At 46.4% G+C, this 72,089-nt stretch overlaps 2 protein-coding genes across 2 annotated transcripts; one reads left to right on the forward strand and one right to left on the reverse strand.

Moving 5' to 3' along the window:
* Positions 1 to 25,129: 25,129 nt before the first annotated feature.
* On the reverse strand, positions 25,130 to 39,777 carry LOC129382645 (uncharacterized). The gene is made up of 3 exons (XM_055066765.1): positions 39,658 to 39,777; positions 30,386 to 30,732; positions 25,130 to 25,550 (listed from the first exon to the last, which is right to left on the reverse strand). Exons 1-3 carry the CDS (start codon positions 39,722 to 39,724, stop codon positions 25,248 to 25,250), a joined length of 717 nt encoding a protein of 238 aa, XP_054922740.1. The 5' UTR covers positions 39,725 to 39,777; the 3' UTR covers positions 25,130 to 25,247.
* Positions 39,778 to 59,616: 19,839 nt separating this feature from the next.
* Positions 59,617 to 64,799, forward strand: LOC129382573 (piggyBac transposable element-derived protein 2-like). Its single transcript, XM_055066718.1, has 3 exons — positions 59,617 to 59,832; positions 60,117 to 61,302; positions 64,758 to 64,799. The coding sequence occupies exons 1-3, from the start codon at positions 59,816 to 59,818 to the stop codon at positions 64,797 to 64,799; spliced, it is 1,245 nt and encodes a 414-aa protein (XP_054922693.1). The 5' UTR covers positions 59,617 to 59,815.
* The last annotated feature ends 7,290 nt before the right edge of the window (positions 64,800 to 72,089 follow it).

The raw sequence follows: 72,089 nt of genomic DNA on the forward strand, positions 1-72,089 counted from the left end.
GTTGGAAGCCCACCCCCTCCGGCTGCACGAATGACTCGTTCGAGCGTAGCCTGTATTAAGAAGTGCCCTTTGCTAAGCGCCTGCGAACAATTGGCGCTTGTAGCTCGCGACCACTAGAGAAAAAGGCGGAACACCGCGCGGCATTTGGCTCCTGCGCGCGCGAGGAGTGGCTTCGTTGCAGAGCTGGATCACGGCGGCGGACCTATGCGCAACTCTGCTTCCTGCGGGAGCATATACAGGAACACTAGGATGAAACTGGGCGTGCGGATGTCCATATAGTCAAACGTCCGTAACGCACTAACTGTGATTAAAAAACTTTAAAGTTTAAAGCGTTATTATATACAGCTTTCTCATATGGCAACCTGTCTCTCTCTCTAAACTCCTCCAGCAGTTTTTACAAGCACTGCTGGAGGTGCTTCTTATTCGATCAGAAAAAAAAGGAATGGAGGGGTTCAGAAGGGATGAAGCTTCGAAAAAACCTGATGAATCATGGTGGCGCACGCGTTGTTGAGTTCACGCACGGGTGCTATGCGCAGCTCTAATTCTACTCTAGACTCCAATAAAGCCACTTCACTCAATTTAGAGACACTTGCGCCATCTGCCAAGCAAAAGATGCAGGGCAGACTTCTCACATAATGACCTTAGAAATAAAGAGGTAGTACATATCTCAGAGGCCACCAAATGCAACATATGGTTGAAAATATTTTGCATAGATGGCGCAACAAACCCTCTAACTGACGGAATTCACGTGGTTATTATTGAGTCGCACTTCTCGGCTTTCTAGACTTCGCAAAAGCGGGGAACGTATACATTAGAGAGTTTTACTTTAGCGCGCGTAACTATAGCGTAGGCTAAGTAGTGCACGTTTCTTACAGTTTTAGTTGGCTTGCGAGATCTTCGAATCTCGAAGGCCATGTGCCGTCGTTGCGGCTATCTCCCGACTGTAGCGATAGGTGGTGCTGACATCTCGACTGTTCCTCAATGGAGGGAAAGAACTGGGAAGCCTACCAGCAACTATGCGGCCTATGGCCGTCTTGCGCTGGAGTTTGATAGTGTTCCTGTATATGCTCCCGCAGGGAGCAGAGTTGCGCATAGTTCCTCCGCCGTGATCCAGCTCTGCAGCGAAGCCACTCCTCGCGCGCGCAGGAGCCAAATGCCGCGCGGTGTTCCGCCTTTTTCTCTGGTGGTCGCGAACTACAAGCGCCAATTGTTCGCAGGCGCTTAGCAAAGGGCACTTGTTAATACAGGCTACGCTCGAACGAGTCATTCGTGCAGCCGGAGGGGGTGGGCTTCCAACCAACCGAAACTTTGTATGTACCTATGTAAACACGCATATATAAACACACACACGAACGTACAAATATGGGGTGGGACCGCCTTCGATTCCCCAAAATAATATACTCCCGTGGCTCGAACAGCTCCAAAGTTCGCTCGCAAACGCGCAGTACGTTGCCACAAACAGCGGTGCAATGATTTTCAGCATGCATATGAAGTTGTCTTATCATGGCCAGAAAGCAAGAAATGTTTTAAAGAGTGTTTAAAACTTCACACACGTAAGGTGGACACTTAGCGCATTTTGGCCGCCGAAACCAGCCGATTAATGACCGTCGCCAAGAGAGCTATCGTGCCTGCAGTTATGTCAGTGACCGTTAACAGAGCGCCATTTATCACTAACCATCGTTCACAACAGCTGCACGTTTTCGATGCATGCGGTGCAGACACAGATTTAAGCGCATTTCAAATGTTGACATGTGCACATTTTAAGCAAAGCTTACTTTTATTTACTATTACTATTTAGTAGTACCTACTATTTAGTAGTGCTTACTATTTAGTAGCAGCAAATCTGCAAATAGAAAAAGATTCAAGATGCAAGAGCTTCTAGCTGCTCCTCTGAACGCACGATCGACGGTCCACTGATTGCAATGGCGATGGTACTGACGGAAACGACGAGTTCGCATGAGTCGGCGATGCGCCCGTAAAGTTGGCTTCGCAGCGGCGCGGATCATTTGACGTCATTTTTCGCGCTCGGCCAATAGCGGTGCGAGCGGCGCCGGAAAAGGTATGCGCAACTCTGCTCCCTGCGGGAGCATATACAGGAACACTAGAGTTTGAGGCATAGTAGCGGCGCCTAGCGGTGGTTCGCGAAACGTTATCTGGGTAGTACCGGCTTGGGTAGTATTGAGCCCTGGCTGTGGCGAAGCTCGTTCCTAGGCCGAGTTTTGCGTCGATTCGCACTTTTTTCTGTCTTGTTGCGAGTACGAAAAGGCTCGTCACTTCTCACAGACCACGCTGCGAGCTAGCCGCAGCCTTTAGTTTAACGAAAATGGCTCTCCGCAAGACGTAAGGCTGGAAACAGAAGGAATCGGCGACGCCGATCCGGAGAGACTTAGCTCAGCCTCGAAAAAGCGTCACCGTCGTTACTGCTGCGTCGCGGGCTGCCATGAACAAGAAGGCCTGAATCCCAACATCAGATTCTACCGTTTTTCTTCAAGGCCTCACGACGCGGAGCGTCGGGCGCGCTGGGTAAGCAAAACTTCGCGCCATGCTGACTGTTTCGCCTGTCTTGAAGCTTGCTTGATTATCTGCGTTCTAAAATTTGGTCTTTTGCACCTACAGTCCCGACGGCAGACCGACATAGCCGCAGGCATGGCTAGTAATTCACGATTCACGATTCACCCGGCCACAGCGACAATTAACAATTCGACTGGTGCGAAGTGGTGAGGTGACCAGGTGTGTGCAAATGACCACAAATGGTCGGGCTGATTCGGTGACAATTCACTACCCCACTACGAGCAGCACAAGTTAGAGAGGTAAATGTGCTCATCCTTGACCTCAAGCCAGCACGTTGAGGCAGCGCAGCAAGTAGCATTGATTGCAGCACATCGATGTTCGAACGCTCTCATTAAAAGCTACATCAAGCGAGCAGCGCACGAGCTCGCGCTGCAGCGTTATTCGCACGTACGTTACGGCGAGCTCATATGCATTGCATCAGTTATTTATCAGTTGCTAAAGGGACAGACGGCCGCTACTACAGTGCAGGCATAACTACTTGTCTAGCAGCATGCAGTCAACAATGACTGCAGGAGGCCCGCCGTTTGCGTTTGCGTCCGTGGTAAGATGCTCGTATTATTACACAGTAGACAGTCGGCTTGTGTTCCAAACAGGCGCATCTTGAAATCTTATGGGCTAACATGAACTGTTGTGCTGATTACGTTCTGTTGCTATTTTCTGTTCTCCAAAATATATTTTTCTGCACCTAACTAGTTGCTACTGATACAGATAGTTTCAGAGATGCTTGTCCATGACTTGTATACCGTTCGAGACAACTTACAACGCCTATATTTTTGGTCTGCTTGATCCTTTTCATGGCAACACAATAATAAGATGTGACAATAATGTCTGTTAATATTAAATTTTTCAGATGACTCAGACAGAGAACAGTTCATTCAAGGGGCCATGCAGCTTGTTTCTTTCTGTGGTGTCACAGTGTGATGCATCGACACAAGTGTCTCATATTGAAACAAGAAACGGCAGCGTGCAAGCAGAAGCTGCAGTGAGGTCAACCGCCACTGTGCCAGAAGAGTGAAGCTGCATTTTCCTTGGATACAGCTCTCTTTGCGAAAGGAAAGATGCCTTCACAGAACTATGTAGAGTCAGTGCAAATGTGTTTGCCATGCTAATGTCTTTATTTTCACCTCTAGTCATGAGGTGTGTTGATGTCCCTATCCCTCAAAAGATGTTGATCTTCCTAATGAAGATGAAACTTGGCATTTCCCTTGCAAGCATAGCTGTTCATTTTGGCCTGCATCGTACAGCTGTTTTAGTTTTTTTTCGTTTTGAGGAATCTTCTTTACTCAATGCAACACTTCATTCCTGAACCGTCGCTAGTTGCTGTCAAGGCAACGACGCCAACAAGTTTTAAGGTACACGACCCTAACTGTCGTTTTATTATAGACTGCACTGAAGTGAGAACTGAAGAGCCACCTACTGTAGAACAGCGTAGACCTCTTTTTTCACACTACAAGGGATGCTACACATTCAACTTTTTAATTGGAATCTTGCGCAATGGCGCAGTGACTTTTGTATCAGAGGCTTATGGAGGTCGAGCTTCTGACACGCACATAACTCTAGAGTCAGGCTTTCTCAATAGAACTGAGCCAGGTGATGTTGTGTTAGCCGACAAAGGTTTTCCAGGCATAAAAGCACCAGTGGAAGGAAACAAGGATATTGTTGTCTTGCCCCCTTTCTCTAAAGAAAACATGCAATTTACATATGAGGAGCTCCAGCAAACTTACCACATTGCTCAGGTACGCATCCATGTTGAAAGAGCTATCCAGCGTATAAAAATGTTTAATATTATTAAATTTCGAGGGCCTGATGACCTCACTCTTTATATGGGGGATATAATGGGAATGCGTTGCATCCTGGCGAATCTGCAACCGCCAATTCTAAACACACAAAACCTTGAACCATAGACAAATGCCGTAGAGCATCGTGCTACTCATCCTGAATTGGGAAATGAACCTTCTCACACTTTCAGCCTATATTATGCTACAATAAATTAGGAAATTTCACGAAAGTTTACTGCTTCAAATTGAAACTGTGGCGTTGAAAGGTTCTCGTTCACTGTTGTATTATATGCATTTGCAGGCAATTTAGGACAGCATCAGTCGTTTTACCAGCATTTATCATGTAGGGAACCATTGCATGTGACCTCAGGCGTGTATTGCAAGGAGTACTTAATTGTGAGAGTTAGGCCCATCATTCTTCTTGTGTAGATATTTTATAGAAACTGCGTTGAGTTTGAGGATTGTCACGTTGGTATTAACAATGGAACAAGTGTAGCCTTGGGCAGAAATGCAAAAGACCTGTGTATGTAAATTTAATGCACATTAGAAAACCAAGGCAGTCAAAATTAATGCAAAGCCCTCTAGCATGGTGTCTCATGGCTCTAACAGAGCTTCAGTAATCATGCTTTAAAGTTGAAAAGTTAAAAAAAGCAGCTGCACCATGTTCATCTATGTTGTGTGTAAAATAGCAAAATTTGACTTGACAGTGCACACGGTGCTGTGTACAGCGCTTTTAATGAGGTTCCTTTTGATATGATTTGGCTAAAGTGGAACTCAGCGAATGGAAGCTGCATCATTTGCGCTACTCTCTTGTACTAACACCAAGCTTGTTTCACATTTATTGTCTTTGCACTCACGCTTACAAACAGAGCACACGAATATTTAAAGGAAATGTCTATTTTGCCAAGAATTATAATATTTAATGGAAAGGAAAAGTCAACTATATAAGCAACAGGTCTGTGGCCTGTAGGCAACACTAGGCAGATCACTAGCAAACCATCAATGGCCTTGTGTGGAACTCGTGCAGATATTTCCAATCAGATCTGAAACAGGGGTGTAGATTGCATTTTTTCTGCATTACCTGCGGGATACCACTGCGGTTGGAGATTTTTCATTTCTTTCTCCTCGGAAAGCGCTTTTAATAGAAAGCTAGTCGCTTTATCCCTGTCCTCTGTTCCCCCTGTAATCCAACAAAGATGCTACTTATCCTTCTGTAGTGGCCCCAGACATTTATCCGTAAGCCCCGAATTCAAGTTTGCAGAATGAAGAAACGGAATTTGTACCCATTTGCGAAAATTCAGCTTTATGTTATGGAAGTTCACTGTGATGGTTGATAATCTGTTAGGCACCTGTAACCAGTGTATCAGCATTGAGTGTGATCTGTGTTGTGTGTGAAGTACTGGATTGCTGTTTTTACATTGCAATTGTGGTTAAGTACAGGATCTCATTGCTTTAATTGACCTTTACGTATATGTCAAGTCTACCGAATATGAGTAATGCACTCAACTGTTTCATATACCCTTCCAGAAGCACTACAGGTGGTCACGGGCACAAGACAATATCACATGAAACATCACCTCTACATTGCTAACATATGCAGGCCACTTAAGCAAAACACTGACTTTCTCAAAGTACTAAGCCAAAGAATGCCAACACATACAGTATTTCATGCACATCACAATGTGGAATTTCAGCGCCCAATATGGTCTGGCTCTAAAAGTGTATTTACAAAGGTACAGTAGTCGTTAGCACTGTGAAACACACATTTCTGATTAATAAATACTGGCCAACTCAACACAGAGAGCCTATAAAATTGACATAGTACCTGACCTTACATTTATAAAAGTACTACTCACAGCTTACTCACACCTTTTAAAATACTAGACAAATTCTGCAATAGCTAACCATTACATAAGCTCTCGGAGACTGATTACAATCTTCTGCTAAAGCAACCAAATGATGCCTGACATACACGACACACAGCTCTTAAACAGAAAACCGCCAACATGAAACTTTGCAAAACAGACTCCGTTGAAAACTTATGCCCCACATCACTAACCTCATGTGTAGGAAAACTTGTGAGAAAGAAAGCCCTCAACAGATCACAAATATATTAATGTGACACATCCTACACACTCATTGACTACAGAAAATGTCCACGCAGGGTGATTTAACTCAACTACAGGCCAACATAATTAACTACCTCAGACCAGCACAACTCAAAGTTGTCCTAGTCATTAACCTCTAAAAGCTTTTGACAATGCCACTCGCCACACCATACTACAACAGCTTATAAGCCATTACATGTTGCCAAGAACTCCTCTATGTGAAAAAGCACGTAAACAATAATATTTGGGATATACCAACTCATGCCAATATTCACACATAATAGTCCTGTCAGTAACACCACTTTTCAGTCTAGCAATATGCCAGCTGCGCAGAGCACTTCCAAGCATCCCTGACATCTCAATATGGCCAAACACAGGCTCCCCTGGATACGTACAACACCCACTACACCAACAAAATTCAACATGCAGCGCCAGACCACAGTCTAAAATGCTTCCCACCCAAATGTGCACTACTACAAGTACACCTGCTAACCAGGATGTGACCACTTATTAGTCACTTGTGACAACCGACCTATGTCTCAGCAACTGAGCTTCATGCAGATTCTCGGCATACATGTCATGAGAATACACATCACTGAGAAATACCTGCTCAATTAGGCAGATAAAATATTGCAGACGATGAATTGGCCCTAAATAGGGAATGTGTAATACACCCCAATTCTGTTACCACCTTCCTTACGCAAACCTTTAAAAAACATGTGATTGATTGCCTCGACAATTTCATCAGAAAAAAACAAAACTAGCTGATCATTGGGTTTTAGCCTTGTTGGTAAACATACTTATGATTGTTTAAGCACTGTGACGGATGGAGAGAACGAAGTGGACATGTGCAAGCCCTAACTTCAATGTGTGCTTTTAGAGACAGCTGCACATATTTATATGCATATATATCACAGTAACATGGAAGTTAAGATGCCGTGTGCTCTATGTAGCAATAAAAGAGGTTGTCCTTGTAAGAGAGCTAGTGAAGTCGTGCTCACGCACTAGGTTTTCAATTTGCAATTTTTGATTCTGTCAGAATCAGCCTAGAGGACAGTGTCTCAATAAGAAATGAAGAGAACACAGCACCAATCTGAAGAAAGGATGTGGCTGGCTCTGCACTTTAGCACGTGTGATTGTGAGCTGTTATTTCAGAAATGCTTTGTTGTGTCGACTCACTAGACTCATTTATGAAGCAGTGAGAAAAGGAAGTGTATGAGCACTTCTACACTAGCTTTGTCAAAAAAGCTTTTGTTGGATATACATGCATATAAATAGTTGCAGCTGTCTCTAATGAAGCATTTGATGAGGTTTGTGCACGTCTACTTGCCGAACTACACCTTTGGCGGAGAGCAGAGTGATAACACCGAGCGAGGCACTTCAAAAAATATGTAAAGTAGAAATATTTCTTCTTAGGAATATATTCAGCGAGGAAGCCGTCATGACGGTTGACGTAAACTATCGCACTCTGGTTGCTCGAGTAAACAAAAAAGAAAGCATGGTTGAGCATCAATGTGCACAACATGAGCTGCACCTGTGTGAAATACGCATGAGTGTTCCTAAGAGCGAGGTGCCCATTAACATAGTGGATGTAAGGGACAAAGCGAATTTCCTTCACGAGATCAATAATTGGGCTGTCCCGTAGTGAAAATGGACACTTGATCTCGACTAAATGAATCGAGTCGCCAAAACCTAACATGCCATCTGGACTGCAGCCCAACTACGGTTGCTTCTCTGACATGACGAGACCAATCTGCAACAAAACATATGATGTGGTTTCCACGCATTGATAGAAATTATACAGATTTAGCATTAGCGTTTTTACGTGGTTTGCGGAGCTTGCGTGAAGCATGGCGGCGGTCCCGGCTGCTCGCTTCGAATTGAATTCAGCGTTGCTTTTGTAAAATACACTTCGCTCGTAGCAAACAACTATGTAAACGGCTTTCACTTAGTCCCAGGCCGCTTCAACGACAGAGTATTATGGATAGCCTTCTGGTGTTTTGGAGATCGCTTCTCGTTTCGAATGAGTCGAAGCCTAACAAAAGAAATGGATGTATGGATGTTATGAGCGCCCTCTTTGGAACGGGGCGGTGGGTTGCGCCACCAATCTCTTGCCATTATACTGTCTAAAGTGCTACCCAAGTTAATAAAGAAAGAAAAAGAAAAACAAACCACTATGAACTCCCACATCCACATTTTCTGACCCCCTATTGCGAAGTTTGTTTTGTACGTCTCCGTTTTTTGTCGTTTCCCAACTTTTCGTCAACCAATCTTCCAATCGCCTTTTACCTCGAGTTCCTCTCCTGATGTTTCTTCGGCGTTCTCGCCTACATGTAGAAATTGTTCATAACGACCAGCACTACAATAAAAAGGCTGCTAATAAGATGCTTGCATTTAGCAGACACTGGTGCAGAGTAGCCTTTGCTATCTCTTGCACGTGTGCATGTTCCACACATACTGAGAGAGAGTTAAAGAATAAATGGCAGGGAGGCTAATCATAGTGCCCGAACAGCTTATTTCAATTCTTACCATATGAAGTTGCAGCTCCAGAAAAAAACTGGTGCAGCTAGTGCTTCGGCCAGACGATCAAAATCACTTCCCCTCGTCTTCACATTGTGGGCACTGGAAATTGCTGGGCGGATGCGGCGGTCTATGTGCCATCTGGAAGAAAACATGTCACAGTTAAAACAAGTCACACGTTTTTAAAATTAGCAGTGTATGTTAATAAAATTTATCAAACATCCCCACGGCAGCTTCGCCCTTGATGATTTCGGCAATCTCTAATACTTGGTCAATGTTCTTTTTGACGAATTTGTTTTGTAGAAATTTTTTTCGAGGATAGACATCTTTGAGACCATGTGTTCCCTTTTCAGAATAAAAGGAGACGTTGAAGAGACCTTTAGCACACTGTGTATGCTGCCCTCCTCATCTAGTATTTTTTAACAACTCTCGGTCGGAGCTGCCGTCTGCGTCTGCGTCTGCTAGGTGCGCCGTCGCCGACACCTGGATGATGTCCCCGCGCTCCTCAAGCTCCTTAATGGCACAATTTACACCTGGAAACTGCGAGAAAAGAGCTGCAGGTTTCACCATCTGCATAATCGGTTTTCGCGAGGTCGACCTGCAAAATTGATTGCATCAGTCACACACACACACACACACACACACACACGCACGCACACACACACACACACACACACACACACACACACACACACACACACACACACACACACACACACACACACACACACACACACACACACACACACACACACGCACGCACGCACGCACGCACGCACGCACGCACACACACACACACACACACACACACACACAGAGAGAGACAGATGCTGCGCCCACACAGATATCGCCACGGCCCAGCCTCCGCACCAGCCTCCGCAGCCAGCTTTGCATGTACAGCTTGCGTGCAAGATATTTCTGTAATTTTCTGACAACTAAAAAAGAAAAAGAATGCAGCGGTTAGCGATACTGAGGCACTTCTTTTGTTGAAGAAAGGATTGGCTCACCTCCAGGCGCACAACGTAGTCCGCACTTTTCGTGTGGGCGACACATTTGTCGACGATGTCTGACGGGCCGCTAGCGTTCACCGACTCTTTTCTTACTGCGTAAACGTGCCTGCTATAGTACAACTTCGCCCCCATGCGTAAGCAGCTCTTGAAGTAGCGATCGATGTTTTCTGTTTTCCGAAAACCGCAAAACAACACACGCCGATCACTCGTCAACGCCATCTTCACACACAGCGCAGCGTGAGCGACACGGCCGTAAACAGTAGTGCCCCCAACCTGAAATCGCCGCGCATGGACGCATGTGGCGCTGCATGTACCGCTACAGTGGCACCGCACAACCATATCTTCAGGCCTATAAAGCGAGATATAAGAAGGAAGAAGAAGCATATGCTTACTGTGGTAAAGCTAGGGAAACGATGGAGCATTTCTTATTATAATGTAAAAATATCTGCCCAGTGGTCGATTTAGGCACCACTGGCCTCCTTGAAGCCTTTGGGTTCAGCGAGAGCAGGGGAAAAGTAAACAAGTCCGCAATAAAGATTTGCAAGAGGCGATTGGAAGATTGGTTGACGAAAAGTTGGAAAACGACAAAAAACGGAGACGTACAAAAGCAAAGTTCGCAATAGGGGGTCAGAAAATGTGGTTGTGGTAGTTCATAGTGGTTTCTTTTTCTTTCTTTTTTTTAACTTGTGTAGGACTTTAGACAGTATAATGGCAAGAGCTTGGTGGCGCAACGGACCGCACCGTTCCAAAGAGGATGCTCATAACATCCATCCATCCGTTACTTTTGTTAGGCTTCGACTCGTTCGAAACGAGAAGCGATCTCGAAAACGTCACAAGGTTACCCATAATATTCTGTCGTCGAAGCGGCCTGAGTCTAAGCAACAGCCGTTTACACAGTCGTTTGCTACGAATGAAGTGCATTTTAGAAAAGCAACGCCAAATTCAATTCGAAGCGAGCAGCCGGGACCGCCGCCATGTTTCACGCAAACTACGCAAACCAAGTAAAAACGCTAACGCAAAATCTGAAAGACAGCCTGTGTACGCTTACACTATGGGTCGCTTAGGATTCTGCGCATGCGCTGTGACGACCTGCTATTTTATAGCGCACGCAATGGTATAGCGTGCGCTAAACTAAAACTGACACTGTTCGCACCTGAGAAGGGTTCTCCCGTTTAACCCACTCGCGGATCCAGAGGCAGGAAGAGAGGGAGGGGGGATGAACTGGATGCTCGAAACCCGGGCACGCTTTCGATAAGTGCAGCAAATTTCGAGTGCTATGCTCTGTCGCCCCAAAGTGAACGCCCATTTTCATTATTGATAATTTTTTATGGCCCGCTGCGCCCGCGCACGTGCGATGCTAATGCGAAGAAGGTAAATTGTTTCAAGGCGGCAATTCCTGTTTCTCCTGCGTGTTGTTAACCAACATTGATGTTAACATAAGCGTGGCATGGATCGCACGTTTATTCGAAAAAGCCGCAAATTTTGATCTCTCAAACGCAACTTATTTATGTCGAACGTTGCGTATTAATTGTTTACGTTTATTCTGACTTGACGCTGAATGGTGCTCGCTTTTAGAAATATTACGAGCAATTCGCACTTCAATACATCCTTTCAGATGCTATCATAGGCCTTCGGGCGTTTGCGCTTTACTACGCTTTCCGGCCACTCAAGCCCTATGTGGCCTTCACTGGTTTGATCAGTTCACTGTTTTCTTTTAGCTATGTGCAAAAGACTATTGCCAGTACTAATGATATTAATATAATAAGGGCACGGTTAAATATCTGAAAACAAATTTGATGTTTTGAGTGCCTGAGCAGAATTTACAGTTACGTCTATAAAACGCCTTTTTAGCTTTGGGTCTAGCAGGAGATTTTTGAACCATATTTCGGTGTTCTCTGCCACAAATTTATCTTAAATAATCTTTTCTGCCTCTTTTCATCTCTGCATTGCCTGCACTTGTGTCTCCACTGTGCTACCTTATTTGTGAATACACGCCATCTTCCCATGATTTTTTTTTTCATTTATTTTTTTAAATTTATTGATACTGTCAGCCCAACTTTGGGCTATTACAGAAGGGGTAGGTCACAATACAAGCAAAGATATATTTACGCGATAAAGAAAATAACGTACACTTTGGGGAATGCACTGATAGTAGCACCATGGCAAATACAGCATGTAATACAATACCCAGGTGTACAGTATAACCATTTGGCCGAGTTATGGTATGCGTACACATGTGCTTTTGACATTTTCAACAAAGTCACGTAAAGATGACGTCCTTACTATTGAGTGTGATAATAGATTCCATTGTTTTATTGCTCTCGGAAAGAAGCTGTATTTAAAACAATCAATGCGAGTAGTAGGAGCAGGGTTATACATACTGTGGCGATGACGAAAATAGTTACTAGGAGAAAAGTGAAAATAGTCATCTTTATCAATTTTAACATGGCCATGAATAATAAGAAAAAGAAACTTCAAACGGTCATACTCAGTTCAAGACTCTAGAGAAGGAAGTTCAGCAAGTTCACATAACTGGGTAGGAGAGTGGGAACGACGATTTTTGTTAAAAATAAACCGTTACACAAGCCGCTGAATTTTATCCAGCTTAGACTGATTAGGTGAAGTGCATGGGTCCCACACAATTTTTGCATATTCCATAGCTGGTTTATACAAATATCAAAAAAATCAAAAATATCAAAAAACAGCTGCACCGTTAGTGCGGATTTCAGAGTATTGCGTCACGGGGCAACCGGCGCGCTTCCAGCGCGGGGACTCGTCGTGCTGTGCTGCGTGCAAAATAGCTGAGACAGTGCAGCACATATACTTTTTGCTTGGCCCCAAATATGAGTGTGAACGGCAGACATTGATCCCTTCCTTAGTGCCAATTAACAACTAGCAGTCAAGTCAAAGGGTGTTACTGTGCCATCGACGGGACATATTTATGAAGCGAGCCATCGAGGCTCTCATTATATTTAGTTAAAGCAGGTTGAATTCAAGGCTGTGAACGGCACTCTTGCATGCTACTGCCTGTCCTCATCATTACATCTCAGTCCCCTATTTTGCTACTCTTCCTATCCCCGTTATCAGATTCGCAGACTAGAGCACCTTCAGCGTTTCCTCAGTATATTATCCCCCACCTCTCTCTCTCTCCATCGATAATCCTTCGCTAATTGTAACACTGGTGACGGATCTGCATAGTTCTTTTGTAACCACGTGCGCCCACGTGAGCAAACAGGCATTATCCTTCAGGTTAGCTTATCGCTTTATTACGCCGAGTTTCTGCACAAGATAAACGTGTGCCGTTTTTCTGTCATTGCTGTTAGGTTATGCAAATAAACTGAGCCGGTTTGGGCTAGTTGAATCGTATTTTTTTTTTCGCTCCGGAGTTAAACCAGAACTGAACCATTTTCGCGAAACCGAAACTGGTAGACTCAACTTTGGTTGTGTCTGCCAGTCTTTATTTTTTTTTTTTTTGAAACTGAGGAATACAAAAGCGAACCATATACGGCACATGCAACATCTGTTTGAACGCTATAGCTTTCAAGCTAAGCTTTCTTGCCGAGTTCGAGGCATGTTTTCGCACGTATCTGGCCTCAAGCGCCGAAAGCGTTGAAGGGAATGGTCGTGCCATCTAGGAAACGTCCAGCGACGTAGAAGTTTACGAGTTTACCTTTTCAAGCATACACTTTTATGCCATGATTACAAGAGGAACTGTGGCGCTAGTGTCTATAAGAACTGCAAGCACGGTGATTAAGCAGCCATGGGATTGTTGGAAAGCACACGGATTTGAATAAACTTCGTCCTTTTGGCTTCAGACGGCTTGGGTTGGTGTAGTTCTTTATTGATCTACATCTGCACTGAATGAATGGATGAGGTAGAGGAAAAAAACCACACAGATGCGGCTGGAGGGACCCTCAACCCCCTTGGTTGTATAAAGCTGCAGAAGGTCACACGCTGTTCTCATATTTGATGTCCTGTAGTGAATTTTTGCATGGAGTCCACATTCTGTGCACTTGATAGAGCGCACTGAAGAATTGAAAATGTTTAATATGTTCTGCAACTGTGTATTTTTTATGATCCTGAACAAGTGAAAATTGCGGTGAGATAATGTTTTCAGCCAAAATGATCAGAGCCTGAAAGAGTTATACAGCGAGAAAAGACAGCGACAACAAGGAACACATACAGATGGGACTACCACTGCACTACCAACTATTACGAAGTAAGCAGTACAGAAATGGTCAGGCGTGTACGTGTTCCATGTCACTGTTGTTTCGTGCTGTTCCAACTTGAAGTATATCGCACCAACTAGTGCTAAACGTAAGTACTCCTAAATCACAAGGCTTTTTAGCATGTTTTGTGACTCTTTAAATATGTTCATAAATCAATCTCCTTTTCTTTTTTGTATAAAGTGGGAAATGCATCACTGCGGAATTTCCTGATGACAGCCACTCTGTCGCCATCATTCATAGGAAATAGTTGGCTGGCAACAACTACTGCATGCAGCTGCCAGAGGTGAGAGGTGTCTACTCTCTAAGTTCAAGCAGCGCCAGGCTCAGACTTGCACCAAGAAACCTGCATTGTGCTTCGCAAGTTTTGTGCTACTGGCCATCATATTAGGTGGCTTCATTTTGCATATAGTTACTCTGTAAATTTTGCCCTGGTGGCAGGACTTAATTGATAACTTTACTCTTGTAAATTTGCTTCGAGGAGGTTTATCATTTAATTATACTCTGTGCAGCCCATGCGCTTATAAAAGATGTTGCTTATGAAGACGTTTTTTCGTTATTGCAAGATAATATTTGCAAGACTGTGAAGTGTAGAAGTGACTGTTTTTTTTTCATTTATTTGCTGCATAGTGCTACTGCTACGTCAAGCATCTGCACTGTATATCGCATTGTCTTTTTATTGTACTTATTTCTATACTTCCCTCCGTACAATTGTGCCCATGAAGGCGCTGCTGCAATCTCAATAAATATATAAATGAATAAATATAATAAATAAATAAAATAAATAAATAAATAAATAAATAAATAAATAAATAAATAAATAAATAAATAAATAAATAAATAAATAAATAAATAAATGAGAGTGCGCGGACATGGCCAAACAAATTGTCGATTCGATGCCTGCCGTACAGCCACTGAGCCAGCTGAATTGCGGCGCGAGTGTTAGCCACTGCGGTTTCCACCTGTTCCTGCTCAGCGTCGCTTGACGCTGCCCAGCTGAAGTATGGATTACACCCCTTCAGACTTATGCCAATTTTCTAAATGTTAAAATGAGTATGGTCATATCAGATTTCTTGCAGGTATCTCAATGGAACAGAAGATGTTTATGAAGCAGTTAGCCCGAGGCCCAAGATGTTGCGTGCTGACCCATTCATACTAGTCGTAAAATGCAAACCAAAATTCCATAAATATTCTTTGGTTTTGGAAACAAGGACCCGCATTGTCTGTTTATCTGCTGTTTAAAGGCTGCTAATAGGAAAACTATGCAGTTACCAGCCCTACTGCCTTGCCAAGATTACTTTACTGGTATATGCCGCCTGTGATTACAAAACACAGCGAAATCGTTTCATGATCTATCTGCAACAAAGGAAGTACATGTATGAAGGAATGCAGCTTATTGTCTTTCAAAACAAACGCAGCAATCATTATGCACTTTGAGAACCCGTGTATAGGTCTCGCATTCTTTGGGCGAAAGCCACTTGTGGGATGCGGTTGAGCTTAGCGTTTCTATTGCATTGAAATTTCATTTCAGTTGGCTTTTACTTGTGCAGATTTTAAACAGACATGGGCAGACAGCTCTCTCATCTTTGTGATAGGCAAATTCTGCTTGTTTTATCTAACAAATATGTGAGATAATCTTCTAATCAACCATAATTTAAAAATACAGAATCACCTGTTCTGTCCATGTAATCTTGATAAAAAACTGTTGAAGTAGAGAAGAAGCATGAGGCCCGTTGCTGTGTACTGCTACGAGAAAATAAAGTGTTATTAATCCATATAATAAAAAGATAGGAATGATATTGCTGCCTGCAGCCCTGGTAATATATACTGCATTTTTATAACACTTACATTACATTTTACATTTGATTGCAACACTGGCCTTCCAGACGCCTATTCTGAAGCACGGCTGCACCTACCAAAGACGTCGCGGTATTCTGGTCTCAGTTGCCCCGAAAGTGATTATGGCAAGGGCAAATGAAAAAAAAAGCGAGGGGGAAGCCCTCCCTAGCAGACGAGGAACTGCCCTCAACATATGCACCCGTGATTAAAATTATGGGGACTCATTCTGCATTACTCTGTCTGATGCACCTTAAAACACACGGACCAGTGCAAAGCTCATTTTATATTAAGAAATATTGATGATTTGCTTCATACGCTTCCCCTTGCGCTCTTAAGTTGACAAGATTTGTGCTGATGCTTATCGATTAGAAAGCAGCTTAGCTGGTAATAGATTTGGAAGTAAATAGTTCAAAGATTGCTGCAGACTATCAACAAAAATGAATAAACATTTGTCATGTAGAATGAGCTAGTGCATTCCTTGGGTATTTTAATGTAGTGTGAATGCTCTTCTTGCATACATTGACAAAAGTTTAGCTATTTTTTGCAAGCCTAGTTTCCTTGTTATAGCTATGGGTGCTACTTTGTAGCCTTGAAAGATTAGCCACTGTAAGTGAGCAACATTCAGAGTTGTGAAGGATTACTATTGTAGGAGTTTAGAGCCTATGATATTATTGCCCTTGAACTTCATGTGTTTGACCTGCATCCTTTCTTCTGGGCAGGAGCAATACATATAAGCCATACACAGAGGACTACAAAAGAGCCACCACTTAAATTTCCACCACCAACACTTGTGAATTTTCCACGATTATAAGCACTTTGTGTATTGTGCTATTATAAATTTTCGATAAGAAATGCACTTGAGAGCCAAATACATGTAGGTTTTCAGCCCCCCCCCCCCCCCCCCAGAAAAAAAGAAAGAAAGGCAAGCAGCATAGCTGTAATTTCAAACCACTGTCTATACTGAATGTACAGAGATGTGTTGCTAACTGGGCTCTTGTGAGCTAGTTGCACAGGTTCAGACATGCCTTGGGTGTCTTGCTTTGAAATTATATTTATAACTCATTGCTCTCTAGAATCTGGTTCCCGCTGTTTAAAGCAAATGCTTAGCCATTGAGGGTATCAATGCATAAAATGCTACGAGGATATGCGTAGCTTTCTCTTCTTTCGGTTACATTTGTAAAAGGTGAAAGAGTCTGAAGGTATCCTGCATCCGGTCGCAACAAAAATGAATCATTAAACACAGTATACTACATTCGAGTTTGACCTGTAGTTTCACTATAATTTAGCTGCCACCAATCGGTTGTTATTTCAAGAATTGTTGCTTTGGTTCTAGTACTGATACTCACATTACTACTAGTAAACGTAGTTCCTTCCATGTCTTATATTCGCAATCATAATTTCAGTCATGCTCCAACACACATACACACGTTGCTATAGTAACTTATCCATGCATTATTTAATGCTTCTAAAGCTGTACAGTTCGTCAGAGCGTATCTGACACTGATGACCATTAAAAGATTTTGCAATCGTGAGAGGTGGCGCTCACTTCTTTGTTCTTTCCTTGTGACCTAATAAAGAAAACTGCAAGTCTCCAGGGCCATCACCACCACAGCGAAATGAGTCTAGTAAGTGAAAGCACAAGAATGCTAAAAAGATGTTGTGAAATCGCATGCTTTTCTAGTGTTTTACCGTTATTGCGATCCTTATTGTTGACGTACACTAATGTAGCCATTATTCAAAACTGCAGGCTGCTGCAAACTGCTGCATATAATACATGCTTGTGCAGAGAAACGTTATACTGTTGTTGCTCCCTTTTTTTCGGTGATCTTTCATAAAAGTGCTTTGCCGTCCAAAAGAAGTCGTACTACAAGGGCAAAGATACTCTGCGTATGATATGATGCCTTAGAATTCTTTCGAACTTATTTTTCTTCGTTGCATCAAGTAGATTCGTGTTACAAGAGCCATTGCCTTCATTAAACAGGTGATATGTTTTTGGTGCTTGTGTAGATCTGTTCAACCTATTTTCTTACAAATATGAAGTGAAACTTTGTTATTCTTTTCCTGTATGTGCATTGCTATTTTAGGTGAACAAAAGTAATAGAGCTCAATCAGATCACCCATAAAATATATGTTTACTTGAGGCGCTGAAACTCTTGCTTACTAAAATGAAACTCAGTCATGCTGGCTTTGCCTTGCTTCCAAATCACCCAAAACTACGCTCACTCAGGTTCACCAGTCACTCGCCAAATTAAAGCTCGGGCAGGCTCAGGAACACGGATTCACCTGTAGTATCTAGAGCTCGCTCATGTCGATGGGTAGCCCCAGTTTGAATTAATACTAATTGACTCGTGAAGTTACCAACTGTGGCTGCTTTGAAGACTACCTATGAGTGATATTTTTGTTTCATATTCGAAATGTCCTAGATCATCAGTATAAGGCTGGTAATCACTTTCTGATCATATTACAGGTTCTCGAAGTACCTTTCATCATAGATGGAAGGTACTTCACAATCACAAAGGGCTCTGAACCAGTTTCAGACATCTCGTAAGTAAAGACACCTAAACAGCCTTTTGAAATTGTTTGGACTACACTTCACATATGCTGAATATGTGAACCACTTCTATCAGCTTGACATGTATTGTTTGTGGTTTTGACTTGGATATATGTGTCATTCTGTATCTCCTTGGTTTTGTTTCTCTTCTGAATACATATCCCCTTCACCCTACCTTTTCTCACACGCTTACATTTGCATCATTCTTAGGACATCAGCATGTTTTGGGTCAACGTCTGACAGGTAAATATTTTACCCGCCGTTTATAATACAGGTTGCCATTTTTTGCGGTTGTCTGTGTTTAGACGAAAATGATGCAGCGCATATTGAGCCACATGAAAGTCTCGTGCCAATGCTCAGGACCTTCATAATTTTAGTGTGACTAATGCATTTAAAGACAATTTGGTCACCACTTATGATGGCTGATCTATTAGTTGTGAAGCCACAGTCACAAGTAAAAGTTCTAGTTCCTGCATGTGCAAAAGAAGATGACTGTGCCTACGACCGTGCATGGGAGGTCCCACCACCGCCCCAAAGGGTCGTGAGCCAGTTTGACCGCAGTCATAAATATGCTACCAAAAAGCATTTTTAAAACAAGCGAAATTTTTTATTCATTATATGTGAAGCACTTTGCCACTTTTGTGTTTACTTATGTTCCACAAAAAACATGTTCGGCATTTTGCCAGTGCTGCATAACAGCTGCAAAATACTCACGAGTCTAAATAATACCAGCCCATGCAAAGGTAATTCTATATATTCCACATTTCATGACAGAATTTACGGATAGTCCCCATTAACAGGCCGTTACGGGCCATTTAGGAGAAAAATTTGTGCGTTTTTACATGTATATGAAAACGCGATGTCGGAGTTCAGGCTGAGCTAAAGCTTCTTCATAACACATACCCCAAAGCAGTTTGAACTGGCTTTGTGTTGCAACAGTTTTTGCGTTTCCAAAAGAAATGTGAGAAATGTTCTGCTGTTCGTAGTTAAGCTTGACTTCCCATTTGTATTTGATTTCCTTAACACGCAACACCTATATAATGTTTCCAAGACAGTGCACTGTACTATTTCCTATACCAGTTGCATATTCCAGATTCTTCATCATTAGCATATCTTTTTATGTCCTCTGGACCAATACCTCTCCCTGCGATCTCCACTTACCTCTGTTTGGTGCCAAGTGATTCCAACTTGCGCCGGCAAATTTCTTAATGTCATCACCCCACCCATTAGGCATGTACAACGCGCAGAGCGAGATGGGGGAGGCATAGGAACGGCAAGAAATCACTAGGCTGTCGGGAACACCTGCGGGCAGATGGATCCCACGAGAAAGCGGCGTCGTGCCTCGGGAGAGGCACGACGCCGGGCTAACACACGACCAGAGCCACGGGCTAACACCCGACCAGAGGAAGAAGAGCAGGGCAGTCCCCCCTGGCCAGGGATATGAACTCCGAGCACAACATCCACAGAAGACTCGCTCGAGCCAAAGCACTCCTCCGACAGGCAGCCGCCTCCGGGAAAGCATGCTGCTCTACCTACGCATCCAAATATGCTGGCAGAAGAGCCTGTGTAGCAGCGGTGGTCAACAAAGATGGCACGGTCATCAACGCGTGCACGCTATGCGCCGATAGTCCTGAGGTGCCCGAGCAGGCAGCCATGAGCCTTGCCCTCCTAGAAGAAGGTAAAAGCTTGATATACTGCGACTCCAAGAGGGCAATTCTGTCCTTCGGAACAGGGAGCATATCCCCGGCCGTCGGCAGAATACTTGGTACTCAACACCTCGCCCCACACTGCATCAATTGGTTCCCGGCAGATATAAGGACCATTGAAGGGGCCGCTCCCTAACCTCAACGAGACGGCACACGAGGCCGCCCGAGATCTAACTCGCCGTGCGAGCCCGGACTCCCTCTCGGCAGAATGGGAGAGCGAGTGCGACCCCTTCGTCACTTACAACGATCTCACCCCGCGCTATAAGTTAGTCAAGAGAACCATGCCGCTACCGCACAAAGCACTCAATAAAGCACAAGAAGTCACGTACAGACGGCTTCACACGGGCGCCTACCCATGCGCAGCCTTCCTGCACAAAATATTTCCGGACGCGCACCCTCACAATGCGTGTCGCTCTTGTAAAGATAGAGCTAGCCTTGCTCACATGCTCTGGGGTCAGCCCCTGGCACTGGGGGCCAGAACCACCAAGAAAGAGTGGGACCGAGCTCTACGCAGCTCGGACCTTGAAGAACAGCTCTTAGCTGTCCATCGGGCCCGCTACGTGGCGGAGGGGCATGGCCTCTCTGTCCCGACGTGGGAGCCGACCACTGCGCGGTAATAGCGCGCACCGAGGGACCTCAGTAATGTTATTCATCCATCCATCCTTCTCCCTCCCAGTTTTCTGCCATCCTCGACTGCCCTTCCCTTCTATTAGCAAGCATTCTGTAACTCGGATGGTGAACCGTTTATCTACCATATAGTATACCGGATTACATGGCCTGTCCAGCTCCATTTTCTCCTAATGTCAATAATAATGTCGGCTATCCCTGTTTGCTTTTGCTTAAGAAAGCAATCTTTGATAACCCTACTCGCGACGTGAGAGGGATCCTCGCACTGGACCTCTCCAAGGCCTTCGACAGGGTCACGCATAAACACATACTGACGGAGATTTCGTCTCTCAACCTGGGCCAGCGGTTTCATGATTACACCAGATCTTTCCTCGCGGATCGCAAGGCACACCTCCGATTAGGCATGGTCACAGGAGGACCCTACGATCTAGGCACCTGCGGCACCCCGCAGGGCTCGGTCCTGTCCCCACTCTTATTTAATATAGCCATGCACAAGCTCTCCACTCGCCTCGCTGCAATCCCAAACGTTGGTCACGCCATTTATGCGGATGATATCACGATCTGGGCACCGGGCGGATCGCTAGCCATGCTCGAACACTCGTTACAGAGCGCGTTGGAGGCTACTGAAGACTTTCTTTCAAACACGGGCCTTGAACTCTCCCCCGCTAAATCAGAGCTATTGTTATACCGCCAGTCCAGACAGGGGGTCAGAAACCTTGCGCCTCTGGAAACTCTGCCGATAGAAATTCGAGCTAAAAATGGGCATCCTATACCGAGGATGGACTCGGTGAAAATTCTAGGTCTCCTCATTAATGCCAAGGGCTGTAACTCGACGGCCCTCAACAGGCTCACTGGACAGGCTAGTAATGTCCTAAGACTTGTAGCCCGCGTCTCAAATCGAAGAGGCGGTCTCAAAGAGGACAATTTGCTCAGAGCCTATCAAGCATTCTTCTTGAGTCATGTTATCTACATCGCACCGTACCTTAATTGGGGTAAAGCGGAAAAGGCCAAGCTCGACTCCCTGATCAGAACCGGCCTCAAGCGCGTGCTCGGCCTTCCGCAGTCCACAAGCACTGAGAAGATGCTGGAGCTAGGACTCCATAACACCATCGATGAGCTAATAGAAGCTCACACAGCGGCTCAGATAATGAGACTTTCATCCACTAAGCCAGGGATTAAGATTTTAGAAGAAGCAGGAATCCAACCCAGACATGAACCGGCGACCAAAGTTAGCTTGACCCGGGAAACCAGAGCTCGCATCATGGTTGAGCCCGTTCCGCGAAACATCCACCCAGTGCATAACGAGGGTAGGAGATTGGCGAGAGCCAAGTCCATCCTTAAAAAGATAAATCAGAAGAAACTAGATGCCCTCTTTGTCGATGCTGCCAGATATGACAGTGGGGATAAGTTCGCTGTCTCGGTGGTAGACGCGGCAGGCAACCTGGTCAATGCAGCCTCTGTTTATACGAAGTTTGCCCATGTGGCGGAGGAAGCGGCGATCGCTCTGGCTTTTCACAGCTCAAAAGTTCCCGCTATCATCTTCTCGGACTCGCGCACGGCGGTGAGATCCTTCTCGTCCGCTATCGTATCGGAACAGGCGAACAGTATTTTGCTTAAAGCACTTCAAAAGACTAGGGCGAGCAGCGAAACATACCACATCTCGTGGTTCCCAGCCCATCTAGATAGCTCAGTTAACCCGCTTGGATGTAATCCTAACGAGCAGGCCCACCGGAGAGCGCGTGATTTCACGTACCGCGCTGTCGCGGGTAGCCAGGCTCGTAACGAGGTCAACATCAACAAAGATCCATTATGTACTTTCCATGAAATTGTTTCCCATTATCGACTGGGCAGGAGGACATTTCCACCCCTTCACCCTAAATTGAACAAACCTCAGGCTAGCACACTCAGACTTCTGCAAACCCGTTCGTATCCCTCTCCTCGGTCTCTTAACAGGATAGATCCTGCCCACTCACAGTCGTGCCCCAAATGTGGTCATGACTCATGCTCTTTTGAACACATGCTCTGGCTGTGCCCAGCCCTTAACGCCTCTCCACCCATCACGAAAGAACAATGGCAGGAATCGCTCAAGAGCAGCAATCTCCACATGCAACTCCAGGCTGTCCAGAGGGCCCACGACATTGCGGCGGAACTCCATCTCCCGGTCCCATCGTGGGTGGCGCCACCGACTTGATCTTCGGGAGCCTTCGGTTTTAGCTCCCCAAGATCTCAGTCCCTCAGGACTCAAATAAAGTTCTTGTCATGTCATATCCCTGTTTGCTCTCTGATTCACACCACTCGCTTCCTGTGTCTAAGCGTTAGGCCTAAAGTTTTTCGTTCCATCCCTCTTTGCGTAGTCCTTAACTTGTTCTCGAGCTACTTTTTCAACCTCAAAGTTGCTGCCCCATATGTTAGCACAGTTAGAATGCAGTGATTGTATATCTTTCTCTTCAATGACAGTGGTAAGCTCCCAGTGAGTATCCGGAAATGCCGACCGTATGCTCTCCAACCCATTCTTATCATTCTGTAAATTTCCTTCGCATGATCAAGGTCCCCTGTGAGTAATTAAGCTATTTAAATGGTGTCTCTGTCCCGACGTGGGAGCACCCCGACGCTCGCTATTCCGGCGCACCGAGGGACCTCAATATACTTATATTAGGATCTCACTAAGACTCTAGAGGCTGACCGGCGCACTTGAATTATTGTTCCCTTGCTAGGCTATTGAACATTACCTTTTCTTCTGCATACTATTATTTAGCACCGCTCTCCATCATTTGTTGTAATTCGTCCCCAGTGCTGCTGAACAGGACAACGGCATCTGCAAACCGAAGGTAGTTGAGATATTTGCTGTTAATCCTAACTCCTAAGCCTTCCCAGCTTTATAGCTTGAACACTCATTCCAAGCCTGCAGTGAATCTTGTATTTGAGAGATTGTGCCTCCTAGCCCTGACGTCTTTCTTGATAGATGACTTCCTACTTTTCTTGTGCAGAACCAAGGCAGTTGTGGAATCCTTGTATATATTTTCCAGGATATTCATGTATGCCTCCTGTACTCCTGGAGTGCGTAATGCATCTTTGATTGCTGTTCTATATTGAATCAAATGGCTTTTAATATACTGTCAAAGCCATATAAAGACGTTCAGTGTACTCTAGAGATTTCTCGGTTACCTGATTGATAACATGGATGTTATCCATTGTACAGTTTACCTTCCTGACGCCTGCCTGTTCCCTTAGTTGACTAAAGTCCTGTGTTCCCCTTATTCTATCGCAGGATATGTTGGTAAATATTTTATATAATACTGGTAGTAAGCTAAGGGACCTATAATTTTTCAATTCTTTAACGTCTCCCTTTTTGTGAATTAGTATAATGTTTGCATTCTTCGAATTGTCCGGGACCCTTGCAGTCGATAGACACTTCGTATAGAGAGCCGCCAATTTTCGATGCGTTACGTCACTTCAATCTTTGATTAAATGGACTGTTATTTTATCTTCTCCTGCTGCTCTTCCTCATTTCATGTCTTGCAAGGCCCTTCTGATCTCATTGCTATATATAGGTCGAGTCTCTGTATTCTGTTGATTACTGCTTCTAGTGGTGGTGTGCTGACTCCTTTGGGTATTGTATAGAATTCTTCCACTTCTTTTACATCTTTGAGATTACTGATGATATTGCCCTGCTTATCTTTCAGTGCATACATCTTGGTTTGTCCTATACCAAGTTTCTTGCTCACTGATTCCAGGCTGCGTCCATTTTTTACGACTTCTTCAGTCTTTCTCACGGTATAGTTATCTCTGATATGTTATTTCTTCGGCTTCATTATTATTTCTTCGGCTCCAATAGAGCAGCTTCTATATATTTATTCAAATTCATAATGACGTTGTCTTTTATATACGGTGTTCTCTAAAACTACTGTCATATTTTCTTTTTCCCTATTCCTCCCCCCCCCTTTCTTTTCTCTCCCGATGAGCTTGATACAGGTTCTTCCCCGCTGTTAGCTGCTGTTCACAATGCACGGGAACGAGGTCTCGTCAGGCCTTTAACCCCAATTTTCTCGCGGAAGTATTGTCACGAATATGATGAAAGCTGTGAGCGTCATGCAATCACCTCCGTAAAATAAATAAATAGGGAAATTAAATAAACAATAACGTGAAATGTACCATCGTAATTTCCCCCTTAAAAACCACGGTTCACTGAAAGAATCGCATTACGACGAACGTTTTCCATTCAAAAATAGTGGCGAGAAAGCTACACACCAGGCATCTGTGGTGAAATCGCGATACGCTAGTTCATTTCCCCATAAATAACGTGCAGCCGATTCACATGTTGCACGGCGTGAGGCCACTCGGCTTGCACCTGAACGTCTTGGCAAACTCCGGCATGTAGCGCACAGCGTATTCAATGCTCAGCCTCCTCGCGGCCGAAGCATTGGTGGCGCAGTGGGTCAACGCGAATCTTTGGAAGAAGAAGCGGCTGCGTTCGCCGTAAGTTTGGTCGTTCTCCAAGCCGGCCCTGTAAGCGACGGCCAGACGCATCGCAGCGCCGTAGTCGAAGTCGTCTTCACCGTCCGCTCCGCTCTCCCAGCCAAAAAGCTTGGCGTTGGATCGGTGGCAGGCTTCCACCTGCAGTTGGCAGTGCAAGGATCCGAAATTTAATCCTTCAAGTGAGGTTTTAGATGTGTGTTGCCGGCAAAATACACCGCCCAATGTAATGCAGTGTCTGTGTGTGCGTTTTTTAAATTCGGACAACTTAAAATACGACAAACAATTTACTCTAATTGCACCACTAAATGGGCGGTCATTAAGTTGGAATTGCGGCATTGCAGATGATGTGCACTGTCAGACATAAAATATTTGAAAAAATCAAAGCAATCCATTTACTAATTAAACTGCATACAGTAATTGTCTTCTTGGTTACAAACCATCTGGCATGTGTTTCTACTTCCAAGTTGAACGGAATCGTCATAATGTTCTTGTTCTGTATTTCTACGAGTCCAGACGCATCAAACCGGTTTTGCGGAAAAACCGGTTATTTAATTCACCGGGTATTGGAATTTAAAAAACGCATAACCGGAGTGATTGGTTATTCGGTTAATAATATCCGGATATTCGGATAGCCGGATACTTGTTATTCTCTGCTTGTGCCAAAAAAACCTATTTCTCTCTTGTATTCTTATATGTGTAATACATTTGTAACATATTTGTAATATTTATACACGCACTAGAACCGAAAATTTGAAAAGCTGGTAGTGACACCAAATATTCGAGTCCCAATATTCGAATATCGGGCTTACCGGTTATTTAAACCGAATATCCCGAATATTCGTTTCTTGAAATCGGTATAACCGGATAACCGGTTTTTGAGACCGTATTCACTTTCCTCCGGTTAAGCAGGATAGCCGGCATGACGGATATTTGCAAGTGCTAGTGTCTACATTTTAAGACGATCCCTTACAGTGAAATAGGTTGCGTAAAAGTATTGGACTCCCTCTTCAAGCTCTTTTTATGACGTAAAAGTGTGACGCATATGAGGCTATGCGCGACCCCCAATTTAACCCACAATCACTCCAGCAGCGGGAGGGGTCAGACCAACCGCTTTATCTCGCGGTATGGCGAAGTTTCGTATGACAAAATCGAAAGAATTTTCTTACGCCAGTTATGTCGGTCCTTCTGGCTGTTTTTAAATGCAGAAACACGGAACTAGGGTTCTTTCACGATAGCCTTCAAGTTTCTAATATCGACGTATGCCGTAAGCTTGTAACTGAGAAATAATTTATTGCCATTAGCTTAATTACTAAATGAATTGATTTGCTTTTTGTGTTTGCAAACGACGTCCTACACTTAAGACAGTTAATTTGTAGTGAAGTTATTCCAATAAATTTTCTAAGCTTTTCCAAAAAAAAGAAAGGAAAAGGTTTGAAGGAAGATAAAAAGAGCCTTGCTCTTTTTATGGGGTATGGGGTAGTATGGGGACGTGGCTCCAGTTACAACAATCTTTCTAAACAACTTGTATTTCCATTTTACGGATTAGCACATCATAAATGGCATTTTTAGCCATTGTGAGTTGCTGAGTCCAGAATTAGGATAAAGCTGGCTTTCGTTCCATCGTCTTGTCCACGGTGTTTCGCAGGCGAAATAATGTTTGCGCAGTGGCTATGCTTTCCATTACAGTCTCGATTCGAAGAATGTTCCAGCACTGTCGAGGGCTCCTTAGAACTGCGGGTGATAGCGACATTTAAATGGTTCACGAAGGAACACAAACAGGCAACAGTCTTTTGGTTGGGTTCGCTTCCCATACGACATACGTGGGCACTTTATTCATTTAATGTTAGCACAGGGCTGAATGGCTACTCAATATTGACTTGAAGCCGACCGATTTAATAGCATCGGTGTGAGGACTACTGAAATCATGGCGCCGGTACCGCAGGAGCACATCCTCTCTAAACGATGTTTAGGCCGAGGCAGCATTGAAGATATACAGGGTATCCCACCTAACGTTACCAGTGCTCTTAAAGATATAGAACATGCGAATACTCAACCTATGGTATTTTTTTAGTAGTGACGCACAGGATTTCTTTCATAACGGAACCATCGATAATTGGTTTAGATTAGTCAACAAACCTATATATTATTGAATTCAGGGTGCGAAATTTGATAGAAATGTAATATTGTGTTCTAAAGCACCCGACTCAGTTGTTTTCAGTGTGCCATGTCTCGCGTAATAACTTTTCTCGCCTTATAAACAAGACTCGCGAAATATAACAAAATATAGCCGCACCATTACGCGTGCACACGCCGCTACACCAGCGGTCCAAGGCCTTACTGGGAAGAATTCACTCTCCTCTGTGCCTGGCTCGGCGGCCACGTGCAAGTGGCGAGCCATCGGTCTTGGCGTTGGTCACCTTTTCCGCGTGAAGCGCGTAGCCAATCCTGTGCGCAGCGCCATTGAGGGGGAAGACAATGGCACTGGGCTGAGTTCACTCTTCCGAGTAACGCCGGGCACCGCTGGTTTCGCGGCGCGCGGACGCCGAATTGTGGGGCTTTTTTCATATTTCGTGGGTTCCCTTAATTACGCGGAAAGGATAATTACGCTGGACACATCACACTGAAAACAACTGAATCGGGTGTTTTAAAGCACAATTACTACTTTTCTGTCCCAACTCGCGCTCTTGATTCGGTATTTAAAAAGTTCGGTATTTCTTCTCACCTAAATATCGATTGTTCAACAATGAAAAAGATCCCACCTGATACGCTGCCTCACTGCTGAAAGAACAACGTTGGGTGCGTCGTCGTATTTAGTATATTTTATTTTTAAGAACTTACTACGTTCGCTGGGTCAACCTGTATATTCGCTGCTGATACAGCCGGTTTGCTTTCAAATGAAATTAAATATGTATCTATACGGCAGATCCAATGTTCTTAATAGAATCTACGCTGAACGAAACGTTTTTGGAATTACTGGAATTAAAAGCTATCTAAATTCAGGCGGGTTAAATGCAATTGAATCTCTTTTACAAGTTATGTAAATTGTCTAGCATCGCCTGTTTAAATAAAAACACGAGTTCACGAGGCCTCGTGGTATGGGACATGAATGCAACTGTGACTTGCAGAGTAAGGCGACGTTTCGCGAGTGGTTCAGGAAGCATTTCCTAGTCGAAATGCGTGTACGGAGACTTATAAGAAGCACAGTGATGCACATTTAACGCTTTAACGCCCTTGAAGAAGCCCTGATAAATTAGATATAGCAGCCACACAGGCGCACCTCCGTGGCCTACTATTGAGTATGTGACCGTCGTGGTTGCTCAATGGCTATGGTGTTAGGCTGCTGAGCACGAGGTCGCGGGATCGTATCCCGGCCACGGCGGCCGCATTTCGATGGGGGCGAAATGCGAAAACACCCGTGTACTTAGCTTTAGCTGCACGTTAAAGAACCCCAAGTGGTCGAAATTTCCGGAGTCCCCCACTACGGCGTGGCTCATAATCAGAAAGTGGTTTTGGCACGTAAAAACCCATAATTTACTATTGAGTATATACGGCGGGAATTACACTATCGACAGTAAATATCGTTTGTCAAGCAAATGTCCTTCGCGCGTTCCCTCTCCTTGACGCAGCCGTATGGGAGATCCCCCGATACTACAGACGGTGAGCCACATCCGCACTACCCGAAAGAATCGGCAGTGAAAACGATTTCGCATGCCACACCTTGTAGTGTGTGCAATGCCATCACGCTTATGAGACTTGCACTGCCTGTACGACATGGCTTACGCTTCAACGCCCATTAAAGCCACTGAGAAAGCACGTGACGGTGCACTGACGTAAAAATCGGTCCACAAAGCCACTGATTTTGATGATAGCCTCCAGGAACGGCGCACTATTGATTACACCCTCTCCGCAAATGACCCTGTTTAGCATTATTATATAGTCTCTGGGACAGGCCCAGTATACTACGCTATGTATTGTCTCCGGCATTGGCCTAGTTGTCAACGCATCATTTCATCAATTGCCCCCAGTTTAGCTTTGCAGCCTCTGCATGATCGGTCCACCTAAATCGGCGAAAAACCGACTGAGCAGACACGGCACACCCAAGGCACGAAGGAAACTAAAAAAAAAAAAAAGAACTAATGAAGCACTTGAAGGCTAAAGCTTCTGGCACTCTGGATATTTAGGCGTCGTTCACTCTATTACTGCGTAATTGTGTAAAAAACAACGCCTGTCATCAGCAATGATACCTGGCTATATAAGCGCACACGTCAGCTTTACGATCGTTCCATCTTTTATTGTGTGGTGAATTCAAGTTTATTGTTTGATATTGCATGTAGAAAAAATGGGCTTACATATTATATGCAGCATCATCACCTCCCAGAGCACCCGCCGTGGTTGCTCAGTGGCTATGGTGTTGGGCTGCTGAGCACGAGGTCGCGGGATCGAATCCCGGCCACGGCGGCCGCATTTCGATGGGGGCGAAATGCGAAAACACACGTGTACTTAAATTTAGGTGCATGTTAAAGAACCCCAGGTGGTCGAAATTTCCGGATTCCTCCACTAAGGCGTGCCTCATAATCGGAAAGTGGTTTTCGCACGTAAAACCCCATAATTGAATTTTTTTCCCAGAGTGAGAGACTGCCAGAGGGACCACCTATAATTAGTGGGAACATAAAGGTACTTAGCTTACTCACGGCATAACCATCAGGCACTTTTTTAGCAAGCCAGTCAATTTTACGTTAAACGTGCCACTCCAAACTAAAGGTAACCAGAAATGGTTCCAGTGACAAAGCTACTGTTTGTTTGCTTGCTTCTTTGTTTATTCATTTTTTCGTGGTGTGCTCAAAATTGAATCTAGCCCCCGAGTTATGCTTTGCATTGTCTCACAGCCTTCAGTACTACGTAGCCCAGGTTTTACTGGATTAACAAGACGAAGTTATCTCACAAAGGTAAAGGCACAAACAGCGTCTCGTCACCTTTCCCTTCCACTGACGAGCTCCGCGCACGTCGGTGCTGTCCACCGCGTTCAGGAGCGCATCGGCCACGTGCGCGCCGAGCGTAGCCACGTTCAGGCTCGACTCCAAGGCGTCCCCGTAGAAGAAGTCCTCCATCAGGTACATGGGCGCCATGACCACGTGCAGCTGCTTGTGGTGCACCACGCGCACCGTGCCCTCCAACGCGTCGCCGTGCTGGAACGGCGTCCACACTGCGCGGTCGGTGATCGGGCTACGCGCGTAGAGCACCAGGTTGCGCAGAAAGTTATCCGGCGTGTACGGCGTGTCGATCTTGGCCGCCTGCGAGTAAGTCTCGCTGCCGGGGTCCGCTGCAACGTGACGATGCACCGGTAAGAGGAGCGTGAAAGCGTCAAACAGAACGGCAGATTGTTGCCGACTACAGTGTGGTCAGACCTGGCCTTTGCATTAAAAGTATGCTGTTTACAGGGACGCGTTTCGCCGTTTCTCTTTCTGCAGTCTTTTGAAAACTATGGAGCTAATCGATACTTATTTGTTGGGCTTTTTGGGATCCCGCAACAGACCTAAAAATACCCGCGATCGTCATCTAATGATTGCTTTGTCAGCGATTCAGACAGCTTCCACAGTAACATCTTTGCAGGCAATATTCCAATAGCGCTTTTCCTGGAATGCACATGTAGACTTGGTGGTTGGTAGCCTCTCAGAGTTATTTGCCATTGTGTCAAAATTTCGATTTATGCCGCAGTAAATGAAGCATATCTTTACGATACTGTGCTTTCCTTCATTACTAATCACTGGCATAAACCACGACAATGTTTGCTTGTCGATATTCCTTGTGTGTGTGTGTGAAAAACGTGCTATTACAAACAACGTTATTACACCCTTACTCAGGACTTTCTGAGGGCACTTTGTGATGTGGCGATGCTAGAATTGTGCCACACTATTCTGCTTCTAGGCTAAAATTAAAATCTGCTGAACTTATTTACAATGCATTTTTCCAGCTGAAAACCCAAACAACAACCTCGTAGTGCACTCACTGCTCATTAGTGGATGCTAATACAAGCGATAACACTGTACGCTTACCAGATTATGCGATAAAACATCCTGAATTCGTTGAATAATGCGTATAGCGGTTTCAGAGAGAGCATTCTGTGGTATTGTAAGCTGTCTTTTTGCAAATTACGTATTAGTTGCTAATGCATGTTTTCATTCTAATGAATAATTGTCAGTTGGCTCAGCAGTATTTATTCTTTCTTTTGTGCAATTTATATAGTATGCTTGCCTGTTGTGCCTTTTTTTGCACGGCTATTTCTTGTATGCAATAAAGACAGAGTGTTTGTACAAGTTTGTAGAAGTAATGGGCCCTATAGTCAAGCGTTCATGCTGGCGTTTTGTCGTCCACGCCCTCCAAAATCCTCATGTTGTGAATAAAGATTCGGTTCATGGGTTTAGCGTTCTTACGATGCAATTACTAATGAAAAACTGCGTAGTCGCAGGCTCCGGCTTAATTATTACCGCCTGGTGCAATTTGTTGGAACAAATTCCAATTACGCAAACGCTGTTACACCTTATTTCATCAAAATTCGGCCACAGGGGTCGGAAATTCAAACGTCGACTGTGCGCTCAATAGTGGCAGCAACAACCACTGAGCCCTAGTGGCAGACCGACTCCGGAGCTAAAGCTTGAATACAAAATCCAGTGTTTCTTTTATTCCCTATCATATTGCAAAAAAACAGCTAGAGCTTTATTATACGAGCAACACTGTTTTGCACAAAAAAGGAGTATGGAGATTCTTTTAGCCAAAGTGTCGAACAGAATATGAACCGAAATCCGCACCAGGACCGTAATCTTGGGCGGAACTGAACCCGAACCCGAACCGATCTTTTTGGGAACGTACCTAACCCAAGCCGCGCCCGAGCCGAAAAAAATAACGGTTACTGGCTCGGCACAAAACTGTTCAAGCCTATAAAGTGACAGCAGAGGCTCAATAGGTAGCACGATTGTTCGAATAACTACTTCTACCGTATGCTTACCCTACTAGCAGAATGTTACCCCTCACGAGTAGCGTTTTCTGCCACAATTAGGATAGGCAATGGGTGTGGCCTGTTAACTTCGGCGAACTCGGCAGAGAAGCTTGCACGTCTGAAGTCGGCCATGCCAGTTGTGCTCCGCGGCAGAAAAGTTGTTACAGGGGTTCCATCCAATCAGTATTTCTCGTTACGCCCCTAATTCGTTACACTGGTAGGTCACCTTGTAGCTAAAGATATACAGCGAAACTAGATCAGGCAGGCAGGAAAAGACGACGTTCACGATGAGGTATATCAGAGAATGCAGCTGCATGAGCTATTGTTTAACCGTAACACTGCAATCGCTAACGAATGCCGTCACCTTCACTGTGAGCAGCAACTGCGGCTGTAAAACGGCACGCGAAATCTGTTTTTACAACGTCTCCTTGTGCAACGCGCGTTTGTTGCTTATTCAAGAAAGTACAATGCTCTTAGAGTTGCAGAATTTATTCTCGTAGCGCAATGTGCGTGCTTTTAACTTCTTTATCTGCTCTTACCCAGCGCAACAATACGAGCCATACGCAGGTGCACAAGAAAGATCGACGTATGGTTCAACACAAACCGTCCTTGTTCATCGCTCACAAGCATCAATATCCCCTCCGCTTGTGAAAAGGCAGCAAACTGAGCTCATGGACAAATGCTGGCTTCATTGTTTGCTACAGACTTGAATTTTGAAGTTGTAATTAGTGTAATACGATTTGATTTGTTCAGACTACGAGTCACTTGCCACAGTTCGCTCACAACCATTCCTGCAGTAAAAACTTCAAGCTAAACTAAAATTGACTGACCCTGCTGTTGTCAAAGCAACAAATGCGCAAGCTATGGACACCTTACTTAGACGTAGAACCTACATATAAACAATTAGCACGTATCTGTGTAATTGATTTGTAAATTTCAGCTTCGTCTTGATGAAACTTCTGCATGCGCCATGCGGAAAAGTCGAGGGTACAATGGGGCGCATCGCCATGGGGTAGGATAAGATAGACTGCACTGGAACGGTTTGTCAAGCGGCTTACTGTTGGGAACCGATTCGCGTACCGCAATAATGTTTTGATTTCTCTGAACTTTAATGGAAGCGGAACCAAGTAGGAGTCCGTTGAACTCGAACGCGACCCAAACCGGTAATTTCTTTTTTTTTTTTTTTGACACCATGGTTATAACTATCAAAGCGCAATCTTGAGTGCTGTAACACAAAGGTATTTGAATCTGTCTCTCTTCAGTTTCCGCCATGGGCCGAGATTCGCTCACTTCACATGTTTTTCGCGCGACGTCAGAAAAAAAAAAGAAAGAAAAACGGTGAAAAGTCTACATCCCAGAAAGACGTTTACGCACTAATTATGCATATTTCGGCCAAAGAAATCAGAGAAACAATTCATTCCAATTCTTCGCCTTTTGTCGCCATTAGCCGTTAAAAAAATTAAATTATGGAGTTTTGCGTGCCAAAACCACTTTCTGATTATGAGGCACGCCGTAGTGGAGGACTCCGGAAATTTTGACTACCTTGGTTTCTTTAACAGGCACCTAAATCTAAGTACACGGGTGTTTTCGCATTTTGCCTCCATCGAAATCGGCCGCCGTGGCCGGGATTCGATCCCGCGACCTCGTGCTCACCAGCCTAACACCATAGCCACTGAGCAACCATGGCGGATGCCATTAGCCATTCGCTAATGATGAAAAGTTTTCTAACTGTGTCCACTACGCCTTTTGCACGACGCCAAGAAAACACAAGAACAGAAATACTCGCCATGTTAAAGCTACAGGTGCGCATTAAGCGTGCGATTTTATGCCGAACAAGATTGATTTTTTTATAGACGGATACTACTCGGTTCAGGAAGGAATGGAAGCTGGCTGCCTCTCGATCACTCTGGCGCTGGCTGCTTGTAGCCAACGGCGAAGCCAAACTTTTTGTGTGTGATAATAATGAGGTTCGAAAGAGAACATCGGGAACTAATTAGAGTATATTCTGAGCCAAACACCACGCATTTATTTAGTATATATGCATGCGCACAGTGAACTTACATAAAACGGTGTTTGCTCACCTCGCTGTGCTATTTCATAATTTCGCGCCCTTCATTGCAGGAAATACAAAACTTCTGAGTCGAAAGTACACCTACGTAGCAGACAGTTCGATTCATCTCACAGCGCAATAGGCTGTGAGGTGAATTCACACACAAGGCGGAAGCAACCTTATGCGGCTACTTTTGTATCACTTGAGAAGAGGTTTATTAGCGGCTCCTTATGCAAAGGGCACAGCAACAGAGAACGGCGAGGCAGCCCGAAGCACCGCAAAAAAAGACGCCAGCAACCAGTAGTGCGAGCAACGCCGAGCAGCGCCGAGCAGCGCGTTGGCGATGCGGCTGTAGAGGGAGCTGCGTTTTCTTCTTCACAATCTCCCCCAGGACAAAAAGAGCCATCCTGGCGACTTAAGCATCGGGAGCCGAGGGTCGTGGTAGGGCTTGAGATGCGATACGTGGACAATGTCGCGTCCATGCTGGCGCAACGTGTCAGGTGGTGACAGTTGCTCAATGAGAAAATTCACTGGGGATGTTCACTAAAAGACTCGCTAAGGCCCTTCGAATTTAGGACGAGTTTCGAGGAAAGCCTCGGCGTTTGAAAAAGGGCAGATAGCCACACAAGCGATCCTGGAGCGTAGGTGGTGTTTGCAAGCGAGTCGGAGTGGTTTTCTTTCTGGTGCTTCGGTTGCTCTGCCCTAAAGGTGCGCGCTAGCTGGCGGCATTCTCCGGCTTGTCTGCCGATGACGGACATAGACACTCGGAGACGTCAGGACGGTAAGGAAGGAGCGTGTAGATGGTATGAGTAGGCTCGCGGCAATACAGGAGGAAGAAAGGAAGAAAGGGAAAATTCCAGTAGTGACCTGGATCGCGCTGTTGTACGCGAACGCTATGAATGGAAGGATGTGGTCCCAGTTGCGATGATCAGATGCCACGTACATCGAGAGCATGTTACCAAGTGTGCGGTTAAATCGCTATGTGAGCCCGTTAGTTTGGGTATGGTATGCCGTGCTTATCCGATGAATAATGTGGCAATCCGAAAGCAAACCTTCGACGACTTCGTAGAGGAAGGTGTGACTTCGATCGCTGAGGAGTTCTCGAGGTGCACCATGCCCAAAGACGAAGCGATGTAGGACGAAAGAGACTGCATCCCGCGCTGTAGCACTTGGTAAAGCAGCAGTTTCGGTGCAGCGTGAAATATGGTCAGCATCAACTACAATCCACCAATTGCCGTCTGGTGTCCCTGAAAGCGGGCCGCATAGGTCAATGCCGACGCGATCGAAGGGATTGGCAAGGCAACGGAGCGCCTGCAAGGCTCAAGACAGGCGTAAAGGCGGTGATTGTCGGCGTTGACAGTCAAGACAGCACCGAACAAACTTCTGTACAAAATTGTACATGCTGCGCCAGTAGTAGCGGTCGCGAATTCGTTCGTTCGTCTTGAAAACTTCGGCGTGGCCGCAACTGCGGATCGTTGTGGAAAGAGGCCCATATTTGGAAGCCACCTACGGCCTTCAGAAGCGTAAATGCGTCGGTGGAGCAGCTGGTCACGAATGGCAAAATGAACTGCTTGGCGTCGGAGGGTTCGGGATACAGGGATGGTCGACGATTCAGACAGATCGTCGAAAAGAGAAGCGATCCACGGGTCGACTGCGGTAGCAAAGGCGGAGTCACATGCAGGGGACCAGGAGGAGAGGGTGGCGTCTCCGCGTAGAAGTTGAGTCAATGGCGCCATGATCTATGCGTAATTCCGAACAAAGCGCCGTAAATATATGCGTAAGTCCACAAAACTTGGAATTTCATTGATGGTCTTACGCTTCGGAAACTCAGCTACTGTTCGAAGTTTTGTAGGATCGGGTAGAACGCCGTGCTTGGACTCACCGTGACCTAAGATGGTAAGCTCCCGTGCAGTGTAGCGTCACTTCTCGAGGTTGAGTTGGAAGCCAGCGTTTGTTAGACAGGTTAAAACCTGTCTCAGGTGGAGCAGGTGAGTCGGAAATTCAGGCGAGGAAACCACGACATTATCGAGGTAACACAGACACATAGACCACTTGAGGCCACGCAGCGTGTTGTCAATGAGTCGTTCAAACGTGGCAGGCGCGTTACAAAGCCCGGAAGGCATCACGTTAAACTCATATAAGCCGGCAGGTGTAATGAATGCGGTTTTCTCTCAATCGTCCGCGGCCATCGGGACCTGCCAGTAGACTTAACGCAAGTTGAGGGACGAGAAGAATTCTGCTCCCTGAAGACTGTCGAGGGGCGTCGACGATGCGAGGCAAAAGATAGACGTCTTTGCCCGTTACCTTATTGAACCGATGGTAGTCGACGCAAATGCGAATACACCCGTCCTTCTTGCGGACGACAATGACAGGAGATGCCCAGGGAGTGTGCGAAGGTTGAATAACGTCACGGTGGTGCATATCCTCGACTTTGGCGGTAATGACACGACGCTCTTCGGCAGAAACGTGGTGTGGTCGTTGACGTAACGGCTGACGCGAACTGGTGTCAATGTAGTGCTGCACTTTCGATCTACGGCCCAACTGAGGCTGTGAAACTTCACAGCCTCAGCTGGGCTGCTGACGTTGTGAAACATCGAGCGAACTTCTAAAGTGGTGCAGGAGATCAAGAAGGTCGACGCGTTCGGCAGGTGTAGGGTATTGGCGATCTCACTAAAGAACGTATCCCTGGACGTCTCCTCAACCACCGAATGGCAGATGGTTGGCCGCGGTCTATATCAAAAGAGTCTCTGGGGACGTCAACCAAAGACGAAGGGTCGAGTTGTTCCACGAAGCAAAGGCATTCACCAACGAGCAAAGTAATGGGCGCACAGAGTGGATTGTAGATGTATGTGTTGCTGCAGCTGCCGGTGATGTCAAGCGTTGCGAAGGGTAGTGGTAGAGCGTTACGGCTCACGAAGACGTCGGACGGCGTGAAGAGAACCGTTGCATCAGTGAAGACATCGCAGGAGACGGGTACGAGAGCGAAGGAGCCAGATGGAATAGTGTATATTCGCGCACAGCCAGTTTAGAAGGGCGATCACGAACTTAGTGCAATGGTGCGTCACACAGAGGGGAAAGTTAAACTTCGGCGCGTGCGCAGTCGATTACGGCTTTATGATGGGATAAGAAGTCTCATCCAAGGATGACGTCGTGCGAGCAGGCGGGAAGAATACACTCGATTATATAAACAATGCCGTGATAAAGCACACGTAAAGTACAGGCTGCGTGCGGAGTGACGTGCTGCGCGCTTGCTGTACGTAGCGACAGTCAAGAAAGCGGCGGGATCACCGTGCGCAGTGAACGGCATAGTTTGGCGGCTATCACAGAAACGGCTGCACCGACATCCACAACAGCGAATGCAGGGACACCTTCTACAGAATTTGGACCACGTTGGCAGGACAGGCGCGAGGGCTTAGACATTTCGAACGGGGCGCAGTTCGTGCCTCTTGGAACTGCGACATTCAGTTTTCTTGGTCGGATGGTGCGGGTCGCCGACGCATTGGGGAGAGCGAGCGTCGGCGAGGGGATGGCGAGCTACCCAACGGGAATTCTGGGAGGTCAGCAGGCCCACACGGTTGGGGGAAAGGTGCGGCGAATTGGCGAAGGGTTGGCTGATGTACTGAACAGCCGAGAGACGTCGCCGAATGCTTGAAGGCTACCGCGGCAATATCGGGCGGTTTGTCCGGGAGTGCAGCAGAAATACCAGATGGGACGATTGTCAGGCGTCCTCAAAGGATTAGCTCTCGGCGCGGTCCAAGATGCAGCATGGGCTTCCAGTGGCACCTGTTGGGACTGGGTCGGGAAAGGCGCCAGCGAAGGCCTGCGTACTGCCTGCGCATACGTAAGACGCGCGGCCACAGGAAGGACTGGCTGGGCATAGGTGAGAGGCGGCGACAGGCCTCACTGCCAGCGCAGAGTTGAGATTCGCGGCTGCAGGTGACTGGTAGTGTGCAGAAGGTACAATTTGGGCGACCTCTTCGGAAATGAGTGTGCGCTGCGAGTTTGGAAGAGGGGAGGTGGGCTCCTGAGTGATGGGAACTAAAGAAAGTTGGCGGGCAACTTCCTAACGGATGAAGTCCTTGACCTGTTGAAAGAAAGAGGATGGGTCATACATGCTGTCAAGGCTCGCCAACGAGTCGTCGCTTCGCGGATGACGCCGAATCGAAGCGCGTTGCTTCCTTAACTCATCATAGCTATGGCATAGGCTGACGACTTCGGAAACGGTGCGAAGGTTCCTGGCTTGGAGCCTCTGGAAGACCTTTCAACATGTGGTGCATTCTCTCAGCTTCGGGTATGGCGGCATTGCCTCGTTTACAAAGGTCCACGACGTCTTCAATGTAGCTCGTGAATCTTTCAGCCGTCTGCTGTGCTTGGGCGCGCAAGTGTTATTCAGCGCGCAGCTTGCGAACAGTGGCTCGGCCGAACACTTCCGTCAAGGTTGTCTTGAAGGCTTACCATGTGGGTACGTCACTTGAGTTGTTGTGAAACCAGAGTTGGGCAACGCCAGCCAGATAAACGATGACGTTAGTTAACTTGGCTGGCTCATCCCCCTTGTGCGCACTCACCCCTTCGTATGACGTAAACCAGTCTTCCACAAATTTTTCGTCTGCACCGATGAAAATCTTGGGAGTCCCGTTGTCGTGCAACGCCGGTGCAGGTGTCGGAGTGTGGCGTAGGCGCCGTTTAGGATGAGCTGTCGGTCATGGTGGGTGGTAGCGTTCTTCATCGCAGCTAACCGCTTTCAAGCGACGGGGTTTGAAGCGCAGCACTTCTACCAATTGGGGAGACGTTTATTAGCGGCTCCTTATGCAAAGGGCACAGCGACATGGAACGGCGAGGCAGTCCCATTCACCGTTCGAAAAGACGCCAGCAACCAGCAGCGCGAGCAAAGCCGACCCGCGCGTTGGCGGTGCGGCTCTAAAGCGAGACGCGTCTTCGTCACACACTCGTTTTGAAACATTGTGGAACTCCATAAAGTGAACTTGTATGGAGTAAAGCATGACAGGAAAGGGTTCAAAGTTATTGCGGTTTCACTAGTACGTCTAGCATTGAGTTTAATAATGCAAAGATAGTCCAATGAAACAAAACAAACGCTCCTCCTTTGCGCTTCATTTTTGTGGTAGTAATGACCTAACAATTCCATATGTAAACCGATATATCTGGTTGCTTGTGTGACCCGTGCGCAAACGGTAAGTACGTACCGTAGAAGTGAAACCTGGTGGCGTTCATCAGGGTGCGCACCTCGTTCACCACCTTAGCCGGCGCCATCTTTACGAACTGGTCTTTGATTCTTGCCGTGATGTCTCGCGCCGATTCCACCACATATCTGCGAATGTGCTGCTATTTTAGCCAACGTAGTGGCTCAAGCCAGCCTATTTCTACGCCGCAAAGTAAAAAAGTGGCTTCGTGCATTTCAGTATGCCCTCCGCGGGCGACCTCCTGCGGGCGAACCAAGCACGATTGGACTTAGAAATCGCATACAAGTAAGCGAACAGAAACACCCAAGTACACAAAGTGAATTAGGCAATAGAACAATAAAATATGCCAAAGTAACTACTTATTTATTTTGCGCTGTTACGAATGCAGCTTTGTGTATACGTACCGACCAAACGTTCGCGGCATTATCGAACCTGCTCACGTTAATAAAAAACGTGATAAGCACACATTCGGTTTGTCACCGTGGTTCGCTGCGAGTTAGGTATCGACAAATCTGGAGCTAGCACGTCTCAATAGGCTGGATGCGCAGGTTGGCTTTTGGCATTTTGTCCCCAGTGCTCTTGAATATAAGAAAATTATAGTTAACACTTACTGTCAAACTGTTGACTACCTCGGTGTTACTGTAGTTGGTAACGGTAGCGTTAGTAACAGCAACTGCCTTGTTTAGTCAAAAATGCTTTCAACTACATTTATGTCAAGGTAGTAAATATTGTGACAATTAAGCAGTAACTAACACAAACCTTTTTTTTTTTAGAGTGTACATTCATATTTACTCTCCTCTTAATAGTACCCGCACCCATTTTCGGACTAGACTAAGGTGAATCCATTTATTTCAGATCACAATCTGGTCATCGCAATGTTTCGACTTCAACAGAATTCTTGCCTTAGAAAAAAATAAGAGCACTTGTTGTTGGCTCTACTCTAACTCAAGACTGTTCGGCTGCGAAAGGATTGCTCTAACTGCAAGTTAAGCGTGTCATGCAGCTTGACGCACTTTCGGTGAGGCGATGGTGCGGTTTGGAATACACACGAAATCATGAGGTGCCATTTCCTTAAAAAAAACAGTCTCTTGTAGCGAACGAACTGGGGACGTATTCTCGAAAGGTCACTTTCGACGATACTGTCGCCTTCGCCTGACGTACTGCTCAACCAGCCAATAATCTCATCAGGTTTTGCTCAACCAGCCAATCAACGCACGCCTGATGACCGAGGAGATAGCATTGATGAAAGTTATCGTCCGAGAGTACGTCCCCTGTTTCCTGGGTGTGGCCGACGCCAGACTTCACATTTCGACGAACCAACAATCGTTGAAATACGTGCAATGCTTTAGGCCCACTAACACAGCTTATGTTCGTGTAACCATGCAGCTTATGTTTTCTGGCTTATTGAACTTTACCAGCGCTTGCAAGCCAACGAGTAACAGTTTAATAAATTCAATACGTTCAAACAGCCCTTTTTCTTTAAAATTATCAAATGCTTTTTCTAACGTGTTTCTTACAATGACAAAGTGTGGATCCGTGAGGAGCGCGTGGCATTCGGTTTTTGCCTCAATGTATACAAGGTCGAAAGAAGGCTTGTGATTGAGATGAAGACGTGGTTGATATTTTTTATCACGATTTATAAGAACTAATAAAATCCCGGGAGTACTGTTGTGAAGCGTTATCAAAAAGTGACTGGTATTCAACGTGACTTAAACCTAGTTAGATGAGCGAAAGCTGTGTTAAGCATGGTTAGACACGGTTCTTTCTTGCTTCTTCAGGGCGAGCTGTATCGCCAGGGTGCTCAGTCTCAGCTAGGCGCCTGCGGCAAAGAGTTGACGCGCGCAAACGGGCGCGTGCTTCATCCATGGCGAGACTGAGCGACCAAGCCACCAAGAGCTGGCGCAGCAGCCACAGCAGCTCCTAAACCCTCGCCTAGTCACGTGGTACACAGCGGCGAGGCTCCAGCGAACCAGCTGCGACGCTCCTCTGCAGTGGATCACGTGACGGGACATCACACCTTCCCACTTCTGCGCTAGCGTCCACGCGCGCCGTGATTGGCCTTGGGAGCTGTACCTCGAGGAGTAGACCTTTCGTTCTGAACGAAGCGATTCTCTGCGCAAGACTAGGCCATCTACAAACACTGTAATAACCGCCGGTTGTAAACGTGGCGATGATATTATGTGACCCCTAGCCATAGGCTTGTGCAAAGCTGCGTTGCTTCATGTTTAACTAAGTGCCCAATCTCGTGCTGCGTTTTGTTTAAAAATTGGAGGACGCTTAAGCTTCGCCTTCAAGAGTGGATCGCGATAGCGTTATCGCACCCAGTTCGCACCGACTACTCAAACCATCTACGCGAGCCAAACGTCGCGATCTACGCGAGCCAAACAGCCGGGCCGCGACGCGCCATGAAGGCGGACGAGATCATAGGGGCCGAGTGGCGCGCCACGTGTCGGGGCAGCGCCGTACATAGCGAGGAGGGGGTCTTCTGTGTTTGCCGCAAGATGGCTCTGCGTGTGCGCATAGCGCAGAAGAAATGTAGCGGAAACGTACTTCGCTACTCTTGAAACTTGGACTTCTGTAATTTACATGGTCATAATTGCCGATATACACCGCAGTATAACTTTCTACGGCACGTTTCTAAGGCAACACCGCATTCACTAGAGGCGATTTTGTTTCGTTTTGAATGATCGAACTAGTGGCTGAGTAGCAGCGTCTCTGTCTCACACTCCAGAAGACCCTGGTTCGAGTCCCACCAGCCCATCTTGCAAGATTTTTTTCTGTTTATGAAGTGCCTTCTGGGATTTATCGCTCACTGCTAACGCTGCCGACAACACCCGCTTTTCTGTGACACAAGCTCCTTAACGCTCTTCCGTTAAAATATTAGTTGGTTGCTTTGGCGGTAGCTAAGCACCAACTAAGCTTTGGTATAGCTAAGCTGTATTATTTTACTTGTTCCTTTTTTTAATACCAGGTCATCAGTTGAAAGGACGAACTGGTCAGTATGAGCCCTGCTGATATCAGCAGTGCTGCGCAAGCACAGGGGCTCTGCATCACGTTTACTTAACAGGCATGGACCCTCACATAGGGAAATGGCGTCTGAGCGGGACGCTTGCGAGAATTGCTTGCCTAATACATCACCCAAACAATAAAACAAAGAAATTGAAAAATAGGCGCTTGAACAAGTGCGCAGTTCAATCACAACCGAGAATATAAAAGACAAGGTTGATGAGACAAAATCTTGCTCTACCGTTCCAGCTACAATCTTAGAAAACAAGCAGCAATAAGGTAGTAACTAGTGCAGTTAATTAATTTACAAAGCGTTACTACCACTTTAGTATCTGTTGACAGCTTTCGTCATAAAATTTGATTAGGTTAGGTTAACAGCTATATGCTGCATTGTGACGCGCATATATGTGCGCTGTACATTTGCAAATATAGAATCATATAAGTTATTTATCCAAATACATAAATGGACACCACTACAATCCACGCTCCTAAATATTTTTGATTGCATGTACATATAAGGCCATTCTATAAGCAACATGTCGCGTATAGTATTCCGATCATTACACTGTGTGAGGCGTTGTGCCTATTTCTCATGTGTTCCTTTCTCTCCCATGTAATTTATTACGTTCTACCTGGTATTCCTGTCATGATCTTTACAACTGGATGGTGTTAGGCTATATATCACATAATTATGTGGCAATACGGTCCTCGTTTTTCTTTTACTTCTTTAGCATACGTGTTTATAGTCACTGTTAGAACCGAAGTTTACTCATCAAGTATCGGCAATGATAATGTCTGTCGTAAGCGAAAAAATGGTCACACTAATTTAAATGGTTTTCGATTTCACCTAGAGTTCGTAGACTCACAACCTGGGCTAGTCGTAGGTGCCATCTCCTTTGGGCAGTAAATGCAACTCCCAGCGCCATTATTAACAACCTATACTGGGATCTTAGTTAACTTAGTAGCAAACAGTTACTAGCCTTTGGTTATTAACTGACGCGAACTATATTCTACGAGCGCACCAATTAAGGCGCTATTTCTATTCAATTTTCATCCCTTTTCAAGACCACAAGTGGGCTAACTAAAGCTGTATGTGACTTAGGTAACAAAAAAACTCAAGGAACTGAGCACTACGAAAGTTTGGGCATTCCCCATGTTAGGTTTGTCGTCCCTGTAAGAGTAATTATCGATACAACTGGTTGAAGTGAAACCATCGTAGTGTTGTCGTGAGTAATAATGGTTCTGAAAAATTCACTGGTTACTTACGTTATATATTATTATCAGTTGATATGCTTCGAACAGCTTCATATTCCTCTCTACTTTAAAAATCGCTATCTTGAGGAGTACACAATTATTTAGACATTTTTGCTTCCCGTCTTCACTTTGTACGATAGGGAATCAAAGAAATCCGAAATCTCATGGGTTTCAACGCCCGCAGTGGGAAAAATAAATGATCAGCTACACTTCAACAAAAGGTTCTATTTAGGTCACGTCAGGTATCTTTCTGTTTGGTTTTGCGCAAGGCTTGAGCTTCTGACATCCGCATAATAGCGGCGGCAGTGTCTGGAGACGATTCATTGCCTATCAAGTGTAAATGTGTAATGCGCACAAATACTTCTAGAAGCTACTTATACAGAAAACTCTGTTTCTTTTTTAAATCATAAAAAAAAAAATTCGCCCTGCCACTGCTCTGCTCTCGCTCAAGTTTCGCAACATGTTCGCCTTTTAGATTCAGGGACCTTCAGTATACCGCATCGCAATGTGATGCGTCTTGTTTGTCAAGAAAACAATGGAAATTTGTCTTTGTCTTTCACCCTCGTTGTCTTCACGTAGCCACCTACAACTATTATTAGAAACTAATCTGGAAGGCCATGTGTTGCCGTACTGCTGACACCTAAAGTTACTTGGTAGCACCATAGCCGCCATAATAACTTATTGGGAGAGGCACAGATTAGAGGAAATTTCGGTTCCTTCGTCACAACAAAGGCAAGTTAGAGTGCCAAGCACTTTATTGTAAGATTTGGGTGATAAAAATGTTATCTTGCGATGACTGAAGGAAAGAATAGGGCCTTATTTATTATTGATTACTGTGTCATCGTCTGAATACTGTTCAGCTGACATTAGGATCCAGGCTCAGTCCAGGTCCCAGCAGCCCGGGATGCCCTCGCGTTCGCCACAGCAGCTGTTGCTGGTCAGGCAGGTCAGAGCTGGACATCACGGTTGCCCACTTATTTTGGGTGGAGTGTGATATATCGCGACATTGGATTGGATTGGATTGGAGCCAACATTACTTATGCCTGCGGTTGGGCGCTCGCGTGCCCCGACGCGACACACCTTGCGGTGAAGCTTGAGCAACAACAGAGCAGCGGTAAGCGCCCAATAGATTTTTAGTGAAAAAAAAGGAGTGGGGGAGGGGGGGGGGAGAGCAGGCCTGCGTATCTATGGAAATTTTAATTAACAACTTCTGATGTAAAAAGTGGCAATTACAACCTAAGGGCGAAGCAGCACGGCAGCTATGGCGAGGTTTAGCGTAGCGCTCGAACTACTCGGGCAGTGTTCGAACTGTACGTAGGTGCGACTATGCGCTAATGCGATATAAGCGGGTGCGCCCTAAATTTCTTGCACCTTTGAAAGCTCTTAGATGCCGTGTAGGGCCTGTAATGGCATCTCACATACGCCACTACAAAATTACATCACTTTAAGATTGCAAACAGAAGACATTGCAATTTTGAATAGACTGTCAAGATTTCATATAAAAGGTGCGAGCTGTGAATGAAGTCTTTCATAACTCTTGTTTGCGTGCTGCAATTGTAAAAAATAAAAATACGACGAGTAATTTAGCCAAGAACATAATACAGGTCTTTGCAACTTCGGCAGTTAAATATTATATAGCATCTGCCTTGCATATAAGGCAGAAATAAAGGTATATACCCCACATATACACTAAGCTATACGGAACATGAAGCCGGAATTTCGCCTTGAGTGTCCGTATATTTGATGCCGCAATAATAATGCGTGTAGCGCACCTGGACTGTAGAAATCTTGCCGCCCAGTGGAGGAACCGGCTGTGGTAGTGTGCGAGCACCGCGTAGACGCAGCGAAGGCTGACCTGGCCTCGTGTGTCAGAGTGATGACGCAGGCGGGAAATTTCGTAACCCAGCATCTCGGAGGCCGCCACCATGTAGAAGTAGATGGCGCACAGGTGTTTGTCCTTTTTAATCAGGGTGTCGACCATATGTTCGATGTGAGGGATGCCACGTGCTAGAATGGTCCCCGTTATTACGTTGCGTCTCAGGCGGTCGGAGTGGTTTACCGCCAGCTCATACAGAGAGGCCATCTGGGCATGACGCCGTTTTGAGGAAGCAAAATTAGCTCAAACGGTCCAAGAATTAGCATAGGCACGTCGATATCGAAAGCTAAAAAGTTAAAGTAAGCAGAGTTGCGCTCACAGACAACAAGAAGTTCATGTTATTGTAAAGCACATATTTGATATTAATTTTTTGTTATTAAACGCGCAGCACTTCTTGGCGAACATTTGCCACTTTGACAATATTTATCTGTCTATCTAGCCGCCTAAGCCTTGGTGCTCTCACGGTCGTTTCATCAACTTGGTATGTACCAAAATTGGTATAGTATGACAAGCGTGTATGGCAAACATAAATGATCACTCATGACCTCAATGTCATGACTTGCGTGTTATGTAGGTCATGAAACAGCCGCGTACGTCTTGGTAAGTACGAAAATTAGCATAATATGACAAGAGCTTATGACGAACATAAATTATTGGTCATGACATGAATATCATGACATGTTTGTCATGTACGTCATGAAACAGCAGCCTACGTCTTCATAATCGCATGGTCGTTTCGTTAACTTGGTATGTAGCGCAATTGGCATAGTATGACAACAGTCTATGACGAACATAAACAATAGGTCATGACATGAATATCGTGATGTGTGTCATGTAGGTCATGAAAGAGCCGTCTACGTCTTGGTGCTGTCATGCTTGTTTCGTTAGGCTGGCATTTAGCAAAATTGGCATAGAATGACAAGTGTGTACGACGAAAATAAATTATAGGTAATGGCATGGATTTCTTGAGATGCGCGTCATGTAGGTCATGAAACAACCGCCTACGTCTTAGTAGGCACCAAAGTTGGCGTAGTATGACAACAGTATATTGCTACATCCTATATGTTCGCCGCGGGTATGTACCAGGCGATGAAAACGACACTGAAGTAGCGCGCGGGTAGAAAAACAGAGATGACGACGACTTGGGCATAAAGGTTTGTTTTTTAATGAAACTGCTGATTCACTGGCAAATGCATCACTATCCGGCCCTGTTCTTCCTATTCTACCAGTGAAAGCACAGATCACGGCGGCAAGATTTCGGATGCGATCAATAAGATTAGCCTTATCAAACCCACATTTGACTGCTTCTCCAGAGTAGAAGCACCTGGCATTTCCCTGGCATAGCGAATCCTGTGACACAAAGATGTTTGAGGTCTGCCTCACCAAATTACGCTGCCGCGTACCCTCGCTGAATTTCTACTTACACAGGTCGGGTTTGGTTCCCTCCCCGCTCTGCTCTTTTTGTAATGAGGAAGAGACGATACACCACTTTCTTCTATCTTGTCGCCGCTTTACTGCGGTTAGAAAAAGATGGTTGGAAATACCTTTTCGAAGAATTGGCCTGGACTTGACAGAACCTTCAATTCTTTCGTTCGGAGCATCGACTTTGGGATTCAGCCACAGGGATGCATGCTTCGCTGTCCGAACATTTCTTACGGAATCTAAACGAATGCCCTGCTAAATTCCTTTCTTTTTGTTTTTACTTTTAAATTAATTATTACTCATTCAATATGACCTTCCTGATTTTATTTAACAGGTGATTAAGCGCTATTCAATGCTATTTCAATATATATTAGGAAATTTATGCTCCATAATAATTTCGAATAATCCACCCATTTCTTGGCCAATCCCCCATCGTGGGTAGGAGCCACACGCATCGCAGGCTACAACAACAACAACAACAACAACAACGACGACTTCGTGTTGACAGCTCTGATAAAGTGCTTTTATACGTCCTCTACACCAGCTTTCCCGTCTCCTACTAGGCCGTGACAATGGTGGAGCTGCTGGGTAGGATCGCCTCATGCTCGGTACCCCTTCGCGGAGCCATACATCAAACGCGAAATCCCCTTCCTTCGTCGAAACTCCTGTTCACTGGTACAGTCACCGCTTACTAGGCCTGACGCCCGAGTTCAACCCTGCAGGAACGCGTCTACCTACTTCCGCCATGGCCACTGCAACTCCATCGAAGGTGACGCTGCAGAATCCTAAGGTCCCAGAAAGTTTCCATGGTGACGCTTTTGAAGATGTCGAAGATAGGCTGGACCATAAAGAGCGGTTCGTCACTTATAATGACTGGGGCTCCCAGCAAAAACTGGCTAATGTCTATTTCGCTCTTCAAGACAGTGCGCGGACGTGGTTCGTGAACCAGGAGAGGAGTTTGACCCAATGAAATGCCTTCCGAACCCAGCTGCTAGACACATTCACTAGTAGCGACAGAAGAGACAACGCGCAGCGCCTTCTCGAATCTAATATTCACAAACGAAATGAGAGCGTTGCCATGTTTGCAGAAGATATGGTCCGCCATTTCCGCAGAGCAGGCCCTGAGATGACCGATGAAAAGAAGTTGCGCTATCTGTTGCGCGGAGTGGAGGAGGAACTGTTTGCCGGACTCGTGGCGAATCCCCCGACGACAGTGGCCAAATTTACCAAGAAGGCCACCGCTGTAGAATGAGCACTACAGCAACGGTACCGCCGAGAACTCGCCGGTGAATGCTTCAATTCTACCTGAGAGCTGCGGCACGCCTCTGCGAGAGGTCATCCGAGAGATTGTGCGAGAGGAGATCCGGCAGTTCAGTATTTCTCCCATGGCATCAGCGGTGGCTTCTGTCGCTGATATCGTTCAGGAGGAAGTTGGACAGGCCTTTTCGTCGCCCGCCCGGCAGGCCGTGCCGCGACGACTAACCTACCGGAAAGCTGTTTGTCGTCCACCGCTCGCCACTTCGATGCTTCTTAAACCGTCAACCACGACGCAGCCATCACCGCCGCCCCTGACGCCCTATTTTCGACAGTCACCGCCACCCCCAGCTGCCCGTATCGCCGACAGCCGATCGCTGCGCCTCGGTCTTACAGCGAATCCCGTGTCTGTTACCCGCTTCGAAAGACCGATTTGTGGCGCACCGCCCGCCACTACACCTGTATGCTTTCATCGCGGCGAAGCAACACATAATTACCGCACGTGCCACTACCGCGCAACTGGGTATCCAAGATTTCCGCACTGCACTTATCCCCTGTTTGTTGCTGCACGTATCTGCGACGGCGATTCTACAAACTTTCGGCCGGAAGGTTCAACGACGCCTCGATCGCGCTCCTCAACTCCTGCTCGTTACACCCCACCGACCCGTCGCGATTTTCCTGACGCCTCTAGGGGCAGGTCCCCTAGACCGCGCCGAGGAAACTAGAGGCAGCGACCTGTAGGGCTGAGATTGCAAACCGTCCAGCTTTCCAAGAGCCCCCATCACCGACGATCGACGACTCTAAAGCTCCGACGACTCCAACCAGCGCGCAATTTTCGCGCATCACGTGACCATTAACACGTCTCACCAGAGATGTCCCCGTCGTGTGGAGTGAATAGCAGCAACGGGCATTTCACGACGTACGGCAACGGCTGCAGACTCTACCGTGCTCGCACACTTTGGTGAAGACGCTCAGGCGGTTCTTCATACCGGTGCGAGTAATGTCGGCCTTGGCGCAGTGCTTGTACAGCGGCCGGACGGCACCGAAAAAGTGATTGCTTATGCCAGCAGGACGCTATCAAGAACAGAGGCTCACTACTCCACTACAGAAAAAGAATGCCTCGCGCTGGTATGGGCCGTCCAGAAATTTCGCCCATATTTGTATGGTCGGTGTTTCACCGTCGTCAATGATCATCATGCACTTTGCTGGCTGACTAATTTAAAAGATCCAGCTGGTCGGCTTGGACGCTGGAGTCTTGGGCTCCAGGAGTTGTACTTCACTGTTGTGTACAAATAGGGGAAGCTACACACCGACGCCGACTGCCTTTCTCGTTCTCCTGTTGAGATTGCAGTGCACGACGACGATGACGCGACTTTTCTAGGCATGCTAGATATTGTCGCTGTTTCACGCCAACAACGCGAGGACGCAGAACTGGTTCCTCTTTTCGATTACTTAGAGGGAAGAACAAGCAGAATGCCGAGGTTATTTTCCCGAGGGCTGCCTTCATTTTCCTTGCACCACAAAAAGAGCTTTTCACCTAGTCGCAGCAGCTACCTACACGTCGTTCCCGCATTTTTTTGCGACGAAGTCCTACATGCCTGTCCCAACGAGCCAACCGCTGGTCACATGCGCTACATTCGCACATTGGCAAGAATTAGGCTAAAGTACTCCTAGCCGAGACTTGCGGCGATCGTGAAACGTTACATCCAGACATGCCTGGATTGCCAGGGCCGCAAAGCCCTACCCGGCAAGCCAGCTGGACTGCTGCATCCTTTGCAGATACCGCAAGCAATGTTCCAACAAATTGGCATCGACCTATTAGGTCCGCTTCCTCTGTCTACGGCCGGAAATAGATGGACAATCGTCATCACAGATTACCTTACTCTATACGCCGAAACAAGTGCTATCCAACGCGGAACAGCAGCCGCAGCAGCGTGATTTTTCATCGAAGCCATCGTCCTAAGGCATGGCGCTCCCGCAGTAGGCATAACAGACAGAGTTGCTGCATTCTCGGCTGGGCTTCTGGATACCGTTTTTCGAAGAAGTGGTACTACTCACCGAAAGACCAAGGTTTATCATCCCCAAACCACTGAGCTGATAGAACGTTTGAATAAGGCTCTGGCTGACATGAGGAATATGTACATCGACGCGGACCATAAGAACTGGGACGAGTTTTTACCAGATGTTACATTTGCGTATAACACGGCTCGTCAAGAGACAACACGCGGGACACCTTTCAACCTGTTTACAGCCGGGAAGTGTAAGCAATGTTGGACTCAATGCTGCCGCACGAGTGCGGTGACGATGAGACTGGCGCCGAGGAGTTTACGCAATGCGTAGAGGAAGCCAGGCAGCTTGCGCATTTTGCGAATCTAAGAACGACAGGGCTGCGATGCCAGACACTGCAATCTTCGGTACAGCACGTCACATACAGCGTCGGTGACCAGGTGTGAGTCTCCATGGACTCCTATTCGTCGGTGGCGGCTATCTGAGAAGCTCCTGCGAAGATACTCCGGGCCGTGCAAAGCTCTGCGCAGCATCAGTGATGCGAATTATATAGTTGTCCACGATAGTCATAACTGCTCCTAACGCCGGCGGCATCTGCCCGAGGTTGTGCACGTGCTTCGTATGAAGGCACACTTTTCCTAATGCCCTCAACTTTGCACCGTCTGCACAATGCCTTGGGAGGTTGGAGCATCGAGACGATGCCTCTTTTTCCAAAGGAGGGGCAAATGCTACATCCTATATGGTCGCCGCGGGTATGTGCCAGGCGATGAAAACGACACTGAAGTAGCGCGCGGGTCGAAAAACAGACGACAACGACGTCGCGTTGACTGCTCTGATAAAGTGCTTTTATACGTCCTCTACACCAGTTTTACCGTCTCCTACTAGGCCGTGACAATATGAGGAACATAAATGAGAGGTAATGAAACAACCGCCTACATTTTGGTATGTACCAGAAATGGCATAGTATGACAAGAGGGTATGACGAACATAAATGATCGGTCATGACATGAATATCGTGGCATGTGCATAACGTAGGTCATAAAACAGCCGCGTACGTCTTGGTACTCTCACGGTTGTTTCGTTAACGTGGTATATACAAAATTGGCACAGCATGGCAAAAGTGTATGACGAAAATAAATTATAGGTCATGTCATGAATGTCATGGCAGTCGTGTCATGTACGTCATTAAACAACCGCCTGTGTCTTGGTATGTACTAAAATTGGCGTAGTATGGCAAGAGTGTATGATGAACGTAAATTATAGGTCATGACATGAATGCCATGACATGCGTGTCATGTAGCTCAATGAACCGCCGCCTAGGTCTTGGTACTCTCATGGTCTTTTCGCTAAGTTGATAGGTACAGTGCTTAACATAACATCGATTCCCACAGGGCGTGGGATCTACCGGTTTTGTTCGGCAAGCAATTCTCTGTGTTTTCAGCTGCCTTTTCATTCACATTGACATAAGAAACCTTACACGTTCTCTCCTTCACTTGAACTAACATGAGAGTATACACTGTTATTTTATTAGCAACTTCTGGGATATAACAAGTTCGCTTAGCGTGTGTTATGCTTTCTGTGCGGGAGCTGTTCGCTGCAATCGAAATTTTACATATGTGTCGAACGTACAAGACTTACTTTTGCTGCAGTGCGGCAATCATTCTAACTCAGAGAAGTGAACGGTATGTCGAAAAATTAGATGCCTTCTTATCATTTGCATTCCGATAACAATAGTTCTTATAAGGTGTACTGGTGCACGTTTCTTTTGGTAATTTTCAGAGTCTGTACTAAATTCCAGTTGTGAAAGTATAGGTAAACGTTGAATAATGGAATTTTTGTGCGGCAATTGTTCGACGACTCAGTGTTTTCCAAGAAATTGGCGTATGCTATAATGGCGCCACGCTAAACACAGCGTGCATGATTGTTACTAGCTCAGTTTCTGTTGATACACCATGCTTCCCTGGTGGCATCGATTCGCTGAAGTAAAACCAATTGTGAAGAGATGCCGTTCCTCCCGCAAAAAAAAAAAAAAAGACGTTAAATATTCACCTTCGTATCCAATAGTGGCCTAGCATCCTTTCAAGCACTTTCCGCATTCATCCGGAAAGATGTAGCCGAACATTAGGTTGCAATAATGGCCACCGCCAAAAAAGTCGAACTGGGTATCAATGTAATGCAGTTTGTGAACGTAATCGACGCCAGTAAGGAGAAGACATGTGCCTGTTTAATATTTCAAGTTAACGGAAATTTTCACGTGCGCGTTCCAGCACTCGCACATGCGCACGACTACTTACGGACACTTTTGCAGTAGGCCGCAAACGTATGTGCACTGCGCCACAGAGAAAACACAGGTGCGCTACGACTTTCGATATAGTAAATTTAGTCCGCCTTGCCTAGTTGTAAGTTACGCACATCGGTCGTGACCAAACTCAACGTGTTCTCTGTCGCAACGGTGCGAAAACATTTGTCCCAGACTTTACTGCCCTGAGCGAATGTAATATGAGCGAGCTAGGGCTAACGGAGAACGCGTTATGTCACCTTCGATTTTGCCACTATGCCTGGTGTCGACATAATTTTGGCCAGCACGCTTGGTGTGGGATGTTCACCGACTTTGGCCACTAGCTCACTGGCGGCATGAGATCACGCATATTTGAGTTATTACTTGTAAGATTTTTTTTTTTTTAGTCTACAGTCTTCATTTAGAGTTTCATTTGTCCAGGACAGTAGACTGTCATCTAACAATAATGACGCCTGGGAGCAAAAAAGAAGAAAAGGAGACATAAGGGGAAACACTGTGGTCTTACCATTTCACTGCTGTTCTTATCCTTTACCGCATGGAAAGGCGTACTGCGGTTGAACTGCGCTCGTTGCAACTCCATTTCGTCGTCCAGGGAGAGCAGGCGGCTACTGAAATTATGGAACTCATTCCCGACGTAGCGGGCAACAAACGCAACGGCGTCTGTAGCTGTCACGTTAAAAGGTCTCAGCGACGCGGTCAGCGTAGTGCCGACGTCCATCTGTAGCACGGCGTTGCGCATGCTCACGTTCACGAAGGACGGCATGCCTCCGCGAATAGTGATCTGGCTGGCGAATGCAACCTGCATATATCGACAATGGTGTGCCTTCAAAGGAATGCGGCGGTAATTGCTTCTATTGCAAGTTTTAGCTTCTTCATTCCTTACGCATATATCCGGCTACAGTAATGCCTGATGGCAGTAACAGTGCTTGCAGCAACATCTGCGACGCTTTGTCGAGCAACTCGTGATACATGTTTGTCTTATTTGGGTGTTCGCTACGGAAGCAATGCAAAACAGAAGGGTCTGCATGTTGTTGGTTGCACCACTCCCGACGCCTTACACCAACAGATAAGCAGCATGCGTTCGGTTACTGCAACGATTATTTCTTTGTGATTAATCTCTGCGCCATAAGACTGAACTACTAAATCTGCTGCTCACGTTTATGGCACTGGTAAAGGAAGATTCCTTGACGCACAAATGCGTATGTGACCAAGCTAAAACTTTCTAATAACGAATTTCAGTTCGTACGTTTATGTAATTTATATTCCCCAAATGCTAGGTTACTAGGGGTCTCAGTAGCCAGGTCGGTGGCACCGCCTGGTGTCGCTGAGTTTCACGAGAGAAGATACGGAGCTTTTATTTCAGTTACGCGCCATGTTCCACTTAGCAGCTGATGTAAAGTTCCCGCAGCGACATATTCGGTAATATGTAGTTTTGTTATTTGTTTTGAGCAAGAAGATCAGTGAAATACGCAAAACGTGTCCAGCGCGCTGTAGTTGGCCAAAGCATCACCAGTTGTTGTCACTATCATGCTTGCTGCAGTGCAAGTCTTCGGTAACCTGACATCACGGGAAGGAAGATATGTTCACGGACTAAATGAAGCGCGCTAACATTACATCTTCAAAGTGCATCGGCACAATCATAACCTTGCAAACAATGGGAAGAACGGGAAAATGCAGTTGGCAATCACCGCTTTTACTTGTGACACAATTTAACTTTCTTGTTAATAATTGCAATTTCGTTCGTATTACTTATGGGTACTCTACGGCTCCCTATGTCATCATGCAGTTCAACGACATATGCCATGTTTATTGAACACGTGTAAGGGTAATTCTGAGTCTTTCTTTGCTTCGTCTATCTGCCACATACTCTTGCATCGTACCGCTATGCTATGGCACTCGCTTGCTGAGGTCGGCCATGAGCATGGAGGCATGACAACGACTGTATGACGACGACGCAATGACGATGCAGTGGCGAACAAGGAATGTTCTCGATGGAATGACAAAGGCATATACGACGACTGTATGGCGAGAACGGAATGAAGAGGCGGGAATGACAACGATGGCACGAGAAATATGGCATGACGGCCAAGTCATTTTAACCCATGCATCATTGCGTCTTTGAGGCGATGACGCAATGAAAACGATATCACGACAACGGCGGCGAAATCACGATTCAATGACAACATGATTACGATAGAAGGAAGAACAAGGAATGACGCAGATGGATCGATGAAGTAGGTGTAACGACGATGGCCTGACGACAAAGGGATGACGGCGAAGGCATGAATACAACCATCATTTTATTTTCTACAAAAATGGCAGTACTACCAATAATCCTAATTTTTCGATAATCCCAATTTTTCGATCAATGTTGCGGCTGGCAACACATGAAACTGAGATTATAGCAAGAAGATGTCGGGCCATGTTTAGAAATAGTATGCTGGAAGCCATCTGAAAGGCCCTTCGCAACGTCGTACACAACGCCCATAACAATATGCATTTAAATTAACGTTTTGATGCCATACGCTCGCTGTTGTTTGAATATTATTTCCGTCTACCTGCCCACTGTATGTCTCTGCTGCAAAAGCTGAGATTTTAGCGCCTGAATTGGTTATAAGGTAACGGTTCTCGAGCTCTTTGCTTTCTTCTGTATTTATATGCTACCGCACTGGGCCACTAAAGTGATGATTCTACAAGTACTTTCAGTTGCGGTTTACCTGCTCTAAAAAGATAGCCATCTAAAAGGGCCCTGTCACACTCCCGAGAAAGCAGTTAGGCGGCAACGAAAGCTCCATCACGATGCGGTGATATTGTACAAGTTGGTGTGGGGCACTTGACGTTAGTGAGTGCCAGTAGCATCATTGGGTTAAGAATGTAGCGCGTAGTTTACGTTTGCATAGTATTCAGATTACTGTTAAAACTTTAAGGCATTATGCTTTGCAGCCATTTTAAATATCGCCTTATCGCACAGCCACGAGCAAGGTGTTGGAACTATGATAACTACACGTCAATATGCCGAGCACACTGCTCGCCAACGGCCTCCTAGCTGAAGCTGCTGTAGCCATAGAATTGACGTCATCGCCTCTGACACCGAACAGCACGACTCCCAATCGTGGAGGCTATGGCCATGCCCTCAGTTGGGCAGTTTTCGCAACCAAGGCGCCAACCTCCTTTATGTAAGGTTCATGCCGTGCGGTTATGAAACGATGCACTTCACCGAAGAGTGAAATGTGTTACCCAGACCTGCAAATGTTGTAGTCGAAGGTTCTCTCAGTTCGCGGGTATTTGGAAGTTCCTGCAACCAATAACTTGGGTTCGTTTGCACTAAGCATCATAACTGATTTGCTCTTAATTCTTTGACGTGTTAAGAAAAGACGAAGAGGGAAAAATGGTGCATGAAAAAGAAACGTTTCAGGGTCATTTTACAATCTTGGTAACTGCTGCGCCCGCCTATACATCTAGGCCCTGCACGGGCAATGGTTTATATTGGTAGCCACATGCACTGATCGGAGAGGCTCGAATCCTTAAAGGAGTATGTTGCGAAAATGTCGGGTTCCTGTTTTTATTCTTTAGGCAGCTATCCACCCCATACAGATGGAACAAAGCCTCAAATGTTTGAGAGGGCCGCAAATAATTTAAAAGAATTATTCCACGTGTTCGAAACGCCCGCGAAGAATCACTAACCAGCCCATCAGTCATCCACTGGCTGTGGTTGAAGCGCGCACAGTGACAGTGGGTTCTACTCTTAACATAGACCAATTCCTCCATGTTGTCAAATATGCCATCATTTTTGCTCGGATTGGCTTAGAGCGCTGTTACGGAGCCGTTGCGGAATATCCGACTGCCTTAGAATGACCCCACTACAGACTTTGACAATATGGGAGAGCTTGAAAATGTAAAGAATATCAGTCCGTGCCGCCGACAGCTACCAAGGTGGTCCGTGCAATTCTACACTTCGTTTGGAAATGCCGGGGGACATGAACTTCTTTGTTGTACTGTGAAGTGTTCAACGGACTCAGATTTTTGGTAGCACAGTATATGTGTACGCGTCAGCGGTATTTAGTGCCACAGACTATAACTGAAGGTTTTAATGACGCAATGAACCTCCGTTTTCACGTCCATAGTGGCGCAGTAAGTGGCGTTCCTCAAAAACAGGTCGCACTAATAGGTAACGTGATGAATTATTTGAGTGCTTTCGGGGAATCGAGACTACATCGCTTAATTACTGGATCAACGGCACTGTAATAGCACAACGAAAATGAGAATTTTCCATCAGGACTCTTTTAAATCCTAAAGGAGCACTAAAGAGAAAACAATTAGTTCAGGCTGGAAAACGTTTTAGAACCTTTGCGCTCTTGGACGTCACGTTATGCTAAGTACCAGAAGAAAATAAAAGAAAAACTTCCACATCTTTTTAATTATATCCATCATGAATTGCAACGCACATTTTTTTTTCGGTATATTGACCATTGGTGGTCGAGCAAATATTCTCGAGACCTCTTAATTTCCGTCTTTGGCTCTTCTATATTAAAACAAAGTCCGCCTCTGCTGAAGAAAAACAAGTCACTCGGCCAGAGACGACGCAGCCAACATCCGTCAAGGAACGGCGTCACTACCCGTTTTTCGTTTTTGACGCCTATTCTGGCTTAACACCTCTCATAGAAATATTCGCTTTCCTTTGGTAGCGTAGGAGCGTACTTCAATTGCGAATGCAACCAAATGTTTTCTTAGGTGTCTTTTCGAACGTGAATTTATGAGCACGAGCCCAATTGGAAACCTCTTTAAGTGCCCCGTTATCACGAGAAACAGGAAACCCTGAAGTACACGGACCATGTCCGTAAAGTCGTTGACAGGACGCCAGAAAGCCCAGCTGAGATTCAGCTCCCTCATGGTGGCATTGATGAACCCCACTCGCTGTGACATCATGTATCGCACGCAGCTGCGGTAAAAGGGGCGGATGCTGCTGCCCGACCACCGAAGCGTCTCGTTGTCCCCTCGCTCCAACAGGCGAAAAAGGTTGTTGGTGTAGTTGCGGAACAGCTCGTCGTTGTAGTCTGTGGCGAGGCCCTCCGAGTCCAGGGGCGCCCAGCGACCACACGCGTATTCGTAGAAGTTGGTGCATGGGTCCGCCGACTGCGAAGGTCACGTGGCCTCAGATCACTTGAGTCACCTTCAAGATAAACGCGACCACTTCCTCCGTCCCTTCTTTTGAAGGCACATGGAGGACGAGTCTGATTAAAACACCTTACAAGTGCACCTGCAATGCTCAAAATGCACGGCTTCTTTCTTGTTTCAGGAAAGTCTGTCTAGATTTTAAAGAAAATTGAAACCTCTTGTCATTGCAAGTAACTATGAGAGTTCTAAAGGTAATAAAGGAAAGAAGAGGAATGTCAGAGACTATTATAGTTCTTTAGGAAAACATTTTAGCGCAAGGAGACATACATATGGGGCGCTATAACGCAAAACTATTCCAAACTTTTCTATTCCAATTCTGCAATCAGCCCTCCACAATTGGTCAAAAACTTTTTGGACCACCCCCACTTAACATCTCTGTCACGCGACGTCACGAAAACCGTGATAACTGCCCATCTGATACGACATGTGCACACTGATTATGCATGATTTGATCGAACAAAAGAAAAGTAGTTATTTCTGAGTCGACCCCTTTTCGCCATTAGCCCTCGGCTATTGGTCAAAGTTTTCGGGCGGCACCCACTTCCCCTGCCTGTCACGCGACGTCACAAAACCGCGAAAACTCACCGCGTCAAAGTGACGTGCACGCGATAAAGATGCACTAATATGCCGAACAAAACTGAATTTTCTTCGGAATGGCCGCAGGCTTCCCTGTTCCGAAAGGAATAAAAGATGGCTGCCGCCGATCGATCTGGCACTGGCGACTCGCACCTGCCAGAGTGCCTGGGCTTAATTGCGTATAAGAAAACTTTTTGCGTGGCCGTGTAACGTTTTCGAGCACTTTCGGCACGTTTATGACCTCGTTCTGCCAACTCTACTTTGCTGAGGATCCGTTTCAGCGTCATTCTTAAGCTTCCGTTGCATGCCGCCGCTATTTTCGACCAGCCACCGCAAGCTAAGTCTGGAAAAGCGGACCAACCGCAGTCGCCGGCACCACCCTCTTGATTCGGTTATCGATTTTCAGTGCAGTGGCTCGGCCCCATCGAATCCCTCTCCACTTGAGTGTGCTCCTCGCCTCTTATCAGCCAATTAGATAAGACAAGCCGCTCAGTCTAGGCAATGTTATTCGTTTTTCAAGCAAACAAAAGTGACCTCCTTTGTACGAGGAGAGCGTTTGATTGGTCTATTCAGACAATCCTGCGGGTGACCGCCCGATCCTTGCGTCGGCGGTTACGCAAATATAACGTCAGGAGACTGTAATAAAAACATGGTGGAATAGTTTTAGGTTATAGGGCTCATGGACGACGACAAATGGTAATGTTTTATGCCTGGTCGCGCCACCCCCCCCCCCCCCTTCTTCCGTACCCGCAATAATTCCTATTGTCGCGTAAGGCTTTCACTGAATAAAAAAAGGAGACGTAGGCACCACGAACTTGTGTAGATGTGTCTACATTTTTTTGATAATAGACTATGAACTTAGCGCATCGTCGTGTCTACGTTTGCCTTTGGTCCTCTACTGCTGCCGTTAAAATGTTATCCAAGTTCGCATGCCAACACGCACAACAGAGAGCAGTGCTATAGTTTTGCTGCGATAACAATTAAATTGACAGTCCAGGGACATTTCAGCCGTCAGCGTCGCCGTCACTGTGATGTTCCATATAAAGTCCAAGGACGATAACACCGTCACCACGCGCCCTTATAACCCATATATGCCTAGTGTCCTATATGTAGGACACTGAAATTTTTCAAATAACTCGAAAATTTTTTTTTGTCAAAAAGCTAGCGCCCCCTAGGGGGTGTTTCTGAGGCTATGGCCTTCTCGCGTGCAAGTCTTGGTTAGCGTGGGAGCACAGCTCGCCACGTGCTTGCAGTTTCAAAATCGGCGTTCCGCGTGAGCTTCGACGAACGCCATGCCGAGAAAGAAAATGTAAGTAATATAAATTGAAATGATTTTTGATGTTTTCGAGATTTTTGTCAGTTATTCCTGAGTAATTGAATATGCTGTGAAAACAATGTCAATGTGGTATAGGCAACATTTTTTTGTTTACGATCTGTCAAACAGCGGTGTCCTATATGTAGGATGCTAGGCAGATCGGGGGGTCGCTGTTGTGTCACTCTGGAACGCGCGATGCGTCGCGCGCGTAGCGTTGAAGTAGCATAGTAAAATACATATGGACGTATGGCAGAAACTTTTTTTTTTTCGAATTGCAGTCAGAAGATTCCCTGCAGTTCATTTTACCGCAGAAGAGATCCGCAAACGCTCAACGACATTCTAAACCAGATTGACGCTGGGGAAGATGTACCGTCTACGGTGGCCATTCTTCCGCCCGAAAATCACGCGGCGGCAGTGACAGATGAAGAAAGCGGTGATGAAGAATGCACCAGCATGGACCATCTGCCGGGGAGCACTCTTCGTGCTGAAGTTCTGGACACTTGTTCAGAGTCAAGTGAGGACGAGAACGACCAGGAGCCACCAGCTAAGCAACAGAAACGACGTGTCAAGTGGGATAAACGCGATTTGAACGCGAGTTTCCCAACTCGCCACTCGTGTGATTCAGACTCCGCTGAAGGAGCACCGCTAACTCCAGTAGAGGCATTTGAAAAATTTTTCGATGATGAAGTCATCAACCTGCTTGTTGCAAACACCAACACCTATGCACAACAGAAGAATCGGTTGTTGAACGTGAACGCAGGTGAGATAAGATGTTTTCTCGGCATTCTGCTTCTCAGTGGCTATGTGCCGGTTCCAAGGCGTCGCATGTTGTGGGAAAACTCACGTGATTCTCATAATGATCTCGTCGCGAACTCTATGAGGCGGGACCGATTTGAAGCCATTTTCACCAACCTACATGTGGCTGACAACAACAACCTAGTACAAGAAGACAAATTCACAAAACTGCGACCACTGTTTAGGCTCTTGAATGAACGGTTTCTGTTGTATGCTCCATTACTAGACTGCTTCAGCATTGATGAAAGCATGTGCGAGTACTTCGGAAAGCATGGATGCAAGCAGTTTATGAAAGGGAAACCAATCCGATTTGGCTATAAATTGTGGTGCATTTGCACCCCATTGGGCTATTTGCTTTCTGTTGAGCCCTACCAAGGGAGGTATGGCGTCAATGTGGATGATAAAAACAAGCTTGGTCTAGGAGGATCTGTTGTTACAGAAATGGTGTCCAGGTTGAAAGAAAGGCTTGATTACTGTTTTCATGTGTTCTTTGACAACTTCTTTTCAAGTCTCAAAGTTGTTAGAATGCTTTCGTCAATGGGTGTCAAGTGCACAGGCACCGTGCGGGATAACCGAATAGAAAACTGTCCCATCCTGACACAGAAAGAAATGAAAAGCAAGAATCGAGGCTTCTACGATTACAAAGTCGACGCTGAATCTGAAATTATTGTATGTCGCTGGAAGGACAACAGCACAGTGACCGTCGTCTCAAATGCTCACGGGGTCGAGCCAACACAAATGGTGAAAAGATATTCGAGAGAAAACAAGTCCAAAGTCACGGTGGAGCAGCCGTTCTTGATTTCGAGCTATAATGGCAACATGGGAGGAGTTGACAGACTAGACCAAAATATTTCAAAGTACCGCACAGCCATTCGAGGAAAGAAGTGGTATTCTTCACTCCTGACATATCTGGTTGATGCATGTGTGAATAATGCATTCCAGTTGTACAGAATTGGAACGACCAAAACCGAGCTCCTCACATTTCGAAGGACGATAGCGGTGTCGTATATGAAGAGTTATGGCACCAAGCCATTGCGTGGAAAAAGCCGGCAATCTTTACTGGAAGCCCAAAGCCGATTTGACCGCATTGACCACACAGTGATTCCTCAAGAGAAGCAAACAAGGTGTGCTCATTGCCATGAGAAGACCACAACACGTTGTGAAAAATGCGACATCGGAGTCCATGTGAAATGTTTCAAATTGTACCACTCAAAGGAGTAGTATATGTGCCTAGTGTCCTATATGTAGGACGGCTACAAAAACGCAGTTCGAAAAATTTTTTTTTGAATAAAAGGTTGATTCTACTTTCTGAGGTACCAGAAGCAATTATTACGGGAAAATAAATCACTTTTCTTAATTTCCCCAAGTTCAGGCATATATGGGATAATACCGCCGCCACGCGCTATATCCGCGAGTAAAAGCGTGGGAGGTGAGCCGACGATCGCGGCTCAATCTGGCCCGTGCGAAACGGAGGAAAGCTGGGAGGAAGCGCGCCGTCTTCCGCCGCGAGCGAGGCACTTATCGATACGAGACACCGGGGGGAGGGAATGGTGGCGTTCTACTTCGGCTGCGACTACGTATCTGGCGGTTCCGCATGGTCGCGCGGTCGTATCCTGAGAGCGATCTGCGTGTGGGGCAGAGTCTAGGTACGTCGGTGGCTCATAGCTTTGTGTCTGCTGTGTGTCCTCGGCGCTCGCTTTTCGTTGAAGCGATAGACAGCACGAATGTCACTTCGGTCGCTGCTGCTGCCGCGTTTCCTCACACCAGCGTTTTAACAGCGAGCGTCCGCAGTCATCGAATGGGATGACTATATAATCGATGCTTCGCCTATTGTGCGAAACTCCGACTTTTGTCATTTTTAATAATCCACTTAGCATGTTTAGGGCACTTTGCGCACTTTCAGGGGCTATCTATCTATCTATCTATCTATCTATCTATCTATCTATCTATCTATCTATCTATCTATCTATCTATCTATCTATCTATCTATCTATCTATCTATCTAATATGTCTGTCTCTCTGTCTGTCTATCTGTCTATCTAATATGTCTGTCTGTCTGTCTCTCTGTCTGTCTATCTGTCTATCTAATATGTCTGTCTGTCTGTCTGTCGTTCTGTCTGTCTGTCTGTCGTTCTGTCTGTACGAGGAGAGCGTTTGATTGGTCTATTCAGACAATCCTGCGGGTGACCACCCGATCCTTGTCTGTCCGTCCGTCCGTCCGTCCGCCAGTCTGTCTGTCTGTCTGTCTGTCTGTCTGTCTGTCTGTCTGTCTGTCTGTCTGTCTGTCTGTCTGTCTGTCTGTCTGTCTGTCTGTCTGTCTGTCTGTCTGTCTGTCTGTCTGTCTGTCTGTCTGTCTGTCTGTCTGTCTGTCTGTCTGTCTGTCTGTCTGTCTGTCTGTCTGTCTGTCTGTCTGTCTGTCTGTCTGTCTGTCTGTCTGTCTGTCTGTCTGTCTGTCTGTCTGTCTGTCTGTCTGTCTGTCTGTCTGTCTGTCTGTCTGTCTGTCTGTCTGTCTGTCTGTCTGTCTGTCTGTCTGTCTGTCTGTCTGTCCGTCTGTCCGTCTGTCTGTCTGTCTGTCTGTCTGTCTGTCTGTCTGTCTGTCTGTCTGTCCGTCTGTCCGTCCGTCCGTCCGTCCGTCCGTCCGTCCGTCCGTCCGTCCGTCCGTCCGTCCGTCCGTCCGTCCGTCCGTCCGTCCGTCCGTCCGTCTGTCTGTCTGTCTGTCTGTCTGTCTGTCTGTCTGTCTGTCTGTCTGTCCGTCCGTCCGTCCGTCCGTCCGTCTGTCCGTCTGTCTGTCTGTCTGTCTGTCTGTCTGTCTGTCTGTCTGTCTGTCAATGCCTCTAATTGTTTTTCCCCAAACTGGGGTCCCTGGATATTACACGGTTTAATGGGTAGCGTCTCGGGCGCTGTTGTGAGGGGCCAGGATTCGATACGAAGGTTCCAACCAATTTGGGTCCCTTTTGTATCTGGCAATGTGTAATTATGTGGCGCATTTCAACAAATCTCTTTGACGCTGTCTAGGAACGCTGTGTATGTGACGCTCGGTATCTTCTGCTCTCACACGAACCCCTTTACACCAACTTTGCTCACTGGGTATGTGCCAATAGGTGTGTGCCGTGAGCAGCGCCATGAATGCACTGTGTATGCGCCGCTCTTCCATGAACGTCTCGCCAACTTGGGTCACTGTGTATGTGCCACTGGGTGTACGGCATGAAAACAATCTTTATCGTTCGCATGCATAGGCGCGCCACGCTCCTTGTCTCGGAGACCACGTGGACTTCTCATTAGCGCCACTAGGTTGCACAGCATGTTTAGACAGAAGCGTAAGCAAGAAGCCCGGCTACCGAATGGTGCTTTTCTTAGCGTACGCATGCACTGGCGTCACATGCATTTCAGAAGCCACGCGCAGGCTTCGCGGCGGCGACGCTAGATGGCGCCGAGTGGGGTAGCGCAAAAGAGGAATTCGCCTGGCGGTACATGTTCAGCACATAACTCGTTTCGATCGTTGCAATACGTTGGGTCACTATATTGATTGAATTCTAAATGCATTACCGTCGACAGGAATCGCGAGATGGATTCTGTGGAATGCTTTTCTTTGGGGGGCGGGGGGGGGGCAGAGGCCTTTATGTTTGTAAGCTAAAGAGAACGCTTACTGTCACTTTGGTAGTAAAACACAAGAGAAACTATTTGTTGCTGGAAATTCAAGGCATCTGAAATAACTGAACGTATTTCTGAGAGGGAATCGTGTCACGACTTGTCAGAATGTTGCAACTGGAACTAGTAACACACGAAATAGCAACAGGATGCATTGCTCAGAGGGGGGCGACACCAGCCGACTCGTCTAGTGAGGTCTCTTTTTAATTTAGTCGAATGCACGCAACACATTGACGGTGCATTTTTTCTTGACTAATTATGAAAGCACTTACCAGAAATGTTCTTGAAATACAGGACACAAAACGTGAAGTTAGGTCTAGATATGCACTGTACGTATGATCGCTCTATGGCAATTCAAGCACAATAACTTTTTGTGTGCTAGAATGTACACTGACACTACATGAAGTGCTTAATAACAAGCGATAGCCTAGCACGGTGTTAATGTAGAGTGTTCTCGCATGATCTCCTCGTGACAGCTAGCCTTTCAAGAGGCTATCGTGGAGAAGCTGCGCCTCTAGACACAGACAACGCGCGAAGTTCCGAACTGTTCTTTGAAGAGGTCCTACTCGAGGTACCGGTTCGCTCCCACATACGCATAAAGCCCGGTGGTAAGGGAGCACCAGTCATAGCACATAATGCAGCGCAGTGCCCTAAATTATCACCTCCGAAAGCCTGCCTACTCAAGCCAGTCTATAATCATCAGGCATCTGGGTCCATGTTGACGAAATAGTTAAGTTAAGATGTTCATAAGACAACATAGGGTAGCCAATCCCGACGTAGAAAATATTAGCAAAGGTGACCAATGGAGGATAAACAACACTTATACCAACAAAAGCTGTTGAAACCGCACTGAAGAGAGGATCACAAAAGTTGTGGTCAGATCTGAAGTTCAAGTACACCAACAAGGATCGTCTGGCACACTGAGACTAGACCGTCACTAACACTTGGTTGTATCAAGATTCCACGCTGTCAAAAGAAGCTTATCGTCTTAAGGCATTGCGCCTCAGGACTAATCTTTATCCAACCAGGTAACTTACTAATAAACAAAGCGTCGATCCGATGCCACGGCTCTGTTGTAGATGCTACGAAAAACCGGAAACCTCATTCCACATCTTGCAGGAATGTAAATCTGTGCACCTCGCACCTACAGAGCGACACAACTTCGTGGCTAAAAAGGTGGCCCGTCTAGTCCAGGAAAAGAGACCGAACGTCACGGTTCAAGAAGAACCTCGGTTATCGACTCGGGAGGGTACTAGGCTGAAGCCTGGTCATCGAGACTGAAGACGAAATGTTCGTGGTCGACTTGGCTGTCGTATGAGATGCCAATGAAAGGGTGCTCAAAGACAAAGCGCGTGAGAAGGCAGCAAAGTATGCTCCTCTACGGAGCTGCTTTGATCCACGCAAGAAATTTTCCTCGCAGGGGTTATTTTTCGGTGCAAGGAGTGTGACATGTCGTGAAGCTTTGGACTTGGGCAAGAACTTGGCTTTGCCTCGTGCGGGTCTGGCTTGGCTCAGTGCCTGCGTCCTTCGTGGTAGATGAATTGGCCTTTATAGATTTAGAAAGCGAGTATAGGTGTCCCTTCGAGATTACATTCGCGTTCGTTGTTATTTCTACATGTCCTTTCTGGTTTTATTTTTTATCTCTTTATCTTTTTCCTTGAATACTGTTGTACGTGTTGCTCTATGACGTATTTAGTTGAGGCTCGCCACAGAAAAGAAAGATAAGTATTAAAGAACAGACTAGCTTTCCCCTAGGATGCTCATTGACAAATGACGTCTTGGGGAGGCCAGTACTGGACAGCAAGGGCCGACATGAGGTGGGGTCTCCCCGCCCGTATTGGTCCTTCCCAAACGTCCAATACGTTAAATGTAGCTGTAGCCACTGCCACCACAAGCTTGTGGTAATGTATGTTATTAGCCAACCACGACGCAGAAAATATTAGCAAAGGTGGCCAATGGATGATGAACAACACTTATACGAACTTGCGAACTTGCTTTGCGAGTTTGGACCATGAACGGTTGTCCTGTAAAAAAGGGGCCGACACTAATCTTTCGGAACACGTGAGCGGGTGTGAGTCCCGAAGACTCTTAGCTTCGGTGATGGGAGGAGAAACAGCGGATTTAATACAACACGCCCTCTGGCCGTAGGGCGAATACTAAGCTGCATATTCCGACGGACTAAACTCGTACCTCGTTCGCCGAACTTCGGGTCCTCGACATGGCCTTCACGCAGTCGGAAGACGCGCAGAAGTGGTGTTCCTCGTGCAGTGCTTGGGCTCCCCAGAGGGTGCGACGTTTCCAGAGGAGCAGCACCACGCACAGGGCGGTCGACACAAGGAGCACAGCGACAATGCCACGACGTATTTTCCTGGTGCGGGAGAGTTCTGCGTCGGAAGACCCTGGGCACAATTTCCAATAGCATAGCTTGTTTTTGTTTTCGGACTTGTCGGTAGGCTGCGGTTTAAGAGACGACTTCAGCCCCAGTGGACAGGAGGAAACAAGCAATAAATATACGACGTACTCTGCACCTGCAGCCGCATTAACACTGCCATTTTTTTCTTCTGAAGAGCTATTTGCCGTTCGCTGGCCGCCTTCGCTAATAATATCTTCAGCATCAGGATTGGCCGGAATTTTCTCTTAGGAATAATTCCAGCGTGAGAGCTTTTTGCTGTAACGAGCATAGGTGTACTTTGCACGTGCTGTTTATTATGACTTGGCTACCTCTTTCTCGAAGTTAGAGTTTATAAAAATGGCGAGTTTTTACCGGTACGACGGCGCTTTAAAAAGTATGGGTGCATTTAGGGTTACGCCTGAGACTTTCACGAAAGCAGCTTTAATGGGCGAAAAAAATGAGAAAGTTTATGCGGTTCGTTAATCTTATGCACCACACCTCACGCAGATTCTTGACCGACTCTCCTAAGGGTTTGTGGTGAAGCGCATACACAACACAAGAAGAGATAAACACACGGTATGAAGCGACACTGAGAATAGAAGAACGCTGAAAGAATGTTTACAGAATTAACAGATCACGAATGTCTACACTCTGCTGCCTAGGTGCCATGATTTCCTTCCTTATCTTTGGTTGTCTGGTGGTGGGCTGGGGCGCTGTGACCTAAAGCTATTCGAAACTTTTCTATTCCAATTCTGCAATCAGCCCACATGCATTGGTCAAAAAAATTCGGATCACTCCCACTTCGCCCATCGGTCACGTGACGTCACGGAAACCGCAACAACGCCCCATCTGATAGGACGTGTGAACCCTGATTATGCATGATTAAAGCAAAAAAAATATAATTACATCTGATCCGACACCTTTTTCCCCATTGGCCTTTGATATTGGTGAAACGTTATCGGGCTCCGCTCGCTTCGCTTGTCTGTCACGCGGCGTCACAAAACACATGCATGAAAGTGACGTGCACGTGTTATAAGCTTATTAGTATGCCGACCAAAGCTGAAATTGTTTCTGAACAGCTGGAGACTGCCCCCGTTCCAAAACAAGTAGAAGGTGGCTGACCATGGATAGCGCTAGCACTGGCTACTTGGAGCTGCCGACACGTATACTCTCTCTGCCAACTATTCTTTGCTGAGGATCCGTTCGTACGGCAATTGTAACCTTCCGTAGAACGCAGGCGCTATTTCGGGCAAGCCACCAGAAACTAAGTAAGGGGAAGCAGACGAATCACAGACACCAGCACCATGCTCTGTATCCGGTTATCTGCATTCGCTGTGCCTGGCTTGGCCCCATCGATATCCTCTTCATTTGAGCGTGCTCCACGCCCAGCACCTCCTCTATTTGTTTTTCAATTTGAGCCAAATGCTGCCGATCCGACCATTCACCTATCGCCCTTTCCTGCTCTCTCCCGTCGGCTAATCTTCGCGCCTGCTTTACAGGTCGTGGGTGAGAGTGCCATCTGAGTGGCGCCTCGAGACGGAAGTCGAAGGAAGACTGACAGGGGCGTGATAACATGACATACGCAGGAACGGAGCGTCTACGTCCTCTCCACCAGGACGGCAGTGGCGCGCGCTTAGACGCACGCATGACGCAGGCAGTCGTACCTAAAGCCCCTCAATAAAAAAAAATCACAGTGCCACCCGAAAGCCGAACCACCGATTGCGGACACGGTGGACCGGTACGACCGGTACGACCGGTACAGCATCCACCGAGCAAATCCTCCGGATGATACATTGTATCAGAAATAAGCACCAAAGCATGAAGGAAAGGGACACCATCCGCTTAGTGGAAGCTTTCGTGGTCTCTCGGATAATGTACCGGACGGCATTCCGTAACCTCTCCAGGTCGGAAATTGAAAAGTTGGAGATACTGATCAGGAAAGCCTACAAGACGGCACTGGGGCCACCAAACTCCACGCCAACGGCAAAGCTCATGGCTCAAAGAGTACATAATACCCTCAAAGAGATGTGGGAAGCACAATGCCTCTCACAACTCAAGAGGGTCGCACTCACAAAACCAGGTAGAGATATGTTCGAAAGGATCCATATTAATCTGCCCTATACGATAGACCAAAGTGAAGTGGTACCACGTGATGTGAGGAGACGCATGAACGTGTGCCCCATTCCGCGGAACATGCATCCCGCTTATAACATCGAAAGGAGAAAAGCAAGAGGGGAAGCCCTGGAGAAGAAATGGGACGAGCAACCTAACAAAGAATGAAAGAATGGAGTGATGACTATTATGGTCTCAACGCCTTCAGGATCGATGGTGAATTGCGCCTCGGTGAAAACATCCAACCCCACTCACGCAGAGGAAGCAGCTATTGCATTAGCTATAGCATCTAACCCCAACGCCTATGTGCTCACTGATTCCCAGAACGCCTGTCGCAGCTTCAATAATGGATTAATTCACAGGTCAGGGTTGCCATTGCTGATTAAGCATCCACCGAGCCAAGCCTCAGTCATCTGGTCTCCAGGTCACCTGGAACTACCAGGAGGAAACGAAGCCGCTCACAGGCATGCCGGAGCTCTTCTATACGGGGCGTCTCCCCCTGATGACCTTGAAGGGTGCTCCGACCTAACTACTCTAGTATTGTATGCTGACAATCTTGCACCATACAGAACAGCCAGGAAGGAGTACCCAATTAACACCACATAAATCCCTCAATAGGTTAGAAGAGAACACCCTTAGAAGACTACAAACCAATACACACCCAACGCCAGCTAAGCTACACTAGTGGTACCCTACATTATACTCCCCGCAATGCTCATACTGTGGAGAGGTAGCTAACATCTACTACATAGTGTGGGCATGCCAATTTAATCCCATAGTTGACCCCATTCCAAATCCTTCAGAAGAGCAGTGGGAGGCTATTCTGCTCAGCGATGATCCTGACCGTCAGCACTGGCTGGTGGGGAGGGCCAGCGCAGCAGCAATAACCAGTGGACTGCGGGACTAGGCGGCCCACCTACGAGCTCTACGAATATTCTGCAAATAAAGATGTTTTCAATCAATCAATCAATGTAAACATTCCCTCTTAAAAAAATGTACACCCTTTGGGGCTTATCTTGTCCCACAATAATAATCGCCGCTTGTCTTGGCCACATTTCCTTTCTTTCAGGCTGCGAGCCCGGTAATTTCAAGTGACGAATGGCTGGCGCGTTATCAGCGTGACACAGCATTCTGGACAGGAAAGTAGCGAGCGCCGAGTCTTCAAAAAAGAAAACGAAAGCAAGACAGATGACGATTATTTTTGTGGGACAAATATACACCCCATAGGGTGCAACAGGTTTAAGAGTGTTTGCTTACTAAATAAATTAACAATGATAGAATATGTAAGCGTGACTCAACGAGGACGTAGAAAGAAACAGACACACAGAGAAAGCGCTGCCTTTGCGCGTCTCCTTCTTTCTACATACTTGTTTAGTCACGCTTACACATTCTATGATGGATTTAAACAAACTAGCCCGCCAACGTGACATGAATAAATGAACAAGCACCCTGTCACGTGCGCACAGGTAAACATGAACACATCTCGCTCGATGAGTGCGGAAACTCGCTGTCAAAATTCTGGAGTGAGGAATCGCGGCAGCAGCAAGCGAAGCGACCTTCGTGCATCTCTCGCTTCAACGCGAACGAAACGTCGAAAGCACAGCGCATAGGAAGCTACCGGCACTGCGCGCACTCTGCAAACATCGCAGATCGCTTTGAAGATGAGGCCCAGGCGACGCGCACTTTGGCCAAGTCTCAGATTGGTTTCAAGACACAAGCGCCGGCAACGCGTCCCTACCGCGTCCGCCAAAGGTGTCTACTACGGCCTCTGCGATTCGCGTGGCCAGCGGCGTAGTGGACGCTGAAGGTGTCTCCACTGTGTACGGAGCAGCCCGTGAGGCACCCTAGCAGCTGCCAGAGAAGAACGCCCCTCCTCCCTCACCCACCGTTTATAAACGGTGCCCTCGCCGCCGTTTATAAAGCTTTTTTAGTTTCGAAACTGCTTCTCCGAAAGCGGGCGCGTTTTGCGCCCAGGCACTGAGATGGCGTTGCGGTCGAAGTTTGCGCTACGCTAGCCACGCTGCCGTGTAGCAGCGCTGCCAACGTTGCAGTAGCCGTGGGCATTTGCATCGCGTCTTCTTGTCGAGTAGTCCTAATTTTTCCCTGTAAGTGTGTGTGCATTATCGTGAGTAGTTATCAAGTTGCGCTTCAGCAGCTTTCGGTGTATGGTATGGTGTGCTCGGTGTGGGCGCTTATGTTGCCCTTATTTTTGGGACCTGCAAGTAGCATATGCTGCCGCTCTTGAACGCGAGATTTTTTTATTTTTCGCTGTCAGAAGGTAGGTGGTGCGTGTGATTTATCTTAGTTAAAATGTGTTAGGACTGGGCAACCAAATGCCAACATGTTTCGTGCCGGGATGTACGAGCGGGTACCGGCGCAACACGCAGAAAAAGGCACTTCTCTCCGCCGACCGAGCCGCTTCTCCTTGCAAAGTGGGAGAGTGCGATAGCCCGCGCAGACAAAGTGTTGGGGAAAACATGGAAAGTGTGCGACACCCACTTCCAAGAAGGGCACATTGTGCAGTCATAAAAACATATAATCACCGGCAAATGGATTAAAATGGAGCGCGGAGTATGGTCTTTCAGGAGTGATGCAGTTCCTACCATACTTCCCAATCTCCCGCAGGACATATTCTCAAATCGTAAACGGAGAAAATCTCCGAAAGAGAGAACAAGTGTCGTAACAAACGCAGGGGCAACTCAGAGGGACGCTGCAGAGGACACCGTACAAGAGCAACCGGAGCCCGTGCAAATCAGCTGTGTGAATGTTAATTAGTTGATGGAGAAGCGCGCGTCTTTGCTGTTGCCTCGACAGTGGAGATCGGCAGCTCTTGAAGTCGTAGTTAGCAAAGACATGAGCTACGTATCTGCCCGCGGAAAACTGGTGCCGACGCTGCCCATGGATATGGAAATCACTTAAAATTACATAAAATGATTAAAGTGACCTCCTGCATGAAGTGCAAAAAGGATACAATGGCTTCACAAGATTCTCTACCTCCTGAAGCAATGCTTGTGATTGAACGCGAATTTGTGACGGTCAGCCTTGTTTGTCCTTCAAGGAAACTGTTTAGCTGCATGAAAAGCATAGATGAGACCGTTGCGCAAGCATAAAAAAAGAAGCCTTTGGGGACCTTTTCTGGAGGGTATTAGATGCCCTTGCCAAGACAGGGACAAAGTGTATCTGTTGCCCAGAGCACAGCTGTGATTTTGCAGCACATATTGTACACTTCTATTTGGTCACACGAATGCACTTTTTTTTTTCAGAAAGAGGAGCCAGGAGAACGACAGTGCCGATAGAGCTCCGA

The sequence above is a fragment of the Dermacentor andersoni genome, chromosome 6 (assembly GCF_023375885.2).
Source record: "Dermacentor andersoni chromosome 6, qqDerAnde1_hic_scaffold, whole genome shotgun sequence".
Taxonomy (NCBI): Eukaryota; Metazoa; Arthropoda; class Arachnida; order Ixodida; family Ixodidae; genus Dermacentor; species Dermacentor andersoni.

Excerpts from the sequence above, each read along its gene's own strand:
- LOC129382645 (XM_055066765.1), bottom strand. The coding sequence starts at position 39,724 with ATGGCGCCGGCTAAGGTGGTGAACGAGGTGCGCACCCTGATGAACGCC. Across the intron at positions 30,733-39,657 it reads CACCAGGTTTCACTTCTACG|CGGACCCCGGCAGCGAGACT; the intron begins GTACGTACTTAC and ends GTCACGTTGCAG. Across the intron at positions 25,551-30,385 it reads CTCGTCAGTGGAAGGGAAAG|GTGGAAGCCTGCCACCGATC; the intron begins GTGACGAGACGC and ends TGCCAACTGCAG.
- LOC129382573 (XM_055066718.1), top strand. Across the intron at positions 61,303-64,757 it reads ACGCTGAATCTGAAATTATT|CTAGCCTTTCAAGAGGCTAT; the intron begins GTATGTCGCTGG and ends TCCTCGTGACAG.